This window comes from Triturus cristatus, chromosome 5_1, assembly GCF_964204655.1.
Source record: "Triturus cristatus chromosome 5_1, aTriCri1.1, whole genome shotgun sequence".
Taxonomy (NCBI): Eukaryota; Metazoa; Chordata; class Amphibia; order Caudata; family Salamandridae; genus Triturus; species Triturus cristatus.
In genome coordinates this window covers 81,768,605-81,840,693 of record NC_140587.1, presented here as the reverse complement: position 1 = coordinate 81,840,693, position 72,089 = coordinate 81,768,605, and the positions used below count along the sequence as shown (strand labels likewise).

Here is a 72,089-nt window from a genome sequence, read left to right as displayed (position 1 = left end):
TCCCTAAATTAATATCTGATTGTGATACTTTTGATAATTACTTCTCCCGGTTATCAATTGCGGTTTCTCTAATTAACTTATTTTTCTGATATTTACAGATAATACCATATTGTGTGTTCTAGCTGATATCATTTGTATCACTTTTGCTTGTATTTTATGTTTTCATCTGCTCTTTTAAAATATTAAACTCTTTTGAAATCAAAAATAATAATAATAATAATATAAATATATTAAAATAAAAAATGAAAACAAAAAAAATAATCAATATTTCAATATCAATTTTTCTTTTTTGTGCAATTTTCAGAAAAATATATGTTATTTAATGAATAAAATCTTTATAAATAAACAGTTAAAAAACTGTAGAAAATCAGTACAAAAAATAGGTATAACTACTATCACACTTAGAAATTAGCATTTAAAAAACCTTTGAAATTCACTGAAAAAAACCATAGGTTTCAGAGACGTTATAGTTAGAAATTAGCATGTAAAAAACCTTAGAAATCCACAGAAAACACCATAGGTTTCAGGAGTGTTATAGTTAGCTGGCCATTTCACTCGTACAAAACCATAGAAATTCCTCCGTTATAGTTAGTTCTGCTAACTATAACTTGCGCGCCCGCAATGCACTGCTGATGATGTCACATATTGCATCATTCATGACATGGTCAGTGACATAACTGATGACATCACTGATGACATCTCAAATGACATCACTGATGACATCATCCACGTGACAATCTGATACACCAAATCATACACTAGTATAACCTTTCATCACTCACTGTAAAATACAGAATACCATATTTGAAACCATTGACACACCAGTACCAGTTACTACATACCCACTCACTGATTCCTAAGTCTACACACACAACTACCCATTCAACAACAGAATCATTTATAGATGGAGTCACTAATTAATAGAACACTATCAAATGCACTTATACACATATATAGACATTGACACATCAGCAGTCATCTTAGTCGGTTATGCAGTCATCCTACTCACTCATGAAAAAAATTAATCACACTTACATTTACTTAATTACACAATTATCCAACAACACCTCATTTATTCAAACACATAGTAACTCATACTTAATATGTTAAGAAATCCCCATTACAATTATACACTCATTCATTTAGTTACTCTCACAATCACTGACTCTTACACATACTTATTTATATACACCAACTCTCACATACAATGCCTTTTATTTTTTTACTTTGTTGAAGATGTACAACTAAAACATATATTCGCTCACCAACACACAAATAAATACACTCAGTCACCCAAACAACTGTTTCCACATGCACTCTTAAACCTATACACCTAGTCAATCAACCATTCATACATCTATGCATAGAGTTACACACACCCCATCCAACCAAACACAAACTCAGTGTCCCATACAAATACTCACCCAACTAATCAATAACTAATATACTCACTCATGTAGTTAGTGACCAACTGATGCATCATGTTATACAGCAACAGAGACAGTGATGCACACATTCACATAGTTTAGTTACTAATCCATGTATTAAGTGAGACACTTTTAATTACTCACTTAAACAGACAGTCAGACAGCTACTAAATCCTCCATCCAGACAGTTATATATCCACTCAATCTTCAATACAGATTGGTATATATATATAATACATATTTAAATTTCAAACTAAACCACATTCACTGGATGATGCCATCAGTGATGTCATTTGAGATGTCATCAGTGATGTCATCAGTGATGTCACTGACCATGTCATGAATGATGCAATATGTGGCATCATCAGCAGTGTATTGCGGGCGCGCGAGTTATAGTTAGCAGAACTAACTATAACAGAGGAATTTCTATGGTTTTGTAGGAGTGAAATGACCAGCTAACTATAACACCCCTGAAACCTATGTTTTTTTCTGTGAATATATATATACATACATATATACATACATACATACATATATACATATTCACTTAAAAAACCATAGGTTTCACACATGTTATAGTTAGCTGTACATTTCACTCGTAAAAAACCAATGAAATTCCACGTTATAGTTAGATCAGGTAACTATAACTTGCGCGCCCACAATAAACTGCTGATGACGTCACATAGTACATCACTCATGACATGGTCAGTGACATCACTCATGACATCAATGATGACATCTGAAATTACACATTGTGGATTGCGGTCGCGCAAGTTATAGTTACCTGATCTAACTATAACGTGGAATTTCATTGGTTTTTTACGAGTGAAATGTACAGCTAACTATAACATGTGTGAAACCTATGGTTTTTTAAGTGAATTTGCAAGGTTTTGTAAATGATAATTCCTAACTATAACATGTGTGAAACGTAAGGTTTTTTCAGTGAATTTGTACGGTTTTTTAAATGCTAAGTTATGTATTTATTATTTTTTTTTTTTCTGGTTTTTCACTATGCGTACACCCTGCGCGCACCGTGCGCTTCGCGCACCGTGCGCGCACTGTGGGCACACGGTGCGCTACGCGCACCGAGCGCCCACATTGCGCAGTCCATGCCGTGCGCGCCTCGCCTTTTTTTACGCAATAACATTTGTTTTTTTCTCCCTTGTGGGTCCTTTAATTTATTTAATAAATGTGATTGTTACTTCTTTTTTTTTTTTTTTATTTTTTTTGCCGTGCGGGGTACGCGTACGGTAAGCTTACCGTACGCGTACCCCGCGATTTTTTTTTTTAAATTATTAAATTGATTTTTCGTACTTTTGGGTCCTTCTTGGACCCCCTGACAAACACTAGGGGGTCTGCAACTCTCACGTTCCCCACCTTTGTTTCTCAGTGCGAGAGACATAAAATGGCGGCCGACACTTCCTGATTTTGACCGATTCGAATGTTTACAGTCATGTAACCACCAATCAGAATTGAGCTAGCGCACGGCACCGTACGCGTGCGGTAAGCTTACGGTAAGCGCACAGAGCGCGCTTACAGATATATATATTGATTTAAATGCTATTTTCTCAGGACCTACTGAACAGATTTACACCAGACCTACAAAAGGCACTTCCTTGACCTGAGGACTACCTCTCTGCCAAATTTCAAGTAATTCTGTTCAGCCGTTCGGGCTGTAGCTGTGTCTAAAGGTCCTATGGAAAAATGCATGGGGAAAACGCGTTTTGGGACCCCCCTTTTTTCTCAGCCCCCGTTTGACGAATCCCCCCGAGACTTTCAGGGTAGGAGCGGAGCGTAGTGCCCCATTAGTTTTGAAAATTTCGCGAGCATTCGTCGACCGGCGCCAAAGTTATTCCAAATAGAATGTTGCGGATTTCCTATGGAAACAGGGTCCTAACTATAACTACCTACTGGCGACCGCCAGTAGGTATTATACATATACTAGCATCAATCCTAGTCGATATTTTCTAAGAACACGGGAGTTATCTTACTTCAAGCATACTGAAATGGTCCTTGCTATAATGAAGGCATGTTTAACTAATTGTTATTCTATTCAATCATGTGATCTACCGCCAAACCCAGGGGACGGCGATGGCAACCTACTTCGCCCCCAGCTATGCTGGTCTTTACCTTGGCTGGTGGGAGGAGCAGGTGGCCAGTAAGATCCATGCCTTTACCCAACATATCGTCCTCTGGGCAAGATACATTGATGATGTTTTTTGGATTTGGCGAGGCTCTGAAAGTGGAGCTAAAAGATTTGTAGAAAAATAAAATGATAACAATTTAAATCTACAATTCACAAGTACTATCCATGATGAAAAAATTGAATTTCTGGATGTTGAGCTGCAAGTGATCAACAATAAACTAGAAAGTAGACTATTCAGGAAGAAAACATCAGGTAATAGTCTGTTACATGCTGATAGCGGTCATCCGAAAAAGTTGATTATTAGTATCCCATGTGGTGAACTATTAAGAGCTAGGAGGAACTGTAGCTCAGATACTGATTTTAAAGAAGAGATGGAAACCATGGTAGCTCGTTTAAAGGATAGGGGATATCTGATTAAGACTATAAACCAAGCATGTGACAAAATCAAGTTAGTCAATAGAACTGATTTATTGAAGGATACAAATAAGGATGATAACACTGAGTCTCCCATGCGATTTATAACAACATATAACAACCAGTCATGGGAAGTTAAACGTTGTCTTAAGAAATTCTGGAATGTCTTAGGTACAAATAAGACCCATAAAAAATATGTGGGAAACAATCCTAAAATCACATTTAGAAAATGTACTGCTTTAAGTGATATTCTATGTAGCAGTACTATACAGACAACTGTAGAAGGTCAACAAATAAAGGGATTCTTTTCTTGTAGATCATGTAAAGCCTGTAAAAATAGCTGCAACACCAAACAGATTAAATTATCGTAAATCAAAAACCGTTTTGTAAACATCTGACATGTAAATCGGAATACTGTATATATGCTTTAATCTGTCCTTGCCCGTTGATTTACATTGGAAGTACTATCCACCAGGTAAAGAAACGTATCTTAGAACATAGGAGGGTAATTGTGAATGAAGACAAACAGTATCCAATAGCCCGGCATTTTAAGAATGTTCATGGAAAAAATGCCAGTTTACTCAAATACTGTGCTTTGGACAGAATTCCCATCTTCGAAAGAGGGGGAAATAGACATGAAGAACTCAGGCGACTTGAATCAAAGATGATCATCAAGTATGAAACAATGCATCCCCTAGGCCTTAATAAAGATGAGGAATTGTCAGTCCACTTGGGATAAGAATGTAACTAAGGTTGAAGATGAACATACTGTTAAAATGAACCATGTATCCCTGATGTCGTTTGTATTTTAATTTGTTTATAGGTGATCACTGATCACATGTATTTTTTTATTTTTTTATTAGAACATATCCAGAAAAACACAGATACAGATTCATACAAATTCAGAAGAAAGAAAGAAGAAACAAAAAAGAAACTCAGAGCAACAAAAATCCAACTTGCAAATTAAAGAGACAGATCCTAAACCAAAAGGAAAAAGACAAAGAACAAAAAAAAACATTTTTAAAATTAGGAGGATCAAAAGAGCAACAAAGATTTAATTGCAACGTCTTCAAAATAATATTCCCTACCTTTGTTCCCCGCCCTTATCCCCCCTCTACTCCATCCTTACTTCTCTGCTCCATTCTGCCATGTGTGCCCAGATCTTCCTCGCCCGGGCTCTAGCCTGTCTACCTTGGCATGAATATAGAGATAGCTCTTGTTTATATATTCCTAGGATTCTAGCAAGCCATATATGGAAGCTTGGTGGCTCGGCATCTTTCCATCTTGCAGCTAGTAGTATCCTAAATACCGCTGCCCCCCGAAACAAACCGTATTCTTGTTCGGTACTAAGAGCCAACAAACTATCATAGCCGAGAACCAGCAGGGTTGGGGTTATTTCCAGCCTACAACCGAACAAAGCTTCCCAAAAGCACAGCAGCCCTTCTTTCAATGGGGCCAGCTTCTCACATTCAAACAACATATGTAGCAGGGTGGCAGGTCCTAAACCACATCTAGGACACTTATCATCTGCCCTTTTTCCCCATAGAAACAATTTAGCAGGGGTAAAATAAAGGTTAACTAGTGTTTTATATAATTGTGCTTTTAGGCTCGAGGATACCAAAATGTTTGAGGATAAGGAAAGGCACATATAAATATCCACATCTGGATTTCCCAGTTTATTTGCCCAGGATGCCTCTGTTTTTTCCAAGTCGTCGGGGCTTTTGTCGAGAAGTATTTTATAAAAATCTCTAATTCTACAGGTGTCCCTTGCTGCTACTTCCAAAAGCGGTAACTTATCTAACATGATTTTGGGGCGCCATAAAGTAATAATCTGAATAAATTTGAAGTATTGGTTGTCTAAGATTCCAAACATCTGTTGTAGCCTAGAAAATTGGAAGTCTTGTCCTCCCCCACAAAAATCCCCTATTGATCTTACCCCATCTTTTTCCCATTTTTTTCCCATATCATCATTAGCCAAACGGGGCAGTAATTGCGAACGCCAAAGGGGGGTGTATCTAGAGATTCTCGGAATTGCCATAAATTTAGAAACCTGCTTCCAAACTTTCCATGAACTAAAGATTACTTTAAACCGCACCTTTTTATAGTAACTAGGTTCCAATTGCCTCAATAACAGCCCAAGGGCTTCCTTCCCCATGGAGAGCTCATAAATTGTCGGTATTCTTAATCCCTGCGCTAGCTCCCTGGTGTTATTTACAGATAATAGGGGGGTCATCTGATGTAGAAAGGCTGCCCAGTAGTATAAAGTAATATTAGGAACTGCAAGTCCGCCCCTGTCTTGGGGTAATGCTACATATTTCAAAGCTCTTCTGACCTTCCCATATTGCCATAAAAAGCTGGAAAAAGTAGATTCCAGCGCCCCTAATAGATTATCCTCTACGACCAAGGGAATTGCCCAAACAAATATAATATTTTTGGTAAGATAGTCATTTTTAGAAAGTTCCCTCGCCCAATAATTGACAGATGTAGCCCATTGACCCTCCTTCATTCGTTTCCTATATTTTTAATCAAAGGTTCAAAATTAATTCTGGTAATTTGTTCCACTTCTGCGCTAATTCGAACCCCCAGGTAGACTGCTGAAGTTGCTCGTTTGGAATCATTAAAAACAATATTGGCCGTGCATAAAACTATAGTTTTCCCCGCATTCAGGGCATACCCAGCGAGAGGGCCAAAGCCTGCTGCAATCCGATTCATTTCTTTAATCGCCTCAGCAGGGTTCACTGTTAAAACCGCAATATCGTCCGCGTAGGCCAATACTTTAGTCTCAAACCCACTGGTAATTATTGGCATCTATTTTCGAGCTCTGCAGCAGTATAGCCACAAGGGGGTTAATATACAATGCAAATAAAATAGGGGAGCAGGGACAGCCCTGCCTAGTCCCCCTTGATATATTAATATTGTCAGACTCTCCCCCCATTAATTGCAGTCTTGCTTTTGGCTGGCAGTACATTGCCTTAATAGCCTTTATAAACTTAGGGCCGAAACCATAAAATTCCAGTATCTGCCAAAGGTACTCCCAGGACACCCGATCAAAGGCTTTTTTGGCATCGAGGAGGATCATAGCCATCCGGTCTCCCACCCTGGCCACAGTATCAAAAAGAGAAACAACTCTTTGGGTATGGTCCGTTGTTCCTTTGCCAGGGATGAACCCATGTTGCCATGGGGAAACCAGATGTTCTATGACCCTCCCCAGCCGATTAGCCAAAATCTTAGAGTAGATTTTTGTATCGGAGTTGATCAGGGAAATCGGCCGATACGAGGATGGATCATCCCCCGGGGGAAGATTATGATGGCTGTCTTTTTCCAGGACTCGGGGGGGGGGGGTTCCATTATATTGTACACCCTTAAATAAATCTAGGAGCAGAGGTGTAGTAACTATGCCTAAGATTTTGTATAGTTCAAGGGGGATCCGGTCAGGACCAGCTGCTTTCCCCGAAGCCATTCCTAACAATGCAAGCTCTACTTCTTCGAGTGAGATTTCTGCCTCTAACTCCTCTCTAGTTAGCCCATCCAGCCCCTCCCCAACATTGATATCGGCAACCAGCCCTGCCAAACCCTGAGAAACATCTTCCCGGCTTTTATTGATGTCGTCTTGATACAGGTCCTGGTAGTAATTTTGAAACCCCCTAGTTATCACCTGAGGAACAGTATAGACATGGCCGTTTATTTTAATCATAGATATAGCATTAAGGGAGATCTTTTGCCTGGTACAGAGGGCTAGCCTCCTACCGACTTGTTCTCCAGTTTCATAAACACTATTCCGGTGAGATTGATACTCCTCAGCAGATTTCTTTGTTAGCCAGTTTGTTAACTCCGCTCGCAGTGCAATTATTCGCAACTGTGTTTGATCTCCCACCTGTCCCTGTGCTATCTGTGAAATGTGCTGCTCTTCCGCCCTGGCCAAATCGTCCATTAATTGATGATTCTTCTGTTCCTGAAGCTTCCAAGCCCTGTTAACAAAAGAAATAGTCTCCCCTTGAAGGGCGGCTTTAAAAGAGTCCCAAACCGCCCCCCTGCTGGCACTAAACCTGTTTAAATCAAAAAATTCCTGTGCCCACTTTTTCATGTACTCAACGTATTCAAAGTTGACAAGAAGTTTCCTATCGAATGTCCATTTGCTTCGTGATCTTTTAAAAGTAGCAAGTTCCAGTTCTAAAATCAGGGGGTTATGATCGGAAATTATTTTAGGGAGTTTCTTGATCCCAGCCTGCCCTACTAAATACCTTGTACAAAAAAAGTAGTCAATCCTGACATATTTTTTATGGGGACAGGAAAAGAATGTGAAGCCAGGATTAGCCGAGTTCTTCGTAGCCCAGATATCCACCAGACCATGGCTAGCTTTTAAAGAGTTAAATGCCCTATAGACTTGTGGCTTTCTACCCACATAGCCCCCTGGGCCCCAATTACCAGTGTTGTGGTCCAGAGAAATGTTAAGGTCTCCACAAAGAATCAGAGGGGTTGGCCAAGTGGCAAGTTCAACCTCCAGAGCCTCTAATATCTGGGGATCATCTTGATTAGATCCATAAATTGCGCAAACAGTACCGCCCATAGGAAGCTCTACAATCACCCATCTGCCCAGGGCATCCACTAACTTACGCTTAGTGACACCCAAAGAGGTCTTTGCTAGGACGGCCACACCACGAATATTGGATGTCTGGGTTGTACATGCTAATAGGCTATAGCCTGCTATTCGTAATAATTCTCTTCTACCCCAAGGGATGTGCGTCTCCTGTAAGCATATTACATTGGTGCGGCTAAGCCTTATCAGTTCAGCATATCTAGCCCTCTTTACCCTGTCATTCAACCCAGCGATGTTCCATGAACATATAGTTATCTTTCCCATCTTAACTTGGACTCAAATTCTCAAATTCCTCCCTGAAGCCTACTCAAACTCAAACTCCTTCTCCATTGGGTTCTTGTTTCTCTTGCTGCTCTCTATTTACCTTCTTTGACTGTTTCATTACTTACTTATATTTTCTAGATATGTTATTTTTCCCCCAGCATTTCATCATCCCCCTTCCCCACCCCTTCCCGCTCCCTTCCCACCCACTGTATTGCCCACCCACCCCTCGAAATTCCCCACCTCCCCACATGAGGCATACAGACTCAGTCATGAGTCTGGTCACAATGGATGTGCAGCACATGGCGAGGCTGAGAGCCCTAATTCTATGAGCTACTGTATACCCAAACTATGCTGCATCCTTAAGCCGTGCTCCCCACCTTAATTAACACCTCACTTATTATATGCTCTAAAATGAAAAGAAAAGGAAAAGGGAAATAAAAAAACACCCAGTAATTCCCCCTTAGTGCCCCCACATAGCCCCGAGCTATATACTACCTGTATGAATTAGAATTGGGCCTATTCCTAAGTGGGTAGCCCGTCCAGATATTCTTTAACTTTTATTTCTGAGATAAAGAACTTTGTTTGCCCCTCAAAAATCACTTTTAGGGATGCAGGGTTATTAAGAAAGGCTTGCGCCTTTTTATCCTGAAATGGTTTAATGAGTTGCCGCAAACGCCACCGCCTTTCAACGGTGGCATGGCGAAAGTCAGGGCGAACAAAATATGATATCCCATTTCTAGACCTTTTTGCGTCGGGCCTTGCTTTTTCAAAAACTGCCTGACGTAACACAAAATTACCAAAATAAACCAAAATAGCTCTGGGGAGACCCCCCGCCTTTACTGGCTGTTTTTGAACATATGGGACCCGATGGGCCCGCTGAATCTCCAGTGTCCAGTTCCATCCGATAATTTGAGGCAAGGAATCTTGCAAGAGTTCGACAATGAATGAGCGTATATCGGCCTTCTCGGCCCCCTCCGCGACCCCAAGAACCCGCAGATTGTTCCTCCGTTGGCGGTCCTCGAACTCCTCCAGCTTCCATCTTACATCAACCAGTCGTGCCTCATGTGAATCCACCAATGCATGATTTGAGGCGAGATCGGACTCTGTACTGACTATTCTGGACTCAAGTTCAGTTAAGCGCTCCCCAAATGAACTACACATTTTAGATAGCTTCCGCACAACCCTCTGCATTTTACGCATGGCGAGCTGGGCCTTGCGACTATCCTGCCGGGTTTCCTCACGATGCATAGAAATAGCTTGGAAGATAGCCCCCAGGGTTGGGGAAGATGGTGCAACTGGTTCTGGGGGGTCGGTAAGTGATTGGGAGGTGGACATAGAGTTAGAGAATTGGTTTGTCGGAGTATAATCCCAAGCCAGGTCTTTCCCCCCCTGCCTCTTCTTCTTTTTCCTCTGCACCGTTTTACATTTAGCACCACCTGCCTCCTCAAAATCACTATAACTCAGGTCAGTGCTGTCTGCTGATGAGCCCTCTGACCAATCCACGTCATTCCCATCCGATACTGAAAAAAAGAAGTCGCTGGGTTCCTTATCCGGCTCAGCTTGGCCGCCATTATCCAAAACCCTGCTGGAATAATTTCTTTGTGGGTGAGTCGCACAAACAGGGTTGAAATCACCCTTTAATGGTTGCGTGGCCAAAGTATGCTGTTCAGCAGCTTGTGTGTCAACCCCCCTCTGTCCATTGTTATCTTTAATATGTTTTCTAGGGACACCGAGGACCCCTCAGCCATTAGCCCTATTACCGTATTAGACAGTGAGTCTTGTGCACCCCCCGTCAAAATCTGCGGTAGAGATGGGGTCCTACCTTCGATGTTAGCTTTTCCATTATTGTGCCCATTCTCCACCTCTGGCCCCCTACTTCGTTCTTGCTGCTCCAGCTCAATTGCTTCTGTTGACTCCTGTAAGGGAGGCTCTCCTCCGTCCTGTGGAATACTTCCAGCAACGCTTACCACGGGATCCGGGCGAACCTTGCTCCTGTACTTCCCATCGCGACCCGGAACTAACCCAGCAGCGGGGCCTCTCAACAGGTCTACCACTGTGGGGCCAGCCGGGCATCCCCGCTGAATCGCTCCGCCTCTTCCCTTCCTTTCCGGATCCGGGTCGGCCGTCCCTCAACGACCTCGACGTGGAGTTTGGGCCGGAGTCCCCATCGGTGCCGTCATGAGCTCCGCAGCAACGATTACTGGCGTCACTGAAGGTCCTAGTACTCCGGCGGCCTTCGCTTTGGCAGCACCCGCCACAGTCTTGGGACCCATCCCTGCGGTCTCGACCTTCTCTCCGATTCCAAAACTGCCGGCAGACGTCCCAGACAGGTAAGAGCTTTCTTTAGTGCTGCCTGTAGCAAACTTTAACAGATGTCGTAAAACAGAGAGACCCACAATTGTTCCCAGAATCCGCAAGTACTCATTGCCTGCTTTGGGAGGGCTATGTGGGTCTAAATTGGCCAATGCAGCGTTCATTATCCCGATCTAGCGGAGGCAGCATTCGTAATATCCTTGGCTCTCAGCGCACATGTATGTTTTATTGTAGAAGAATGGAGACACCATCATCATAATATGAGGATGAACGCAAATAATTGCTTAAGATACAAATGATGAATCTAATAAGCCTACTGGGGCAGAATTGTAAATATTTTGTATCATTATATGGAATTAATGGACTATTAATACTCAGAATGTGGATATTCTGAACTATGAACTTGGTACTGATAAATTGCATTTATGCCCACTTGGGCGAAATTGTGAAATATTTCTTTAACAAAAATCAAGTGTAATTATATTGACTGAATGAAATGGTTCAAGAAATGTATGTACCAAGATGTTCATGATGCACTATAATTATTCATTATATCAGTCAATCCATGTACAGGTTTAATGAATATCATCCATGCTATGTAATGGGTATAGTCATCACTCCAAAATGGATGCCATTTTGCTCTACTCCTAGATGTGGTGTAACAGTCCTATTTTTATGTTTGTTTATGTGACATGTGCACATCAATATATACTTTTCAAAGACAAACAATGAATGACCCGTAAGAAAGGAGCAGCTGATCCGAAACGCGTCGGGCGATTTTGCCATTTAACTAATACATTATTTTCATTCACGCTGACGGATCTGGGCTCGGTTTTCTTTGGAAAAAACAATACCGAGCAGTTGATCATATATCCAGAGGTTTGCTTCCTCACCGAAGCCCGCCACCACTTAAGAGACAGAGGAATCACGAAATTGGTGTTGGAATATATATATATTACCTACTGGCGGTCGCCAGTAGGTAGATATAGTTAGGACCTATTTTCCATAGGAAATCCGCAACATTCTATTTGGAATTACTTTGGTGGCGATAGACGAATCTTTGCAAAATTTTCCAAACTTTTGGCCAGCTCCGGTCCGCTCCTATCCTGAAAGTTTCACGGTGATTTGACAAGCGGTGGCTGAGAAAAAAGGGGGGTCCCAAAATGCATTTTCCCCATGCATTTTCCCATAGGACCTTTAGCCGCAACTACAGCCCGAACTGCTGAACGAAATTACACCAAATTTGGCAAAGAGGTAGTACTCAGTTCAGACTCGTGCCTTTTGCCTAAATGGTGTTAATCCGTTCAGTAGTTCCTGAGAAAATTAGAGTTAAAAGTACATATATATCTATGGCCTCGGAGGATCCGTGCACCCTCCCGATCACGAGCTGAATTTTATTTGGCTGCCAACACTCTGAATCAGGAAGTGTTGGAAGCCATCTTGTGCCTCGGTAGAACTGAGGCACAAGAAACCCCCCAAAAACGTGAAAAGGGGCCAGGGTAGAAACACCCTGACCATCTAGGCCTGCTCAGGGGGTCCCACAAGGGAGGATGCACGCTAGATGTGCGCATCCTCCAGAAACATATCGTAATTTGCCCCCGGGGGGCTAAATTCCGGGGGCATATTTAAAAATTAAGTGTGGGGGGGTCCCAATCCCCCCCACACTGCCCCGGGGACCGCCACCCCCCGGGGTGCTAACATAAAATAGGCGGGGTTGTTCAAGGCCCCCCCGCAGCCCTGGGGACTGCCACCCCCGGGGGCTTCTTAAAAATGGGTGGGGGGCTCTCAGGCCCCCCCCAGCCCCGGGACCGCCACCCCCCGGGGCAACTTTAAGATAGGTGGGGGGCTCTCAGGCCCCCCCAGCCCCAGGGACCACCACCCCCGGGGCTTGTTTAAAATGGGTTGGGGGGCTCTCAGGCCCCTCAGCCCCAGGGGCCGCCACCCCCGGGGCAACTTTAAAATGTGGGAGGGGGCTATGCCTTGTACAGGCCCTGGGGACCGCCAACCCCCAGGGCCGGCTCCTGCAGTGTCCCGGGGTGCCCACCCCCGGGATACTGCTGTTTGCAATGGCAGGGCGGGAGCCTCGCGGCTCCCACCCTGTCATTGCAAACTGCTTTGCTTCATTGAAGCGAGAGCAGGACAGGGAAACCTGCTCTCGCTTCAATGAAGCAAAGACGATTGCTTTTCCACATGGGGAGCAGCATGTTAGCTGCTCCCCATGTGTAAAAGCAATGCCGGCTCCTGCAGGAGGCGGGGAGCCAGCTGGGACCGTGGGGGGATTGGGGACCCTCCCACGGTCCCCAACGAGAGCCAGGCCCCAGGGGATGGGTTCCCCGGGGCCATAAGTGGCCCAGGAGGGGGGGCCACGTGGCCCCCCTCCATAAATAGATGAAAAAAGTTGCCCATGCCCTGGGGGATGGGGTCCCCGGAGCCCGGAATTGGCCACAGGAGGGGGGCCACGCAGCCCCCTTCCCGTAAATTATTTTTGGAAATTTGCATTTGGGGGTGTGGCCCTGGGGGATGGGGTCCCCAGGGCCACAAAAAATTAATTGGATGGGGGGCCACACAGCCCCCCTTTCAAAAGGGCGTCGTCCCTAGGCTCCGCCCCTTCACAAGCACACTCTGCAAACGCGCCCTGTAGCGTGTTTTAAATTGGGGAATTGATTCCCCTTCAATACTGGAGGTCCCTGGGGGCCAACTAGCCCACCAGGTACCTCCAGTAAGCGCCACAGGGCTGCGTTGAAGAGAGGTGTTCCAGGACACGCCCCTTTTTACACCTTTCTGCAACGCAGCCTTGTGGCGCTTACTGGAGGTACCTGGTGGGCTAGTAGGAACCCAGGGAACCTCAGGATTCAAAGGGACTTAATCCCCCAACTTAAAACTCGCCACGGGGCGCGTTTGCACAATGGTGAAGGTAGGGGGCGGGCCCTGAGGTGATATGTGTGCAAACACGCCCTGTGGCACGTTTTAAGTTGGAGAATTAATTCCTCTTCAATCCTGAGGTCCCCTGGGGGCCAACTATCCCACCAGGTACCTCCAGTAGGTGCCACGGAGCTGCGTTTCAGAGGGTTGTAAAAAGGGGTGTGGCCTCTGAACACCTCTCTGCAACCCAGCTCCCTGGCGCATACTGGAGGTACCTGGTGGACTAGTTGGCCCCCAGTGGACCTCAGGATTGAGGAGGAATTAATTCCCCAACTTAAAAGGCATCACACAGGGCGTGTTTGCACACATATCACCTCAGGCCCCGCCCCCTTCCTTCACAATTGTGCAAATATTCCTCTAAAATCAGCCGAACTATGAATTCCGATTTACTCACCTGTTATCAGGAGAGAACCCAGGGCTGCATCTTTTAGCCCAGCACTGACCCTGAAAAGTAATTCTAAGAGTACTTACCAGTAACTTGTATTTCCTTCCATAGGAATTCATTGTGTGGTTTTCAGCAGAAAAGTTTGTGTCCATTTTTGAAACGTACATATATTCCTCTAAAATCAGCCGAACTACGAATTCCAATTTACTCATCTGTTACCAGGAGAGAACCCAGGGCTGCATCTTTTAGCCCAGCACTGACCCTGAAAAGTAATTCTAAGCGTACTTACCAGTAACTTGTATTTCCTTCCAATGGAATCCATTGTGTGGTTTTCAGCAGAAAAGTTTCTCAGTGTCTATTTTCACAAACTGAAAATATTCCTAAAAAATCGTCTGTATGACTTAAACACAATCTTTCAACTGTTTACAGGAGATTCACCAGTGCTGGATCCAGGATCCAACACTAGGTAAGAAAAAGTAACGATAACACTACTTACCTGCTAAGTGAATTTCCTGCCATAGGATAACTTTGGTGATTCTATGTGAAAAAATATCTAAGTGTCAACTTTTAAAATACAATAAAATTCCTTAAAAATCACTACTGTACCCAAACCGCTTTTACTCAACTGTTTACAGGAGATGTCCAAGGACTGAATCTAGGATCCAGTCCTGTGGTTAGAAAAGTAATCCATAAAGTAACTAATTGCATTTGACTAGAAATTCACATTGAGCTCAATGTTGCATTGTGTTTGAAATTGTGTTGCCTTGCAACAACTGTAACTACTGTACTTAAAAGTCTATTGCCTATTTGCAAAGTATTTAAACTAAAGTAATTCATTCTGAGAAAGTATATTTTGTATTGTAATGTATAATGTAATTATAATATAATTAAAACAAAACAAATCCTAAGAATAAATAGTTTAAAAAATGTAGTAAATCAGAATAAAAAAAATCAGTATAACAATTAATACATTAAAAATTGTCATTTACAAAACCTTTGAAATTCACTGAAAAAACCATAGATTTCAGGCCTGATTTAGTTAGGAATTAGCATTTAAAAAGCCTTTGAAATTCACTGAAAAAACCATAGGTTTCAGGCCTGATATAGTTAGGAATTAGCATTTAAAAAACCGTACAAATTCACTTAAAAAACCATAGGTTTCACACACGTTATAGTTAGGAATTAGCATTTAAAAAATCTTGCAAATTCACTTAAAAAACCATAGGTTTCACACATGTTATAGTTAGCTGGACATTTCTCTCGTAAAAAACCAATGAAATTCCCCCGTTATAGTTAGTGCAGGCAACTATAACTCACGCGACCACAATCCTCTGCTGATGACGTCAGATATTACATCACTGATGACATATGTGTCTTTCTGAAAAATAAATATTTGTAATATATGTATAGCTAAAGATTAATGGAAGAAGACATGGGTAAATAAGTGTCTAAATAACGGGGGAATTTCATTGGTTTTTTACGAGAGAAATGTCCAGCTAACTCTAACATGTGTGAAACCTATGGTTTTTTAAGTGAATATATATATATATATATATATATATAATCTACTGGCGGTCACCAGTAGATAGTTATAGTTAGGACCGAGTTCCCATAGGAAATCTGAAAATTCTATTTTGAATAACTTTGGCGCCGGTTGACTTATCTTCGTGAAACTAATGGGGCGCTCCGCTCAGCTCCTACCCTGAAAGTCTCGGGGTGATTCGTCAAGCGGGGGCTGAGAAAAAAGGGGGGTCCCAAAACGCGTTTTCCCCATGCATTTTCCCATAGGACCTTTAGTTGAAGGTACAGCCCGAACGGCTGAACAGAATTACTTGAAATTTGGCAAAGAGGTAGTCCTCAGGTCAGGCATGTGCCTTTTGCATATATGGCGTCAATCTGTTCAGTAGTTCCTGAGAAAATTGCAGTTAAAAGTACATGAATCTATATGCGCGCACGGTGCGCGCACCGTGCGCGCACGGTGCGCGCACCAAATGTGCGCGAGCGTAATTCTGATTGGTGGTTAGATGTCAGTCAACATTCGAATCGGTCAAAATCAGGAAGTGTCGGACGCCATTTTGTGTGTGGCAGTGAAAAAGAAAGGTGGAGAATGTGAAAAGGGGGCAGGGTAGAGAGTTCCTGACCCCCTAACCTTTGTCAGGGGGTCCCTGAAGGACCCCGAAGGGTGAAAAAAACATTTTATTTCAAAAAATCGCGGGGTGCGCGCACCCCCCAGCCGCCATTTTGAGTTTTAGAGGCAGAAGAGAGCTAAAAACACAAGTGGAGAACGTGAAAAGGGGGCAGGGTAGAGAGTCCCTGACCCCCTAGTCCTTCTCCATGAAAGACCCCTAAGGTCCCCAAAAAAAAAATACATTTTATAAATATTGCGCGGTGCGCGCACGGCGGCAAAAAATTCATACAAAAAACAGAATCAAAAATCAAGTTTAAGTGTTTAGATGTTGGTTGGCTCTAAAAAGAGCTGTTGTGTTTATTGAGTGTTTTTTTGTACCTACAAGTAAGTACCGATGCAGAGTCTAAAGTTCAATAGGAAGAATCTGTTCCCTTCATCTGTGAAATGAACACCGTCTCCTCTATAAATGCCTTGCATGTTGTAACGCAAGTTGTTGTGGTATATAGAACCCATACCATAGTCTCTGAGGAAAGCAGAAACAGATTTATTGACATGCTTTTTTGCTTTCTCAAACTGCGGACAATATTGGTTGGACCAGTTCCACTTTTGCCTTTGGCATATATTAGAATATACAAAGGTAGTTTGTGGAAAAAGTGACATCAATTGCACAAAGGTGTCCTTAACAAGCATTTCCAGACCTACCCCAGTTAAAGTGCCTAGGTCATTTCCACCACAGTGCACAATTATAAGGTCAGGCTGTGGGAGATGTAGAAAGGATTTGACCAAAGGCATTAATTGGGGCCACTTTAACCCTCTCTGACCAATCCATTTAATGTCTACATTTGGCAAAGCAAGGTCTTTCACAATACCTCTTTTTTCTGCATACTTTTCACTCCAGTAGACATAGCTATGACCTACAATCCACACTGTGAACATCTTTCAAGGAGATCTGGATGCACTCAGAAGGTGTCTTTCAGTAGAATGGCAATAAGAAAAGAAAGATAGTTGTAAAATGGAGGCTTACATACTTTTTTTTAATAAAAAAGAGCTCATTGGCTGTTTCAGACCAATCAACACTAAAAACTAGGTTGTATGTTTAAATTTTTAAAAGCATGTTTTGTATTGGTTCAGAAAAATGTTTTCCCACAGAAGATTACTTTGGATATGCTGTTAGGTTTGAAAAGTCAAGCACTCTTGCTCTTTGGATTAGAAACATTGTGTGCTGAACTTCTGACCTCTCTGCTCACACCAGTGTTCCATGATCTGTTGCTATGGTAGCAGGCAGAAGTCATGTTGGGGGTAGGAATCATTTGGAAAGGGTTGAAATTTGCAACCAATAGAAATGTGTGTTTCCATTTGAAAAAATGTGGGAAGCAATGTGATTTGAAGTTAACATGTATATGTGTGAAAAAAGAGAGGGAAATGATGCCATTTAGTGGTTTTGGTGAGAGGAGTACAGCTCAGAGATTCTGGCTCTGATAATCTGCTGTGTGAGTGGCACATTTCTTTCTCAACTAACTACTTTTAAAGGTGAGTTATGAATTTGAGAGGGGATGTATGTGGTGTACTTTGATATAAATAATAGAAATTTGTTTCTTCGTTTAAAGTTGTGTTTTACATTTTATGTTTTGGAAGATATTTAACTGCCTTGAACTTGTAAGATATTATGGAGTATGTCTTCACCATAAGTTAAGGTGTACTGGTATCACCCAGGAATACTGTTTTGTGCCTAGAATCACATCATGAGTCTGTGTGCACACAGGAATTGTTGTCAGAGATTTAATTTGTGTTGCTCTTGTTCTATAAGACTTGCACTCGTAGGAAAGGGGCAGCTTGTTTTCTTGAACTGTGATGGTTAGCATTCAGCACAAATCACTATCTCACAGATGAGAGGCAAATGGTAACACATTTGAAAACAACAGGGTAGATTTTCCTTCCACTCCTGCAATGGGTGAGGTAGCTCCTACATGTTCTAAACTCCATTTAACCCTTACCACAGGTGATTTTTCATACATCTCTGCAGTCTTCATGCAGTTGTGTAAGCGTCCATGCAGATCTCTCTTGCACCTGACAATACACAGTCTCCAGAAACACACTCTTAGCACACAGGCAGCTGTTTCTCCTGCACTCCCATGCTTACTATTCAGCACTGTGTGGTATTTCAGATAGCAGTGTGTAACGCTAACACATTCAACATCACCAAGGCTCATTTCCTTTGCTCTAGTCTAATCACTCACCCAGGTTCAACATGCTCATGGTCTCAAGTAGCTGTTAGGACATGTGCTCTTTTCTGCCTCTCTAAAGTATAAGGAAAATGTGTCAGGCTGTTACAGTAATTATCACTTGCTCTACCACAGTAGTAAATGTGCTTTGAAATTGCCAATCAAATATCGTTTTCTGCCTAGAATCACACCATGAGTCTGTGTGCACACAGGAATTGTTGTCAGAGATTTAATTCGTGTTGCTCTTGTTCTGTAAGACTTGCACTTGTAGGAAAGGGGCAGCTTGTTTTCTTGAACTGTGATGGTTAGCATACAGCACAAATCACTATCTCACAGGTGAGAGACAAATGCTAACACATTTGAAAACAACAGGGTAGATTTTCCTTCCACTCCTGCAATGGGTGAGGTAGTTCCTACATGTTCAAAACTCCAATTAACCCTTACCACAGGTGATCTTACATACATCTCTGCAGTCTTCATGCAGTTGTGCAAGCATCCATGCAGATCTCTCTTGCACCTGACAATAGACAGTCTCCAGAAACACACTCATAGCACATAGGCAGCTGCTTCTCCTGCACTCCCATGCTTACTATTCAGCACTGTGTGGTATTTCAGATAGCAGTGTGTAACGCTAACACATTCAACATCACCAAGGCTCATTTCCTTTGCTCTAGTCTAATCACTCACCCAGGTTCCACATGCTCATGGTCTCAAGTAGCTGTTAGGACATGTGCTCTTTTCTGCCTCTCTAAACTATAAGGAAAATGTGTCAGGCTGTTACTGTAATTATCACTTGCTCTACCACAGTAGTAAATGTGCTTTGAAATTGCCAATCAAATATTGTTTTCTGCCTAGAATCACACCATGAGTCTGTGTGCACACAGGAATTGTTGTCAGAGATTTAATTTGTGTTGCTCTTGTTCTGTAAGACTTGCACTCGTAGGAAAGGGGCAGCTTGTTTTCTTGAACTGTGATGGTTAGCATACAGCACACATCACCATCTCACAGATGAGAGGCAAATGCTAACACATTTGAAAACAACAGGGTAGATTTTCCTTCCACTCCTGCAATGGGTGAGGTAGTTCCTACATGTTCATAAGCCCAATTAACCCTTACCACAGGTGATCTTACATACATCTCTGCAGTCTTCATGCAGTTGTGCAAGCGTCCATGCAGATCTCTCTTGCACCTGACAATACACAGTCTCCAGAAACACACTCTTAGCACACAGCCAGCTGCTTTTCCTGCACTCCCATGCTTACTATTCAGCACTGTGTGGTATTTCAGATAGCAGTGTGTAACGCTAACACATTCAACATCACCAAGGCTCATTTCCTTTGCTCTAGTCTAATCACTCACCCAGGTTCCACATGCTCATGGTCTCAAGTAGCTGTTAGGACATGTGCTCTTTTTTGCCTCTCTAAAGTATAAGGAAAATGTGTCAGGCTGTTACTGTAATTATCACTTGCTCCTCCACAGTAGTAAATGTGCTTTGAAATTGCCAATCAAATATCGTTTTCTGCCTAGAATCACACCATGAGTCTGTGTGCACACAGGAATTGTTGTCAGAGATGTAATTCGTGTTGCTCTTGTTCTGTAAGACTTGCACTCATAGGAAAGGGGCAGCTCATATAATAGGATTTGAAAAGCTCAAAAAAAATATAGTAATATATTTAAATTACATACAGGTATTTTTTTTTTAGTTTCCTTTAGGTATTGCTGAACAACACCGAAATAAATTAAACATGCCTATAAAATCAAGAAAGAGAAAAGAACAGCAAAAACATCTATATTTGAAGACAACTGGACAACAGAAATTAGTTGAAGAACCTCATGTTGGAAAAAAGAAAAAGTCTTCTGGTAAGCAGACTAAGGATTTTTTTTAAAATATCCTCAAACATAGAAAAAATGTAGAAAGTATATCCACTGCAAATAGTGTTTCAAGAAGAAAACAACAAGACAATAGAAAGAAATTACTAAATGCTAATGTACAATCAGAAGCAAGAAAGAATGACTTAAAAAAAAAACAGAATTTCAAAACATTCGTAAAAAAATGTTTCAGAGAAGAGTAGTGTTCAATTTGCTAAAGGATGTGAAAAAATATAGGAAGAAAGCAATATTTTATAAGAAAAAGAAACATATTGAATCAATTGTTGCAATTGTTGGAATTAAAAAGAAAACTATTCATTTTAATTTTGAACAGGATCCGTACATTAAATGAAATAGTCAATGTAATGAAGTCAAAAAGCCAAAAGGAAAAGAGTAGTGAAAAAAAATAACTTTTGTAATGTGTTCTTAGGAGAATGGAAGCATAGTTCAAGTACTGAACTATTTTTTAATGAAGAAAGTTATCTTCAAAGTAATAGTTTGCTGCATGCAGTTGACACCAGTGGTCGAAGTTATGAAGTTAAAGATGGTTGTGTAATGGAAAAGGAGAAAATGGTTCCAAGAAATGAGGAAGAAGTGTTAGCTGATGAGGTTATGGGGAAACGTCCTAAAGCCCCAGTGTACACTTGGAATTGTAGTAGTATTTGTACTGTATGACAAGAATCTATTGATAAATTACGTGACTTTCTAAGAGAATATAGTAAAAAAAGTGTTAAACAGAAGATTAAGGTGCTTCAAAGACTAGATCCATCCAGAGTGAGAAAGAATACTGGTTTGCAAGGACATTCTCTGGCTTGTCTTTCTAGGAAAGTTTGTCAAAGTGTTTTTCACCATTTTAGGATGCTGGCAGTACATCATACTGAAATGAGAAAGTTTGTGAGAAGATTGTATTTTGCTAAAAGTCCAGCACTAAAGTTAAATGAGTTGAATAGTGCTCTGTTGTGTGGATCTGTATCATATGTAGAGAAGGTTACTGATGATATTCAGTTTTGTTACTTTGGTCCAGAACAAGAAAGTGCAGGAAATGACACAGTTATTGAAGAAAATGTGGAAGAGAATGTAGAACCCACTGTTAGTAAAAATTTTGAAGATCAAATGACAAAATGTACTATCATCTCTAATGAAAGACCAAATATTACTTGTATTTGTTGCCGGAGAAGCCATTATAAAACTCAAACAAGGAATGTTGGTCTCTATAAAAAAAGTGAAAAAGAAAATAATTATGAGTGGAAGGATTTTGCTACATATTTGTTTCTGGAAAATTGTTTTGATTTGGGTGAAGATCAGCGTATTTGTAAATACTGTTATAACAAGTTAGAAGAAAATAAAATGCCAGCTAGAGCTGTACATAATAATTTAGAATTGGTTGATATTCCTGCAGAACTTAGTGATTTAAATACGTATGAGTCTATACTCATTCAATGTGTCCATCCGTTTCAGACTATAGTTTGTATGGAGCCCAAACCAGGTAAATTACCTCCTTCAGATTTACAAAGAGGTTTAAAAGGAAGAGTTGTCTATTTGCCATTAGATTTGAAAAAAATATTGAAACAATTGATGCAGATAGTTTGGAAACTGAACCATTAGTTATTCTGGTTAATGGTGTACCTACAAAGAATAAGAAAATTTGGCAGGAGCTAGTAGATGTACGAAAAGTACAAAGAGCAAATTTATATTTGAAAAGAAATAATAAGTACTATGAATCAATTTATATGGATGAAGATGAAGAAGTTTTACTAGCAGACACAGGAATACCAACTGGGCAAATTGAAAAAGTGGATAAGTCAAAAAAAGAAGAAATTTATGAACATTTCAGCATACATCCTCTTCATTCTAAAGAAGTTATGGGAAACACTATTGATCTGTTTCAGATGAAAAAAGCAAAAGGAACTCCCGTGAGAGTATGGGATGAGAGCTTGGAAGCTCGTTGTTTTCCCCAGCTGTTTCCTACAGGAAAAGATGGACGATATGATGAACGTCCAGTTTAGATTCCTGCTTCTGAGTATCGGACTACAAGATTATATGCAGAAGATCCAAGATTTCGTCAAAGTATTCCTTATTTGTTCCATCTTTTATTTGAACGTGACTTGTCTGCACTATCTTATGCAGTAAATCACATTTTAAAAACTGGAGTACATCTACATAATGTGTCTGCAAAGGATTTTATGAACAAAGTGCAACAGCGAGATGATCATTTGGAATCTCAATTGATTAATCTGATGGCTTGTCAGCGTGGAACTAATGAATATTGGTACCGACGCCATGGAGAATTGAAATGTATGTTACGGAATTTAGGAACTCCTGCATGGTTCCTTACCCTAAGCTGTGCTGAGTACGCTTGGGATGATTTACTGGATTTTCTTCGAGAGGCAAATTCAAATATTGAAAACATCCAATACAAGACAGCAGGAGAATTGTGCTCATTGGATCCGGTTAATGTTTCCAGATATTTGAATCATAGATTTGAGGCTATGATGTCCTTCATCTCCAATAAAAAAAAATCCACCTCTTGGAGAAGTTGTGGATTTCTTTTGGAGAAAAGAGTACCAAGCAAGAGGTGCTCCTCATATTCATATGCTGTTGTGGATCAAGGATGCCCCAAAATTTGGAACAGATTCTGATGATGCAGTTTTATCTTTCATTGAAGAATATGCAACATGTGCTATACCTAAAAGCACAGAAGAAAATAACTTAAAAGAGCAAGTTTTACTTTTCCAAAGTCATCGGTGTGGAAAATACTGTCGACGAAAGTACAAGAGTAAAGATAAATTCTACACAAAATGTCGATTTGGATTTCCACGACCTGTTCTTTCAAAAGGAAGAGTAAACAGTTTTATGTCAGCTGTGCGACATACCATTACAAGAAAATCTCCGAAAAATACCTCCAACCTAAGAAGAAAAGAATATATAAATGACTACAACCCAGTCATTTTATCCATGTGGAATGCCAACATGGATATTCAGTATGTAGCTGACAATTCTATTGCTGTTGCTCGGTATGTCACATCTTACATCACTAAATCTGAGAAAACGGAATTGAAAGAAATGTGGGAAGAGATTTCTCACGAGAAGACTGTCAGTAAAAAGCTATACAGTTTCAGTTTAAAGATGTTATCGCATCGAGAAATTGGGTCATACGAATGCTCAGATAGGTTATCATCTGCAAGTCTGTACTCCAAATCCAGAAGAATAATTTGGGTAAGTTTAGGCCTTGCAGGAATGCGAAATCGGGTACTCAAATCTATTAGAGAAATTGAATATTTAGCAGAGAACGAACCAGAAAGTACAGACATTTTGAAATCAAATATGTTGGACACATATTACCCAAACAGAAGTCATCATCTTGAGAAAATGTGTCTCTATGAAGTGCTGCAGGAAGGATGTTTGGTGAAACAAACAAAAGGAAGTTTGATTAATCACAGGAAGCTGAGTTGCGACACTACTGACCAAAAGGAATTTTACTACTTAGCACTTTTACAACTGTTTAAACCATGGCGTTCAGAGGACGAATTACTTGGAGATTTTCAGAGCTTTGGAGATTCCTTTAATGCATGTAAAGATAGCATAGAATGCAGTACTTTCACAAATTATGTACAAATGTTAAATGAAGAAATTGAACAAGAAGCTACAATTGCAGCTGAAGTAGCTAGAGACAGTTCTCAAGACAGTCAAAGTTCTGGAACGCTCAGTCAGGATCCCCTAGGACAACCAATCGTAGAAAATGAAGCTGCAATAGCCATGACTGAAGTGGAAACAGCTATGAATCAAGCTCAGGAAGATTTAATAGACTTACCAAATTTGGAACAACAACTGAATGATGAACAACAACAAATTTATGAAGAAGTCACAAAACAAATTGATCATGGATTACTACATGAAAATAAAGAGTGCTCATGCACATCATTTGAACCAATCAGAATGTATGTGAGTGGACAAGCTGGAACTGGAAAAAGTTTCCTAATTAACGTAATTAGAAGCTACCTACAGAAAAAAACTGATTCAACTTTGTCTTGTGTTGTTACTGCTCCAACTGGGTTAGCAGCATATAACATAAAAGGAATTACCTTACATCGTGTGCTAATGTTACCAGTAGAGCATGAGAACAAAATAGAATACCACAAGCTAACAGGAGAAGCATGTTTTGAAGTTTCAAGAGTGTTGAAGAAAATTAAAGTTCTCATTATTGATGAGGTAAGCATGGTATCAAACTTAATGCTTGCCTTTGTGCATTTAAGAATGCAGCAAATTCTAAAGACAGACTATGACGTGTTATTTGGAGGAAAACATGTTATAGTTTTTGGGGATCTACTGCAGCTCACTCCAGTTAAAGGACAACCAGTATTTAATACTCTTGCACATGAAGACACGAAAAAGTCATTAGGAAGTATAGGTAATGTGAATATTTGGTCAAACTTTGAGTACAAAGAACTCATTACCAATATGCGGCAAGCAAATGATGATTATGCAAGTATTCTCAAAGATATCAGAATTGGACTACTCACAGAACATGGCAGAAAAGCTTTACAGAGTCGATTGCTATGTAATTTGTTTCCAACAGAACAAATAGTTCCAGAGAAAATATACAAGAAAATTGCAGAACAAAAATACTGTAATCTGCTTAATGCCAACACTACCTGAATGCTCTATATTCAATGAAGAACTTTTGAAATTGGAAAATGAAGAGATTATGAAAATGGAAGCCGTGGATAAAATACAGCATGAAGGAATAACTATTATATTGACAGGCAAATTGAAAACTAAATTGGATTCTCTAGAGAAAAACATATCGAAAACAGCTGGTTTAGAAAAGAATGTTTATGTATGTATGAACTGTTGAGTAATTTTAAGACGTAATTTGAATGTAGAAAAAGGTTTAGTGAATGGAGCTATGGGTAAAGTTGTGGGTTTTGTTAATTACCAGAAAAAAGATGGAATTGAATTTTTAAAAATAAAATTTGATCAGATTGAAGAGGTTAAAGACATTAGTCGTTGTTCAGTTCGTTTTTTGCTTGTGAAAGATTTATATGTACGTAGGAAGCTGTTTCCAAGAAGGTATGGCATATGTTGCTTTGTCACGAGTGAAAAAATTATCTGGTTTATTCATGATAGACTTTGATGACTCAAAAGTTAGTGCTGATGCAAATTGTGTAAAGGAGTATAATAGATTAAGAAGAAGCTATGCTCCTCATTTAGGTCAGTATCCTGTGTTTGAAAAACGTGTTGTTTGTCGGAAAAGGAGAATTGAGAATATCTGTAATGAGGATGTACAGAAGAGAAAACAAAAGGAGAGTGATGTCATTGCAAGCAAAAAGAAAAAGGACAATGTTGAAGAGGTTGTGGGTTGTCATTTTGAAAATAGCTCTGGTGTCAACTGCTGCGCTAATGTAGTGCTGAATGTTGTATTTTATCTTGTAAGTTTGCAAGAGCAGATAATACTAAATCATGAAAAAAGATTTTGTTCTCTGCTGAGTTTCCTTTATGAGAAGTTGAGTAATGATAAAACTAAAATAGAAAGTGCTTCTGATGTTAGAAATCTTTTAGATGTATGTTCTGGATGTACACAGTTTACACAAAATGCCCAGCAGGATGCACAGGAATTCTTAATGTATATGCTTATGGTACTGGAAGATGAAGGGGTAGAAATAGAAAATATGTTTGGTGTCTCTTATAAATGGGAACATTGTTGTGAAAACTGTATGAACACATGCAGCACTAATGTTGATTCTGAAAGGTTCATACATTTAACATTACCAGAGAGTAAATCAGTGACTTTTAGTAAATTAGTTAAAGATGCAAATCACAACATGGAATGTTCTCAATGTAAATCAGAAATGTTATCAACGTTATTTTTAAAGAAATATGAACAGTATATAATTTTAATGATGCAACGTTGTAGAGCTGATGGAACAAAATTGAACACTTTAATAAAGAAGTTTGTAGGAAATCAATTATCAATATCAGGAAAGACTTTTGTGCAGTTGCAATAATTTTCCATGCTGGACCTTCTATAACTTCTGGTCATTACACAGTTTATCTAAAATGTGAAAAAGGCTGGACACTGTGTAATTGTTCTCAATTGATTTTCAAGCAACGTTTGCCTGCAGAATTACCAAATTCCTACTTAATTTTTCTAAAACCAAAATTTTAGATACAAATTGCAGCGTCTGAAGAAACCATTTTTTCGATTTTATAGGATTACCATTGGATATTTCATCTAAAAAGGATTTAAAAATTACCATTTGGCCTCATGGAAAGGTAAATGTTTCTATTGTGGACTTCTCTGACAAATATTATTTTGGTGTATGTGCTTAAGCAACAAGATTTACAGACGTTATTTATTGCAAATAGTTATTGTTCTTAGAAGATATTTTTAATATATATGTTACATTTCTATTAAGGTATGTTTTACTGAGGATAGATTCAGGGCTTTTTTAAACAATCTTTCAGATTGTTTATTTTTTTGCCCGCTGTTAAGTGATGAATGCAATTGATATCACTATTTTCAGTGAAATTCAATATATTCTGAAAACAGCAAAAAAGGGCAAAAAATTACTTTGTTAAATATGAAAATATGTGTACTGTATTCTAAAATGTATTGTTAAATATTACTACTTTTTTTCTTTTTTTCAGATTTTCTTGTAATTAAAAAAAAACATTTATTTCTAATTAAGTTATTTTGTTGGTCAGGTAAGTTTAAAATATCTGTATTTCTCACCCCTCCACTTTCTGCTCCCTTGTCTTCACTTCTCCTCACTCTGCTTTTCTCATTCCCCTTCCCTCTCTCTTCTTCCTTTACTGCCCTTTCGTAACTCCCTCACTCCTTCTCTACTACTCCCCTGCCTCCATCACTATTTTTCCAACCATGTTTCTCTCCCTGTCTCCATATGTCTCAGTCATTCTAACTGCCTTACTCCTTCTCAGTTCCTTGCTCTCTGTCTCTGTTTCTGTCTCTCTCCCTTTGTCTGTCTTACCCTTAATTTCCTTAACATCTCTGTTTCTACCACTCCTCCTCTCTCCATCACTCATTTTCCATCTATGTTAATTTTGTTGCCTTCTCCGTCATTATCCTTCCCTCACCTTCCCTAACTGTCACTATCCTTTACTCATAGTCACTCCTATTCTCCTACTTCACTTCCTCCTGTCTGTATCTCACACCCCTTCATCTTTTCGCATTCTTTCCTTCACTCTCCCTCACTCTCCTTTGCTCATTGAAATCCTGACTCCCTTTCTCTCACTCCAGTTTCCTAAATCCCTCCATCCCCTCACTCCCCATCTGTCACTTTTCCTTACCCCCTTTTCTAATCCTCATACCCCTTATCTCACCATCACTCCACTTCTCTTACTTTCAATCCCTTTACCCTGCTGTACTTCATCCGCTTCATCTGTTACTCCCTTTTCCTATCTCCGTCCCTTACTCCCCTTTTCTCACTCCCCTTCCATCACTCTCCATTACTCACTGCCATTCCCTTACTCATTCACTCTTCTTACCTGTATCCTCTACCCTTAGTCATTTTGTTGCAGTCAGTCTTTCACTTCCCTTTCATGACTGATCATACTTTCCTTTTCTCACTCATTCTGTCTGTCCTTTCCTCCTCTTCACTCAGTCATTTCAATCATTTCAATCATTCATATATACACTACACATTCATTCAATAAAATTACAACACAGTATATTAGGAATATAGCTCTTCTTGGAGAAGTGAAGTGAGTTCTGAAAAGAACAGTTTTTTTTGTCTTTTTTGTTTTGTATTTTTTTTTAGTTTTTTAACAATTTTGTATTTTTTTGTATTTTTTTAGAGCACCAAAAAAAACTGGTAATGAAAAACTGTTCAACAGGAACAAAAAAAAAATGAAAAAAATTATGGGCTGGAGCATGTGTGCTGCTGTATTCTGTTTTCAATCAAGTTTATACTGCTCTCACCGTAGCAAAGAACAACATTGCACACATTGCAATGTATGTGCACCTTCTGGAAAAGGGGGTGGATGTCCAGTGGCCTGGTACATGGTGAATCTGCGGCCGCAGATGATGTGCTCAGCTGAGCAGGTGGAGGGTTGTCCCTTAAGGCTCTAGTTGTTTCTCGAGCATAACGTACAGGATGCACTGTCTTGAAGTGTCTCAGCATTGAATAAATACTAAAGGAGTATTTCTTGCTGGGATCTCCTCTAGATAATACACTTCCACAAATAGTGCATGTCACCTTCGGCGCATTGACCTTCTTTTTGCCCTCTGGAAAGGTGAAGTAATTCCAGATGAAAGAGTGTTTTTGTTTGCTCTTCCTTGGTGGTTCCACAAAGGTCTCCTCCTCACTCCCTGAAGTTGACTGCTGTTCTGCCATTTTCAAGTAAGATTTCACTCGAGTAGCTGTTCAGCTCCTTGTCCCAGGAAATAAGAAGAAATAGTGAGGGGAGTGGGTGTGGTGTTTGAAGATTCTGGAACAGAAACTACTATGAACCAATGAAAAGTGTTGTTTTCATAATCACATGACTTGCCGTGCGCGCACGGTGCTCGCACGTATGCGCGCACGGTGCACGCACGCATCAGAAATGAATTACTTTTAACCCAATTTCGAAAACATGAAAAGGAGGCAGGGAAGACACTCCCTGACCCCCTAGACCTTCGGTGCTCGCACGCATGCGCGCACGGTGCACGCACGCATCAGAAATGAATTACTTTTAACCCGATTTCTAAAACATGAAAAGGAGGCAGGGAAGACACTCCCTAACCCCCTAGACCTTCTCAGGGGGTCCCTAAAGTACCTCGTCAATCAAAAAAAACATTTCCTTTAATAAAAAAAATTGCCGTGAAAAACCCTTAAAAAAACAAAAACATTTTAAACTGTTTATAAGTTTATAGAAGATATTAAGATGTTCAACTTTATCCAAATTAAAAAAAAAAGAGCTGAGCCAATCCATATTACAGGATACAGTCAATCTATAACTATATACATAGGTAGTTTATTATAAAATAAATATATAAAAAATATAATAATACATAGATAAATTAGCATTTAAAAAACCTTACAAATTCACTAAAAAAACCATAGGTTTCACACTTGTTATAGTTAGAAATTAGCATTTAAAAAACCTTGCAAATTCACTTAAAAAACCATAGGTTTCACACACGTTATAGTTATGAATTAGCATTTAAAAAACCTTGCAAATTCACTGAAAAAAACATAGGTTTCACACACGTTATAGTTAGGAATTAGCATTTAAAAAACCTTGCAAATTCACTGAAAAACCATAGGTTTCACACACGTTATAGTTAGGAATTAGCATTTAAAAAACCTTGCAAATTCACTGAAAAAAACCATAGGTTTCACACATGTTATAGTTAGCTGGACATTTCACTCGTACAAAACCATTGAAATTCCCCTGTTATAGTTAGTTCAGCTAACTATAACTCGCGCGACCGCAATCCACTGCTGATGACGTCACATATTACATCACTCATGACATGGTCAGTGACATCACTCATGACATCACTGATGACATCTCAAATGACATCACTGATGACATCACTGATGACATCATCCTTGTGTAAGAGTTGCAGACCTCTTCTTATCCGAATATAAACATTGATACACACATTGAAAAATACAAACTAAAGTTTTGAAAACTATAGAGATACCAATACCAGTTAGAACAACCTATTCAGTAATTCCAAAATCGACATACGCATCCACTCATTCATCTACACTTCTATATAGTCACTCATACATGTACTCAGTCATCATATGTACTCATACACCTATACATCCTGTTACACACCTACACTCATACATAGAGTTACTCACACACATACTCACACATGCAAATAAACATCCATTTACTTGCATATACAGCTATACACACACCACTACACTTACTTCTACAGAAACGTACACATACTTACTCTCTTAAACAATCACTTATAGAAACACATACTTTTTTATACAGGAACTCTTCCAATCTCTCACTCTCATATATCCTCACTTTTATACATCAATACTCACATATACTAATTCAAAACATATGGACTTACTCATAAAGACACTATTGAGACAGTCATTCACTCTGTTACTCACCCATACACACACTCATCCACCCATACTGTCCTGCTCACATACTGTCTTCAAAACACATACAAACAGTGAGTCACTCATTCATGCATCCATACGCTAAGTAACATCCCCCACTGAACCATACATACACTCATACTGATACTCTAAAAACGAACTAATAACCCATATACACACTCATGTAGCTACTCACCAACCCATGCAGCCACTTATACACAAAGTGAGACACTGATACAGATATTTAAATATTTAAACATTACTCACTAATACTTGTATTCACTAAGATACTGTTAATAAGTCAGTTATACAATTAATTTTACAAAAAAAACCATCCATTTAGACACTTATTTACCCATTTATTCTTCCATTAACCTTTAGATATACATATATAAAAAAAATATTTATTTTTCAGAAAGACACATATTCACTGGATGATGTCATCAGTGATGTCATCAGTGATGTCATTTGAGATGTCATCAGTGATGTCATGAGTGATGTCACTGACCATGTCATGAGTGATGTAATATGTGACGTCATCAGCAGTGGATTGCGGTCGCGCGAGTTATAGTTAGCTGAACTAACTATAACGGGGGAATTTCAATGGTTTTGTACGAGTGAAATGTCCAGCTAACTATAACATGTGTGAAACCTATGGTTTTTTCAGTGAATATATATATGTATATATATATATATTCACTGAAAAAACCATAGGTTTCACACATGTTATAGTTAGCGGAAATTTTACTGATAAAAAACCAATGAAATTGCCCCGTTATAGTTAGTGCTGGCAACTATAACTCACGTGACCGCAATCCTCTGCTGATGCTAATACTGTATTTAGACACTTATTTGCCCATGTCTTCTTCCATACATTTTTAGCTATACATATATTACAAATATTTTTTTTTTATAAAGACACATATGTCATCAGCAGAAGATTGCGGTCGCGTGAGTTATAGTTGCCAGCACTAACTATAACGGGGCAATTTCATTGGTTTTTTATCAGTAAAATTTCCGCTACCTATAACATGTGTGAAACCTATGGTTTTTTCAGTGAAATTGCAAGGTTTTTTAAATGCTAATTCCTAACTATAACGTGTGTGAAACCTATGGTTTTTTCAGTGAATTTGTACGGTTTTTTAAATGCTAAGTTACTTTACGCCATTCGAGGCGTGCGCGCCCACTTAACGCAGTTCGTTCCGTGCACGGTTTTTATCAACTTTAATAAGCCCTGTACATTTGGTGGCCTTCGGTCACCAAAAGCACAGGGGGTGGGGTCAATGTGGATAGTGTTTTTTTTATTTCGATTTTATAATTTTATTATAATTTAATGCAATTTTTTTTTTATGTCTTTTTTTGTAAGCCTTTTTTTAATAATTTATGTACTATATCCTGCATTATGGAAAGGTTTTTTTTTATGCTTTTTTTCCGTGCGCGTACGGTACGCTGACGCTACGCGCTTGTAGAATACGCGTACGGTAAGCTGACGCTACGCGCTCTGGATGTAATTAGTGCAGCGCGCCTACGTGATACGTGCGTGCCGTACGCGTATACCCGGAAGCAACGTCGCGGTTACGCAGGGGCGTGTAATGCGCATGCGCAATACGTGATACGTGCGTGCCGTACGCGTACACCCGGAAGCAACGTCGCGGTTACGCAGGGGCGTGTAATGCGCATGCGCGAAAGTGACGTAAGCGCTGCGTAAGCGCACCGTAAGCGTCACGTGCGCGCACGGTAGGTCATGTGACTTACAAAGAACACTTTTTATTGGTTGAAATTACTTTCACTTCCAGAAACTTCCCACACCACACCCATTCCCCTCATTACTGCTTGAAAGAACACTTTTCATTGGTTGAAACTACTTTCAGTTCCAGATTCTTCCCACACCACACCCATTCCCCTCATTTCTGCTTGTGATTCTCTAGGAGCAGGAGCTGGATTGACATTGGGATACAATGGCAGAACAGCAGGGCTCTTCTGAGAGTGAGGCCAGCAGCACCACCATGATCCAGAGAAGGAGGAAACAAAAGACTTCTTTTGTATGGGAGTATTTCACTTTTCCAGAGGGGGAGAAAAAGGTGAATGCTCAATTGGTCACTTGCATACTTTGTGATCGTGTTTTATCAAGAGGAAATCCAAGGAAGAAATATTCCTTTGGAAATCACTCTATTTTGAGACACCTTCAGGACAAACACCCAAGGACCTTTGCTCGACATACTGGAGAAAACTCTTCAGTAAGTCACCAGAGCCCAGCCTCAGATGCTCAGCCGAGTACATTATCGGCAACTCAGCTGAGCCCTTCCTCTGTTGTTGGAGCATCACCTTCTTCTTTTCCTTTGGACATCAACCCTCGATTTGCGAGTGTTGAAATGAGGTGTACAAAATGTGGTGGTCTTCTTGTTTTTGGGGAGGTCAGTCTTCCCCTTATTAACAATAAGATAGACCAGCATGTTTGTAGACGCTCATAATACTCCCATTCTTTCTTTCCTCCATCCCTGTATGAACCCAACGGCTCTTATAAGAGCCAACCTTACCTCACAATTTTTTTTATTTTTTTTTAAGCTTTCCTTTTCGCAAATTTTTTTTTGCCGTGCGCGCACGGTACGCGTAATTCCGCGAATTTCGCGGAATTACGCAGGTCACCGTGCGCGTACGCTACGCGCATACAGCGATTTTTCGAAAAAAAAAAAAATTTCATTTTTGCCCTTGAGGGTCCTTTTGGGACCCCCTGACCAAGGCTAGGGGGTCAGGAACTGTCGAGCCTGCCCCCTTTTCACATTATCCACCTTTTTTATTCACCCCCCTGACAGTTCGAGAGAGAAAATGGCGGCCGCCGCTTCCTGGTTTCGACCGATTCGAATGTTTACTAAGATCTAACAGCCAATCAGAATCGCGCTCGCGCACGGCACCGTACGCGTACCGTAAGCTTACCGTAAGCGCACGGTAAGCGCACCGTAAGCTGCCACAGATATATATATTGATTTAAAGGCTATTTTCTCAGGATCTACTGAACAGATTTACACCAAACCTACAAAAGGCACTTCCTTGACCTGAGGACTACCTCTCTGCCAAATTTCTAGTAATTCTGTTCAGCCGTTCGGGCTGTAGCCCTGTCTAAAGGTCCTATGGAAAAATGCATGGGAAAAACGCGTTTTGGGACCCCCCTTTTATCTCAGCCCCCGCTTGACGAATCCCCCCGAGACTTTCAGGGTAGGAGCGGAGCGTAGCGCCCCACCTATTTTGAGAAATTCGCGAGGATTCGTCGACCGGCGCCAAAGTTATTCAAAATAGAATGTTGAGGTTTTCCTATGGAAACGTGGTCCTAACTATAACTACCTACTGGCGACCGCCAGTAGGTAATATATATATATATATATATATATACATACATACATACATACATACATTACCTACTGGCGGTCGCCAGTAGGTAGTTATAGTTAGGACCACGTTTCCATAGGAAAACCTCAACATTCTATTTTGAATAACTTTGGCGCCGGTCGACGAATCCTCGCGAATTTCTCAAAATAGGTGGGGCGCTACGCTCCGCTCCTACCCTGAAAGTCTCGGGGGGATCCGTCAAGCGGGGGCTGAGATAAAAGGGGGGTCCCAAAACGCGTTTTTCCCATGCATTTTTCCATAGGACCTTTAGACAGGGCTACAGCCCGAACGGCTGAACAGAATTACTAGAAATTTGGCAGAGAGGTAGTCCGTAGGTCAAGGAAGTGCCTTTTGTAGGTTTGGTGTAAATCAGTTCAGTTGATTTTGAGAAAATAGCCTTTAAATCAATATATATATCTGAGCCAGCTTACGGTACGCTTACCGTACGCTTACGGTAAGCGTACGGTGGCGTGCGCGAGCGCGATTCTGATTGGCTCTTAGATCTTAGTAAACATTCGAATCGGCCGAAACCAGGAAGCGGCGGCCGCCATTTTGTGTATTTCACTCTGAAAAAAAAGAGTGAAAACAAGGAAAGGGGGCAATGAGGAGAGTTACAGACCTCCTAACAATTGTAAGGGGGTCAAAGAAGGACAGAAAAGTACAAAAAAAACATTTATTGATTTTAAAAAAAATCACGGGGTACGCGTACGGTAAGCTCACGGTAAGCGTACGGTAAAAAAAATAAAAATAAATAAATGAAAATCAGATTTAAGAGTTTAGAAATTAGGGAGCTCTAAAAAGAGCTGTTGTGTTTATGGAGTCATTTTTTTAGTGGTACCTACAAGTAAGTACCGATGCAGAGTCTAAGGTTCAAGAGGAAGACTCTGTTCCCTTCATCATTGAAGTGCACACCATCTCCTCTATAAATGTCTTGCATGTCGTAACGCAAGTTGTTGTGGTAAATGGCACCCATACCATAGTCACGGAGGAAAGCAGAAACAGATTTGTTGACGTGCTTTCTTGCTTTGTCAATCTGTGGACAGAAATGATTGGACCAGTTCCATTTTTGCCTTTGGCATATGTTGGAAAACACAAAGGCAGTTTTAGGGAAAAGTGTAAACAGTTGTGCAAAGGTGTCCTTCATAAGCATTTCCAGACCTACCCCAGTCAAAGTGCCTAGGTCATTGCCACCACAGTGCACTATTATGAGGTCAGGGTGTTGGATTTGCATGAAGGATTTCACCAATGGCATCAATTGGTGCCACTTTAACCCTCTCTGACCAATCCATTTAATGTCTACATTTGGCAAAGCAAGGTCTCTCACCATATCTGTTTTCTCTGCAAACTTTTCACTCCAGAAGACATAGCTGTGCCCTACAATCCACACTGTGAACATCTTCAAAGGAGAACTGGATGCACTCAGGAGGTGTCTTTCAGTAGAATGGCAATATGAAAAGAAAGACAGTTTGGAAATGGAGGCATACATATTTTTTACAAAACAAAAAGAACTGATTGGCTGTTTCATACCATTCTAGAAAAAAAACTAGGCTGTATGTGAAAATTAATAGAAGCATGTTTTGTATTGGTACAAAAAAATGTGTAACCAAAGAACAGTACTATGGATTTGCAGTTAGGTTTGAAAAGTCAAGCACTCTTGCTCTGTGGAATTGAAACATTGTGTGTCGAACTTCTGACCTAACTGCACACAGCAGTGTTCCATGAGCTGTTGCTATGGTAGCAGGCAGAAGTCAAGTTGGGGGAAGGGTACTAGGCAGAAGTCAAGTTGGGGGCAGGGTACTTTTGGAAAAGGGTTGGTTTTCAACCAATAGAAATGTGTCATTACATTTGAAAAAAAGGGGGAAGCACTGAGATTTGAAACTTACATGTATATGTGTGGAAAAATAGAGGGAAAGTTTGCCATTATCTGGTTCTGCTGAGAGGAGAGAGGTGTACAGAACAGAGATCCTGGCTCTGATAATCTGCTGTTTGAGTGACACATTTCTTTCACAACTAACTAATTTTAAAGGTGAGTTTACAGTTTGAGAGGGGATGTATGTGGTAACTTAAGAAATGAATAATAGAAATGGGAATTGTTTTTGTTGTAGTTACACATGGTGGATTCATAATGTGTCAGTCTGTAAAAGAGATTTTCACTTGGCCCGAAAAAAAAAGAGCAGTAAGTGTGCTTTCAAATTGGCAAAGAAATTTCGTTTTGGCACTAATGTGAAAACATGACTGTGTGTGCATAGAAGAATTATAGGCAGAAATGTATTGCGTCTTGCTCTGGTGATTTCACAGTTGCAGTAGATGGAAAAGAGGAGCGAATTTTTGGGGGAAGAAGCAGAGGTTTAGCACACACCCATGTGCTTGCCATGTATAGTCATGCACAGTAATTAGAAGCGAGTGGGGTTTTCAGGTTTAAGTCTGTAATGCAAATACATTCAGCATCACTAAGGCTGGTTGCCCCTGCTGGAGTGTAGGCAGTCACAGAGAATGCACACGGTGGTGGTCTGAAAAAAAAACAGCTTGGACATGTGCATTTAAATAAATTTAAAAAAAAAGGTTTCAGAATGTGTCAGTCTGTAAAAGTGATTTCAAAGTGTAAAAAGAGATTTTCACTTGGCCCGAAAAAAAAAGAGCAGTAAGTGTGCTTTCAAATTGGCAAAGAAATTTCGTTTTGGCACTAATGTGAAAACATGACTCTGTGTGCATAGAAGAATTATAGGCAGAAATGTATTGCGTCTTGCTCTGGTGATTTCACAGTTGCAGTAGATGGAAAAGAGGAGCGAATTTTTGGGGGAAGAAGCAGAGGTTTAGCACACACCCATGTGCTTGCCATGTATAGTCATGCACAGTAATTAGAAGCGAGTGGGGTTTTCAGGTTTAAGTCTGTAATGCAAATACATTCAGCATCACTAAGGCTGGTTGCCCCTGCTGGAGTGTAGGCAGTCACAGAGAATACACACGGTGGTGGTCTGAAAAAAAAACAGCTTGGACATGTGCATTTAAATAAATTTAAAAAAAAAGGTTTCAGAATGTGTCAGTCTGTAAAAGTGATTTCAAAGTGTAAAAAGAGATTTTCACTTGGCCCGAAAAAAAAAGAGCAGTAAGTGTGCTTTCAAATTGGCAAAGAAATTTCGTTTTGGCACTAATGTGAAAACATGACTCTGTGTGCATAGAAGAATTATAGGCAGAAATGTATTGCGTCTTGCTCTGGTGATTTCACAGTTGCAGTAGATGGAAAAGTGGAGCGAATTTTTGGGGGAAGAAGCAGAGGTTTAGCACACACCCATGTGCTTGCCATGTATAGTCATGCACAGTAATTAGAAGCGAGTGGGGTTTTCAGGTTTAAGTCTGTAATGCAAATACATTCAGCATCACTAAGGCTGGTTGCCCCTGCTGGAGTGTAGGCAGTCACAGAGAATACACACGGTGGTGGTCTGAAAAAAAAACAGCTTGGACATGTGCATTTAAATAAATTTAAAAAAAAGGTTTCAGAATGTGTCAGTCTGTAAAAGTGATTTCAAAGTGTAAAAAGAGATTTTCACTTGGCCCGAAAAAAAAAGAGCAGTAAGTGTGCTTTCAAATTGGCAAAGAAATTTCGTTTTGGCACTAATGTGAAAACATGACTCTGTGTGCATAGAAGAATTATAGGCAGAAATGTATTGCGTCTTGCTCTGGTGATTTCACAGTTGCAGTAGATGGAAAAGAGGAGCGAATTTTTGGGGGAAGAAGCAGAGGTTTAGCACACACCCATGTGCTTGCCATGTATAGTCATGCACAGTAATTAGAAGCGAGTGGGGTTTTCAGGTTTAAGTCTGTAATGCAAATACATTCAGCATCACTAAGGCTGGTTGCCCCTGCTGGAGTGTAGGCAGTCACAGAGAATACACACGGTGGTGGTCTGAAAAAAAAACAGCTTGGACATGTGCATTTAAATAAATTTAAAAAAAAGGTTTCAGAATGTGTCAGTCTGTAAAAGTGATTTCAAAGTGTAAAAAGAGATTTTCACTTGGCCCGAAAAAAAAAGAGCAGTAAGTGTGCTTTCAAATTGGCAAAGAAATTTCGTTTTGGCACTAATGTGAAAACATGACTCTGTGTGCATAGAAGAATTATAGGCAGAAATGTATTGCGTCTTGCTCTGGTGATTTCACAGTTGCAGTAGATGGAAAAGAGGAGCGAATTTTTGGGGGAAGAAGCAGAGGTTTAGCACACACCCATGTGCTTGCCATGTATAGTCATGCACAGTAATTAGAAGCGAGTGGGGTTTTCAGGTTTAAGTCTGTAATGCAAATACATTCAGCATCACTAAGGCTGGTTGCCCCTGCTGGAGTGTAGGCAGTCACAGAGAATACACACGGTGGTGGTCTGAAAAAAAAACAGCTTGGACATGTGCATTTAAATAAATTTTAAAAAAAAGGTTTCAGAATGTGTCAGTCTGTAAAAGTGATTTCAAATTGAAAAAAGAGATATACACTTGCCCCCGAAAAAAAAAGAGCAGTAAGTGTGCTTTCAAATTGGCAAAGAAATTTCGTTTTGGGACTAATGTGAAAACATGACTCTGTGTGCATAGAAGAATTATAGGCAGAAATGTATTGCGTCTTGCTCTGGTGATTTCACAGTTGCAGTAGATGGAAAAGAGGAGCGAATTTTTGGGGGAAGAAGCAGAGGTTTAGCACACACCCATGTGCTTGCCATGTATAGTCATGCACAGTAATTAGAAGCGAGTGGGGTTTTCAGGTTTAAGTCTGTAATGCAAATACATTCAGCATCACTAAGGCTGTTTGCCCCTGCTGGAGTGTAGGCAGTCACAGAGAATGCACACGGTGGTGGTCTGAAAAAAAAACTGCTTGGACATGTGCATTTAAATAAATTAAAAAAAAAGGTTTCAGAATGTGTCAGTCTGTAAAAGTGATTTCAAAGTGTAAAAAGAGATTTTCACTTGGCCCCGAAAAAAAAAGAGCAGTAAGTGTGCTTTCAAATTGGCAAAGAAATTTCGTTTTGGCACTAATGTGAAAACATGACTCTGTGTGCATAGAAGAATTATAGGCAGAAATGTATTGCGTCTTGCTCTGGTGATTTCACAGTTGCAGTAGATGGAAAAGAGGAGCGAATTTTTGGGGGAAGAAGCAGAGGTTTAGCACACACCCATGTGCTTGCCATGTATAGTCATGCACAGTAATTAGAAGCGAGTGGGGTTTTCAGGTTTAAGTCTGTAATGCAAATACATTCAGCATCACTAAGGCTGGTTGCCCCTGCTGGAGTGTAGGCAGTCACAGAGAATGCACACGGTGGTGGTCTGAAAAAAAAACTGCTTGGACATGTGCATTTAAATAAATTAAAAAAAAAGGTTTCAGAATGTGTCAGTCTGTAAAAGTGATTTCAAATTGAAAAAAGAGATATACACTTGCCCCCGAAAAAAAAAGAGCAGTAAGTGTGCTTTCAAATTGGCAAAGAAATTTCGTTTTGGCACTAATGTGAAAACATGACTCTGTGTGCATAGAAGAATTATAGGCAGAAATGTATTGCGTCTTGCTCTGGTGATTTCACAGTTGCAGTAGATGGAAAAGAGGAGCGAATTTTTGGGGGAAGAAGCAGAGGTTTAGCACACACCCATGTGCTTGCCATGTATAGTCATGCACAGTAATTAGAAGCGAGTGGGGTTTTCAGGTTTAAGTCTGTAATGCAAATACATTCAGCATCACTAAGGCTGGTTGCCCCTGCTGGAGTGTAGGCAGTCACAGAGAATACACACGGTGGTGGTCTGAAAAAAAAACAGCTTGGTTTCATAATGTGACAGTTTGTTATACAGATTTTCACTTGCCCAAAAAAAAAGAGGAGTTTGTGTGCATTCAAATTGGCAAAGAAATTTCGTTTTGTGACTATTGTGAAAAGAAATGTAGTAATATATTTAAATTCAATAAAGAATTTTTTTTTTAGTTTTTTTGCAGGTATTGCTGAAGAACAGTGAACAAAATTTAAGATGCCTACAAAATCTCGAGTTCAAAAAACGCTAAAAAAAAAACTATATTTGAGGACAACTGGAGGACCAAAGTTAGTAGAAGATGCTGATGTTGGGAAAAAGAAAAAATCTTCTGGTAAGCAAAAAAGACAATTCCTAAACAAAATATTGAAAACAAACAAAAATGTACAAAATGTCTGTTCTCGGAAAAATGTAACAAAACCTACAGAACAGCAAAAAATTGAGGATTTAGTTAATGCAAATATACCTTCTGCAATTGAAAAGTTTAACATAAACAGAAAAACAGCATTTAAAGAGATACGTAGAAAAATGTTTCAGAGAAGAGTTATGTCCAATTTGATAAAGGATATAAAGAAATATAAGCAAAAGGCTAAATATTATAAGAGAAAAAAAGAAATTGAAGCCATTGCAGCAAAGGCATTAGAATTAAAAAGGAAACTATTCATATTAATTTTGAATAGGATGCGTACATTAGATAAAATGGTTAATGTACTGAAATCACAAAGCAAAAGCAAAAGAGTAGTGAACAGAACAAATTTTTGTAAAGTGTTTTTAGGAAAGTGGATGCATAGCTCAAGTAGTGAACCTTTTTTTAATGAAGAGAGCTATTTTCAAAGTAATAGTTTGCTGCATGCAGTTGACACCAGAGGTCGTTCATACGAAGTAAAAAATGGTTGCATAATGGAGAAGGAGATAATGGTTCCAAGAGATGAGGTACAAGTGATGGCAGATGAGGCAATGGGGAGACGTCCTAAAGCCCCAGTGTACACTTGGAATTGTAGTAGTATTTGCACTGTGCGTCAGGAATCTATTGACAGATTTCGAGAGTTTCTAAGAGAATATAGTAAAAAAAAGTGTAAAACAAAAGATTAAGGTGCTTCAAAGTCTGGATCCATGCAGAGTGAGAGAGAATACTGGTTTGCAGGGTCATTCTCTTGCTTGTCTATCTAGAAAAGTGTGCAATAGTGTTTTCCATCATTTTAGGATGCTGGCTGTTCATCATACTGAAATGAGAAAGTTTGTGAGACGGTTGTATTTTGCCAAAAGTCCAGCAATAAAGTTAAATGAATTGAATAGGGCTCTGTTCCGAGGAACGGTATCAGATGTAGAGAAGGTTGTTGATGAAATTCAGTTTTGTTACTTTGGTCCTGAACAAAACAGTGCAGAGAAGGACACAGTAAATGAGGCAGAAGTGGAAGAGAATGTAGAACCTTGTGTAAGTAAGACATTTAATGATCACATAACAAAATTTGCAATAGTCTCTAATGAAAGACCAAATGTTACTTGTATTTGTTGCCGCAGAACTCATTATAGAAAACAAACTAGGAATGTTGATCTCTACAGAAAGAGTGAAAATGAAGATAATTATAAGTGGATGGATTTTGCAACATATATATTTCTTGAAAATTGTTTTGAATTGGGTGAAGATCAGCGTATTTGTAAATACTGCTACAACAAGTTAGAGGAAAATAGAATGCCGACCAGAGCTGTACATAATAATTTAGAATTGGATGCTATTCCTGCTGAACTTTCTGAATTAAATACATATGAGTCTATACTCATTCAATGTGTTCATCCGTTCCAGACCATAGTACGTATGGAGCCCAAAACTGGTAAATTACCTCCTTCAGATTTAGTGAGAGGTTTAAAAGGTAGAGTGGTGTATTTGCCCTTGGATTTGAAAAAAAATATGGAAACTATTGATGCGGATACTTTGGAAACTGAACCATTAATTATTCTGGTTAATGGTGTACCTACAAAGAATAAGAAGATTTGGCAGGAGCTGGTAGATGTGCGGAAAGTACAAAGAGCAAATTTGTATTTGAAAAAAAATAACAAATGGTATGAATCAATTTATATAGTAGAAGAAGAAGAAGAAGAAGATTTACAAGGAGATACAGAAACACCAAGTGGACAAATTGAAAAAGTGGACAAGTCAAAGGAAGAAGAAATTTATGAACATTTTAGCATACATCCTCTCCATTCGAAAGAAGTTATGGGAGACAATATTGATCTCTTTCAGATGAAGAAAGCAAAAGGAAATCCCGTGAGTGTATGGGAGGAGAGCTTGGAAGCTCGATGTTTTCCCCAGCTGTTTCCTAAAGGAAAAGGAGGACGATACGATGAACGTCCGGAACAGATTCCAGCTTCTGAGTATCGGACTACAAGACTATATGCTGAAGATCCCAGATTTCGACAAAGTATCCCTTATTTGTTCCATCTTTTATTTGAAAGCGACTTGTCTGCACTGTCTTATGCAGTAAATCACATTTTAAAAAGTGGAGTACATTTACAAAATGTGTCTGCTAAGGATTTTATGGAGAAAGTGCAGCACCGAGATGATCATTTGGAAACACAACTGATCAATCTGATGGCTTGTCAGCGTGGGACAAATGAATATTGGTACCGACGCCATGGTGAACTAAAATGCATGTTACGCAATTTAGGAACACCAACATGGTTCCTTACCCTAAGCTGCGCCGAGTACGCTTGGGATGATTTACTGGATTTTCTACGAGAGGCCAATTCAAACATTGAAAACATCGAATACAAGACAGCAGGAGAACTGTGCTCATTGGATCCGGTTAATGTTTGCAGATATTTCAATCATAGATTTGAGGCTATGATGTCCTTCATCTGCAATAAAAAAAATCCACCCCTTGGAGAAGTAGTGGATTTCTTTTGGAGAAAAGAGTACCAGGCAAGAGGTGCTCCTCATATTCATATGCTGCTGTGGATCAAGGATGCCCCAAAGTTTGGAACAGATACTGATGAAGCAGTGTTATCTTACATTGAAGAATATGCAACATGTGCTATACCTAAAAGCACAGAAGAGTACAAGTTAAAGGAGCAAGTTCTACGTTTCCAAAGTCATCGGTGTGGAAAATACTGTCGACGGAAATACAAGAGCAAAGAAAAATACTACACTAAATGTCGATTTGGATTTCCTAGACCTGTTCTTACAAATGGAAGAGTCAACAGTTTTATGTCAGCTGTGAGACATACTATCACAAGAAAATCACCTAAGAATACCTACAACCTTAAAAGAAAAGAAGAATCAAAAAATATAAATGACTACAACCCAGTCATTTTATCCATGTGGAACGCTAACATGGATATACAGTATGTTGCTGACAATTCCATTGCTGTTGCTCGATATGTAACGTCTTACATTACGAAATCAGAAAAAACAGAATTGAAGGAAATGTGGGAAGAGATTTCTCACGAGAAGACTGTCAGTAAGAAGCTGTACAGTTTCAGTTTGAAGATGTTATCGCATCGAGAAATTGGATCCTACGAATGTTCAGATAGATTATCTTCTGCAAGTCTCTACTCGAAGTCAAGAAGAATAATTTGGGCAAGTTTAGGCCTTGCAGCAATGAGAAATCGGGTACTGAAATCTGTTGGAGAAATTGAATATTTGGCACAGTTCGAACCTGAAAGTACAGATATATTGAAAACAAACATGTTGGACACATATTATCCCAAGAGAAGTCATCATCTGGAGAACATGTGTCTCTATGAAGTGCTGCAGAACTACATTTATTCACGGAAAGCTGCAGAAGACATCAATAATGGAAAATATAAAGTCGTTGGTGAAGAAGGATGTTTGGTGAAGCAAACCAAAGGAAGTTTGATAAATCACCGGAAGCTGAGTTGCGACACTACCGACAAGAAAGAATTTTACTACTTGGCTCTTTTACAGTTGTTTAAACCATGGCGTTCAGAGGATGAACTACTGGGAGAATTCCAGAGCTATGAAGATTCTTTTAATGCTTGCAAAGACAGCATACAATGCAGTACATTCTCAACTTATCTGCAAATGTTAAATGAAGAAATTGAACAGGAAACTACAATTGCAGCAGAAATTGCTAGAGACAGTTCTCAGGACAGCCAAAGTTCAGGAACATACAGTCAAGATCCCCTAGGACAACCAATCGTTGAAAATGAAGCATCAATAGCCATGAATGAAGTGGAAACGGCTATGAATCAAGCTCAAGAAGAATTTATAGACTTAGAAAATTTGGAAAGACAACTGAATCAAGAGCAGCAACAAATTTATGAAGAGATCAAAAACAAAATTGAACACGGATTTCTACATGAAAAAAAAGAGTGCTCATGCACATCATTTCATCCAATCAGGATGTATGTAAGCGGACAAGCTGGCACTGGAAAAAGTTTCCTAATTAAAGTCATCAGAAGCTACCTAAAGCAAAAAACAGATTCTACTTTGTCTTGTGTGGTTACTGCTCCAACTGGGTTAGCAGCATATAACATAAAAGGAATCACCTTACATCGTTTGCTAATGTTACCAGTGGAGCATGAGAACAAAATACAATTCAACAAGCTAACTGGAGAAGCATGCTTGGAAGTTTCAAGAGTATTGAAGAAGATGCAAGTTCTCATTATTGATGAGGTGAGCATGGTATCAAACTTAATGCTTGCCTTTGTGCATTTAAGAATGCAGCAAATTTTGAAGACAGACTATGACGTGTTATTTGGTGGAAAACACGTCATCGTTTTTGGGGATCTTTTGCAACTTACTCCGGTTAAAGGACAACCAGTGTTTAATACTGTGACACATGAAGACACGAAGAAGTCATTGGGAAGCATCGGTAATACAAATATTTGGTCCTTCTTTGAGTACAAGGAACTTACAACTAATATGAGGCAAGCAAACGATGAAGAATATGGAAGTATTCTGAAAGATATCAGGATTGGACTACTCACAGAAGCTGGCAAAAAAGCATTACAGACTCGGCTGCTACATAATTTATTTCCAAAGGAAGAAATAGTTGCAGAGAAGATATACAAGAACATTGCAGAAAACAAAAGTGTCATCTGCTTAATGCCAACTCTACGTGAATGCTCAATATTCAATGAGGAGCTTTTGAAATTGGAAAAGGAAGAGATCATGAAATTGGAAGCAGTGGACAAAATTGAGGATGGAAGAATTACTGTCACAGTAACAGGCAAACTGAAAAATAAATTGGACTCACTAGAGAAGAACATCTCCAAAACAGCAGGATTAGAAAAAAATCTATATGTTTGCATGAACTGTAGAGTGTTTTTAAGGAGAAATTTGGATGTTGAAAAAGGCTTAGTAAATGGAGCGATGGGAAGAGTTGTGGGTTTTATTAATTATCAGAAAAAAGATGGAATTGAATGGTTAAAAATAAAATTTGATCAGATAGAGGAAGTTAAAGACATTTGTCGTTGTTCAGTTCGTTTCATGCTTGTGAAAGACTTATATGTACGTAGGAAGCAGTTTCCGTTTTCTCTAGCATATGCTGTAACTATTCACAAGTCTCAAGGATTGACTGTAGATTGTGCATTTGTGAACATTGGATCTAGTGTGTTCAAAGAAGGTATGGCATATGTTGCTTTGTCACGAGTCAAAACATTATCAGGTTTATTCATGATAGACTTCGATGACTCAAAAGTTAGTGCTGATACAAACTGTGTAAAGGAGTATAATAGATTAAGAAGAAGCTATGCTCCTCATTTAGGTCAGTATCCTGTGTTGGAGAAACGTGTAGTTTCTCGTAAAAGGAGAAATGAGAATATCTGTAATGAAGATGTAGAGAAGAGGAAAAAAAAGAGGAGTGATGTAATTGCAAGCAAAAAGAATAAGGAAAATGAAGAACAGGTTGTAGGATGTCATTTTGAAAATAGCTCTGGTGTCAACTGCTACGCAAATGTAGTGCTGAATGTTGCTTTTTATCTGGAAAGTTTGCAAGAGCAGATAATAATAAATCAGGGAAAAAGATTCTGTTCAGAGCTCAGTCTCCTTTTTCAAAAGCTGAGTAAAGATAAAACTCAAATAGAAAGTGCTACTGATATTAGAAAACTTTTAGATGTATGTTCAGGACGAACACAGTTTTCTCAAAATGAACAGCAAGATGCTCACGAATTTTTGATGTATTTTCTTCAGGTAGTGGAAGAAGAAGGAGTTCCCATTGACATTTTTTTTGGTCTCTCTTATAAATGGGAACATAGTTGTGATAATTGTTATAATATAAGTGGTTCTATTGTTGATAATGAAAGGTTTATTTATTTGACATTGCCAGAGAGTAAAACAGTCACTTTTGCAAACTTAGTTAAAGATGCTAATCATAGCATGAAATGTGGTGAGTGTAATTCTGACATGTTATCAACATTAATTTTAAGGGAATACGGACAGTATGTAATTTTAATGATGCAACGATGTAGAGCTGATGGTTCAAAATTGGATACTTTAATAAAGAAGTTTACAGGACAGCAATTATCAATTTCAGGAAAAACTTTTGTAACTGTTGCAATAATTTTCCATGATGGACCTACTGTTACTTCTGGACATTACACAGTTTATCTAAAATGTGAAAAAGGATGGACACTGTGTAATGATTCCCAATTGATTTTCAAACAACGTTTGCCTTTTGATTTAGCAAATTCCTATCTAATCTTCCTGAAACCTAAATTTTAGAGAGACTTGGCAAGATCTGGACAAAATAATTTTACCATTTTACAGGATTACCATTGCAATTTTGTAGAAAAAAGATTTTTAAAATTATCATTTGGCCTAAAGGAAAGATAACCAATTGTAATGTGGACTTTTTAAATTTTTAATGCAATTTTGAAAAACCAATAATTTAGAGATTATCGGTAACTTCTGCACATTTTAAATTTTGGAATGTTATTGGACTGCCACTGGAAATTTTTTCAAAAATAATTTCAAAAATTACTATTTGGCCATGTGGAAAAGTAAGCAATTCTATTGTGGACTAAATAAATTATTCGAAAAATTTTCGTGAACCAAAATGTTACAGAGAATCGGTGAGATCTGGACAGATTAAACTTTAGAATTTTAATGGTTTTCCCTTGGAAATTTATTCCAGGGAAAGAATAAAAAATACTATTTGGCCTAAAGGAAATAAAATCAGATGTATTTTGGAGTTATTTGAGATATATTATTGTGAATGTACTTCTGAAACAAAAATATCAGACGGTATTTTAAAGAAAAAAGTATTGTTTTTAGATGACATTTTTTAAGAATAATATGCATTTCTGTAATGATAAGTTTAAGTGAGAAGAGATTCTGGGCTTTTTTAATACAATCTTTGAGATTGTTATTTTTTTTTGCCCGCTGTAAAATGATGAATGCAATTGCTTTCACAATTTATAGTGAAATGCAATATATTCTGAAAACAGCAAAAATAAGGCAAAAATATTTTTTGGGAAAAAATGTAAATATGTGTACTGTATTATAAAATGTTTTAAAAATATTAATACTTTTTTCTTTTTTTTCAGATCGATATAGAAAATTTTCGTAAACTACAACCATTTTAAAAACTATTTTTTAAAAAAACAAATGAATAAATATTTTTTTCAGTGAGTATGGTAAGTCAATAGTAATAATTGTAGTCTTTCAAGGACCTTGTAATGTGAAAAATGATTTTTAGTGTTTTTTTTAAAAAATAAAAAAAAAGGTACGCTTACCGTACGCGTACGGTAAAAAAAAAAAGTTTTTTAAAAAAAATGTAAAAAAAAGATGAAAGATAAGGTTGGCTCTTAAAAGAACCGTTGTGTTCATGCAGGGACAGAGGAAAGGAACCATGGGAAAATCATTCAAAGCTACAAATGTGCTGATCTATTTTGTTATTCACTAGGGAAACACTGGTCTCCCTATAACAAATTAGAGCTTTACAAAATGTGCAATGAATATCAACCTTCCGAAATCGAGGGTTCATTTCCAGAGGGCCAGCAAAAGGAGATTCTCCCCCCACAGATGAAGGGCTCACCTGAGCTGCAGAAGAAGGAGTAAGCTCTGCAGGTGATGGTCCAGGCTGAGCTGCTGTGGATGTACTGGCTCGTCTTTCTGAAGAGTTACCTCCAAAAAGTTGAGCATGTGTCCTTTTGTGTACATCCTTGAGGTGCCTCATCATGGTGTGATTCCCAAAGGAATACTTCCTGTCAGGATTACCTCTAGAAAGTACACGCTGACACAGCTTGCAAGTAACTAAGGGTGCATTCACCTTTTGCTGGCCTTCTGGAAAAGTAAAATAATCCCAAACATAAGAAGGTTTTACTTTCCTCTCTCTCTGCCTCAAGACAGTGCTGCTGGTGCTAGCCTCACTCTCAGAAGAGCTCTGCTGTTCTGCCATCGTATCCCAAAGACAAACCAGCTCCTTCTCCCAAGGGATCACAAGCAGAAATGAGGGGAATGGGTGTGGTGTAGGAGAGTTCTAGAACTGAAAGTAGTTTCAACCAATCAAAAGTTGTGTTTCAAGATCACATGACCTACCGTACGCTTACGGTACGCTTACGGTGCGCTTACGGCAAAAAGTACGCGTGCGCGTAAAAAAGACACGCGCTTGCGCACATGCGCATAACAGTCATTTCCCGGCACTTCCGCGTAACGTGCGCGTGTTGCGTAAGCGCGCACGCGTCCCACGCGCAGTACGCGCGGCTACGCAAAGTGCGTAACTATACGCAAGCAGCGTAGATAGATTACGGACGTTGCGTAAACCGTACGCTTACCGTGAGCTTACGGTACGCGTACTATAAAAAAAAAAAAAAAAAAATCTGGAAATAAATTTTACATGTTTATTTTAAAAAATATATATAAAAAAAATATTTAAGGATTTTAAAAATTAAAGCATAGTCTTTATAAAAGATAAGAAAATTAAAATAAAAATATGTTTGAAAAAAATGAAGAATATAAAAAAAAAATAGCATTTAAAAAACCTTGCAAATTCACTGAAAAAACCATGGGTTTCACACACGTTATAGTTAGGAATTAGCATTTAAAAAACCTTGCAAATTCAATGAAAAAACCATGGGTTTCACACACGTTATAGTTAGGAATTAGCATTTAAAAAACCTTAGAAATTCACTGAAAAAACCATAGGTTTCACACACGTTATAGTTAGGAATTAGCATTTAAAAAACCTTAGAAATTCAGTGAAAAAACCATAGGTTTCACACATGTTATAGTTAGCTGGACATTTTACTCGTAAAAAACCAATGAAATTGCCCCGTTATAGTTAGTTCAGCTAACTATAACTCGCGCGCCCGCAATGCACTGCTGATGACGTCACATATTACATCACTCATGACATGGTCAGTGACATCACTCATGACATCACTGATGACATCTCAAATGACATCACTGATGACATCACTGATGACATCATCTAGTGAATGTGTGTTATTCTGAAAATTAAATATGTTTTATATATGTATATCTCATGGTCGATGGAAGAATAAATGGGTATATAAGTGTCTAAATGGATGATTTGTTTTTGAAAAATTGATTGTGTAACTGACTGATTAAGTGTATCATAGTGAATACATGGCTTAGTGAATAATGTTTAAATATGTAAATATCTGTATCAGTCTCTCACTTTGTGTATAAGTGGCTGCATGGGTTGGTGAGTAGCTACATGGGTGCCTATTTAGGTTATTAGTTGTTTTTTTGAGTATCAGTCTGAGTGTCTGCATGGTTCGGTGGGGGGTATTACGTAGTGCATCGGTGCATGAATGAGTGACTCACTGTTTGTATGTGTTGAACACAGCATGTGTGCAGGACTGTATGGGTGGATGAGTGTGTGTATGGGTGTGTTAGTGAGTGAATGACTGTCTCAATAGTGTCTTCAGGAGTAACTACATACGTTTTAAACTAGTATATGTGACTATTGGTGTATATATGTGAGTATATGTGAAAGTGAGAGATTGAAAGAGTTCCTGTATGAATAAGTATGTGTTTCTATAAGTGATTGTTTAAAAGACTAAGTATGTGTAAGTTTCCGTAGAAGTAAGTGTGGTGGTGTGTGTATAACTGTATATGCAAGTAAATGTATGTTTGATTCTTTATTAGCATGAGTGACTATGTGTGTGAGTAACTCTATGGATGAGTGGCATTGTGTAACAGGATGTATAGATGTATGAGTACATATGATGAGTGAGTACATGTATGAGTGACTGTATAGGACTGTTGGTGAATGAGTGGATGTGTATGTGGATCTTAGAATTACTGAAGAGGTTGTTGTAACTGGTATTGGTATGTCCATTGTTTTGAAATTTTTAGTCTCTATTTTTGAATGTGTGTATCAAAGCTTATATTAAGGTGAGAGGAGGTCTGCCACTCTATCACAAGGATGATGTCATCAGTGATGTCATCAGTGATGTCATTTGAGATGTCATCAGTGATGTCATGAGTGATGTCACTGACCATGTCATGAGTGATGTAATATGTGACGTCATCAGCAGTGCATTGCGGGCGCGCGAGTTATAGTTAGCTGAACTAACTATAACGGGGCAATTTCATTGGTTTTTTACGAGTAAAATGTCCAGCTAACTATAACATGTGTGAAACCTATGGTTTTTTCACTGAATATATATATATATATACATATATATACACATATATACATACATATACATATTCACTGAAAAAACCATAGGTTTCACACACGTTATAGTTAGAAATTAGCATTTAAAAAACCTTGCAAATTCACTGAAAAAACCATAGGTTTCACACATCTTATAGTTATCTGGTCATTTTACTCGTAAAAAACCAATGAAATTCCCCCGTTATAGTTAGTTCAGCTAACTATAACTCGCGCGCCCGCAATCCACTGCTGATGACGTCACATATTACATCACTCATGACATGGTCAGTGACATCACTCATGACATCACTGATGACATCTCAAATGACATCACTGATGACATCACTGATGACGTCATCCAGTGAGTATGTGTTACTTATAAATTTCAATATGTTTAATATATATACGGAAAGGCCTGTTTAAGAATGAGTGGGTGTACAAGTATGTAAATGGATGATTTTCTGTGGTGCATAACATGATTCTTTAAGTAAGTCATTAAATGTTTCTTACTGCAGACTAGTGACTAAACTGTGTAAATGTGTGTATGTGTGTATATTGGTGTATAAGTGGCTGCATGGTTTTGAGAACAGCTATATGAGTCTCTATATGGGTAATTGATTGGTTGTCTGAGTATCTGTATGGGTGCCTGAGTGTTTGTGTGGGTAGGGTGTGTGTCACTCTATGCACAGATGTGTGAGTGGGCGATTCTATGGGTGCATGGTTTTAAGAGTGCATCTGTGATGGACTGTATGGGTGTGTTAGGGATTGAATATATATCTCAGTAGTATATTTGTGATTAACTACATATGTGAATGGCAGTATATGTGTGCGTAAGAGTATATAAGTCGGTAGATATGAGAGTATGTGATTGTGAAAGTGACTGTATGGATGAGTGAGTGCTTGTATCAATGATTCTATAAGAGTGTAAGATTGTGATACTATTTTTATGAGTCATTGAACTTGAGTGTGTTTTACTGCATAGGTGAGAAAAGGGGAGTGTGATTATTTGCATGACTGAGTAGGTGTAACAGTAGCTCTATGGATTCTTGTTAGTGTGTGAGTGTCTATATAAGTGTTTAAATGTTTATAATAGTTTTGTACCGAGTGACTGTAAGTATGAGTGACTGTACAGTTGACCTTGTGGAGGTATATGAAGACCTAAGAGTTAATCAGTGGGTATGTAATGATTGGTATTGCAGTATATATGGTTTTGAGAATGGAACTCTTAAATTTTTAGTTGGTGTATCAAAGGTTATATTAGGGTGTGAGAAGATGTAATTTTTTACATGGATGATGTCATCAGTGATGTCATCAGTGATGTCATTTGAGATGTCATCAGTGATGTCATGAGTGATGTCACTGACCATGTCATGAGTGATGTAATATGTGACGTCATCAGCAGTGGATTGCGGGCGCGCGAGTTATAGTTAGCTGAACTAACTATAACGGGGGAATTTCATTGTTTTTTTACGAGTAAATTGACCAGCTAACTATAACATGTGTGAAACCTATGGTTTTTTCAGTGAATTTGCAAGGTTTGTTAAATGCTAATTTTTGTATTTTTTTAGAATTTTTTTTATATATTTGTTTTTCAAAAATTTCCCTATGTATACATTTATATATTATCTGTATCCTTTAATTTGGTGTGGCTTTTTTTTTTTTTTACTTTCAATTAGGATGAAGTACAACAACATAGTTAATATCTTCTATTAACTTATGTTCACTTTTTTTTTTTTATACATTCTTGGGGTGCGCGCTCGTAGCGCGCTCCTAGTACGTTTGCGTACGTTTTTTGTGAATTTCGGCGTACGTTATTTACGTACGCAAACATACGTTTTTGTGCGCGTTCGGAGCGCGCACCCAGTACGCATGCGTACGTACGCATGCGTGCGTGCGTCGTACGTGCTCCACGCGGTACACTTCCGTATACGCGTAGAGTCCTCGCGCTGACGTTCGCGTATACCCGCGTGCCGCGTATGCGCGTTACGTACGCGAATAGTATGTAAGCGCATGCGCGAGACACAAGTTTGCGCATGCGTAATTGCACGGTGCGCGCTGGGAGCTTGCTCGGTGCGCGCACCTCGGGGTATGTGATGAATAAAACAACACTTTTAATTGGTTCTCATTACTTTCAGTTTCAGATAGTTTCAACACCACACCCAGTAGTGGGGTCAACGCTCTAGTCGCGCTGGACTCCCGCCCTCCCAGAATACTTAAACACGGGCTCCCGGTGGCAGCATTACCTTAGAGGCTCTCCCCGGTGATTGCTACTGGGGCTGCGAGCTATTGTGCATTACCTGTGAACTTACTCTGTGAACTTACTCTGACGGCACTTTTTTAGAAGCTTTATTCTCGTAGGTAGACCTTAGACTTTTAAACTTTTGAGAATTGTACCCTGGGGGGCTTTCACTTCAGATTAATTGGGAAACGTAATTTAGGAACTCTAACACCCTTCACACGCTTCATTTCCTACCTTTGACTTGACGATCGGTCCAGGCGTCTGGCGGCAGTGGGCGCCATCTTTGGAGTAGCGGGGTCAACGCTCTAGTCGCGCCGGACTCCCACCCTCCTCATCCCATATAATGTGTGTCAAGGCCAGACGGCGCAGCGGGCTGGCGCAGCGGGCGCGCCGGGCGCGCGCCGAAGCCGCGCCAAAGCCAAGCCCGTCTGCGCCCGTCCGAGCCTCGACCGGGCCTAGGGCCACCCCCCCTGCACCTCTTGAGTCTTCAAGGTTAGTGTACACAGCGAACGACCTTATTAACTTAAACGATACCCTATGCAAGAAGCATGATCCTCCGATATGTTTATTCGCTGATCCTATTGGAGGGCCGTTTTGTTGTACTCTCTGTAAAAAACACAAATTGGAAACACCGATACCTCTGAAACCAATACAAGCGGCACTTGTTAATGCTCGCTCGCTTCCATGCCATAAAATTGACATACTAGAACTGCTTAGTACCTATGCTATCGATCTCTTGTTTCTCACTGAAACTTGGGGAGACGATGCATCAGGACCAGATTTTAAAGCTGCCATGCCAGAAGATTATTGTGTCTATAGGCAGGATCGTATCTCAGCGCATAAAGGTGGAGGGATTGCAATACTATATCGCAACAGCCTTCGCATTAAAGCTATTGATTTAAAACACACGAGCTGTGAGGCACTTGCCTTCACTGTGACGCTCACCACTAATCAAACACTCACGGGAACCCTTTTGTACCGACCCCCAGGCTCCCGTACCACATTTCTTTCACAACTTCATCAACTCAGTGAACTAGCTGTGGAACACAAATATTTCACCATATTGGGTGATTTTAATTTTCATCTTGAATCCCTTACCGATAAAGACACTGACCAGCTCATTAATGATCTTCTCTCTGTGGAACTGAAACAACTGATAACGGTTCCAACACATAAGGCAGGACATACCCTTGATGGTATTTTTACCAATAATCCACACATTACCATTAATCAAACACTACCTTTAACATGGTCTGATCACTCTGCTATTTTATTCGATATCAAAACTACAACAACAGCTCTTAAACGAACAGCTCAGAACTTCCACCTAACTACTAGAGACTGGAAAAATTTGGATTACATTCAGCTTGCACAGACTCTCACTGAGGCCTTTCTGGGTACAGATATTGAAACTGATCCTAACATTGCAGCCACAAGATATACTTCTATTCTCGAAGAGGCATTCTCTACACTAGTTCCATCCAGAACAGTCAAGCACACCAGGAAGACCCCCTCGGCCCCTTGGTTCACCGAACAACTCAGATTACAACGACAATATTGCCGTAATCTAGAGCGCCATTGGCGCAAACATTATAACTCATCAGATAAAACAACGTACACAGCTGCACTCCATAATTACAAGCAGAGTATAGCCACAGAGAAAAATACTTACTATACCACCCAAATAAATCAAGCCAAATGTAGCATGAAGAAACTGTTCGAAGTCGTAAATCATCTTGCTGAACCACCCAATCCTCCCACTGAAATATCTCAAACTCTTTGCAACACTTTGGCTGACTTCTTCTCTGGAAAGGTCACTTCTATATTTAAGGACTTTTCCCCAAATCCGAACATTACTGAATCATCCAACACACAACTAAATTTGAATCCTACAGTATTAACGGAATTCACTAAGATACAGCCGCACCATATTCATAAACTAATTCTGTCAATAAAATCTGGTTCCCCACTGGACCCTTGTCATCCCTCTATATTCAACACTATTCCAGATACTATTACAACTCCACTGACACACATCTGTAACATTATGTTCTTAACAGGTCTATATCCAACAATCTGGAAAAACACTATAATCAAACCACTTCTAAAAAAAAAAACATCACTTGATCCTGCATTACCATCTAGCTATCGCCCTATTGCATCCCTGCCGTTTCCAGCCAAAATCTTTGAATCGGTCATGAACAAACAACTGTCTGACTATATCCAAAGTAACAACCTTTTGGATGATACTCAGTTCGGTTTCCGACAAGGACATGGAACAGAAACTGCCTTGATTAAGGCTGCAGATGAAATAAGAACCACCATGGACAATGGAGGACAGGCTGTCTTGATTTTGCTAGATCTATCGGCGGCTTTCCACACGGTCGATCACTCTACTTTGATCGGCTGTGTCGAGGCCATCGGTATTAAACATAAAGCCAGAGATCTCATTACTTCTTTCCTGGCGGACCGCAAGCAGGCAGTTAAGTTAGGCACTTTTACCTCCCCCACTTTTAGCCATCCTTGTGGAGTTCCACAGGGTTCCTCGCTAAGTCCGACCCTTTTCAATATCTATGTTTCGGACTTAGTGAGGGTAATAAAAGCTTATAACATCAACTTAACAACATATGCCGACGACACCCAGTTGGTACTATCCATACATAAAAACGGTTCTCAGATAGCAGCAAACTTCAAAGATGGCATGAGGGCTATTAGCAGTTGGATGGCCTCCAACTGTCTAAAACTTAATTCATCAATGACGGAGGTCATGCTCTTTGGTAAGATTGAGCCTCTGTGGTCTCCTCTATGGTGGCCGGAGGAAATGGGGACCCCACCCCAACCAGTCAGTAAAGTAAGAAACTTGGGAGTAATATTTGATGACAAACTTTCTTTCCATCATCATGTGAACGCTGTAGTTTCATCATCATTCAACATCTTAAGGAAAATAAAGAAACTTCTCCCATATCTTCCTACAACTACAGGAATAACACTAATCTCTACATTGGTGTTTTCACGCACTGACTATTGTAATGCCCTCTTCCTCAATGCTCAAAAAAAAATCATTTCCAAACTTCAAATGATACAAAATGCTTCAGCCAGAGTTTTACTAGGCATTCCAAAATTTAGCTCTGTCTCAAGACATTTGGACCACCTGCATTGGCTTCCGGTCAGAAGTCGGACGAAATTCAAGGCCCTCTGTATTGTCTACAAGGCAGTAAACAACATGGGACCAAAATTTCTTAGGACGTCACTTAAGCCTCTATCAACCTCCAGAACGCTTCGCTCCAACACTGCTCATCTGCTTCACATACCCAGAACAAGGAAAGTTAACTGGGGAGACAGATGCTTTACCATCGCAGCTGCAAAATTATGGAATTCCCTTCCTCTTAACATAAAATCCAGTCCTACGTTGATTATCTTTAGAAGGCAGCTAAAAACATGGCTGTTTTCTCAAAGACACGACTGTTCTTAAATCACTCTAATACTGCCCCAGAGTTCTACTTCATTGGTATCAGTCATAGCTCCTAGCGCCGAGACACCAATGGGTAATTGTAGCGCTTTAAAAATCGCATAAATAAATAAATAAATAAATAAATGTGATCAAGAATCATCACTTTTGATTGGTTTGAAGTACTTTCAGTTCCAGATTCTTCCAACACCACTCCCACTTTCCTCATTATTAGTTCTGATTCCCTTGGAGAAGGAGCTAATCTGTTGTTGAGAGACAATGGCTGAGCAGCATCCATCTTTAGAGAGTGATGAGGACACTCTTGAGAGACAGAGGAACAGGAAGCAGAAAGACAGCTTTATAGGGCAGTTTTTCACTTTTCCAGAGGGACAAAAAAAGGTAAATGCACCGAAAGTTACTTGTGTACTTTGTCAAAAAGTCTTGTCACGTGGGAATCCTAACAAGAAGTATTCTTTTAGTATTCACACTATGTTGAGGCATGTTGACAAAATGCATCCAGTGACTTTTCGTCGAGCTTCTGGAGCAAACCCTCCACCTGCTCAGCCGACGACATCTCCAGCAGCTCAGCCGAGCACATCTTCGGCAGCTCAGGCGAGCACTTCAGCTGCGATGGTTCCTTCACCTGTTTCTACACCTCTTGTTGGTCCACCTTGTTTGGCGAGGTTGTCTACATGGTGCACTGATTGCGGTTGTCTTATTTCTGTGGGGGAGACCAGTCTTGATCTCCTTCAGAGAAAATTTGATGCGCATCCGTGCACTAGGCCATAGATGTTTTTTCTTTTTTTCGTTTTTCTCTTCCTGTTTCCCTACATTAACTCAAGGGCTCTTTTTAGAGCCACCTAAAAACTAAACCCAAAAATATTTTTGGGGGATTTTTTTTTTTTTTTTGGGGGGGGCGCGCACCCCAGGATGTTTTTAAAAATTGTTTTTATTTTTTTTATTTTAATGAACAAAGACAGGTGAAGAAAAGGAAGCCTGAAAAGGAAGGATTGAGAAATACAAATATTTTTAACTTATCTTATTTTTAAAATAACTTATTTTGAAAAAAACGTTTTTACTAATTTGCAAGGAAACAGAATTTCATTTTTTAATTTTTCTTTCTAGTTCTGAAAAAAAAGAAAAAAAGTATTAATATTCAATCATACATTTCAAAAAGCAGTACATGTTTTTACATATTTTACAAAGCAATTTTTTGCCCTTTTTTTGCTGTTTTCAGATTTTTTTAATTTTCACTTAAAATAGTGAAAACAATTTTATTCATCATTTAACAGCGGGCAAAAAAAAAACAATCAGAAAGATTGTTTAAAAAAGCCCCAAAACTATCCACACTAAAATATACCTTGTTACAAATATTACATATATATTACAAATACCTTTCTAGATGAATACATTTTTTTTAGATATTCCGTCTTTAAACCTTGTTGCAAAAGCACATATGCCAAAACAATATCTATCAAAGAAGTCCACAATTGTTTTTATTACTTTTCCTTTAGGCCAAATAGTAATTTCAAAATCCTTTTATTACTTTTCCTTTAGTCCAAATAGTAATTTCTAAATCCTTTTTAAGTGATATCTTCAATTATAATCCTTTAAAATTACAAAAAATGCTTTCTTCAGATGCAGTTTTTATTTTTTTAAATTTAGGTTTCAGAAAAATTAAGTAAGAATTGGGTAAATCATAAGGCAAACGTTGCTTGAAAATCAATTGGGAATCATTACACAATGTCCAGCCTTTTTCACATTTAAGATAAACTGTGTAATGTCGCGAAGTTACAGTAGGTCCTTCATGAAAAATTATTGCAACTGTAACAAAAGTTTTTCCAGAAATTGATAATTGTTGTCCTATAAACTTCTTTATTAAAGTATCCAATTTAGAACCATCAGCTCTACAACGTTGCATCATTAAAATTACATACTGACTGTATTTCTGTAAAAATAACGTGGAAAACATGTCAGATTTACATTCAGAACATTCCATGTTATGATTGGCATCTTTAACTAATTTACTATAAGTGTTCATACAGTTTTCACAGCAATGTTCCCATTTATAAGAGACACCAAATAAGTTTTCTACTTCTACTTCTTCATCTTCAAGTACCATCAGCATATATATTAAGAATTCCTGTGCATCTTGCTGGACATTTTGAGTAAACTGTGTACTTCCTGAACATACATCTAAAAGATTTCTAACATCAGAAGCACTTTCTATTTTAGTTTTATCATTACTCAGCTTCTCATAGAGGAAACTCAGCAAAGAACAGAATCTTTTTTCATGATTTAGTATTATCTGCTCTTGCAAAAAATCAAGATAAAATACAACATTCAGCACAACATTTGCGTAGCAGTTGACACCAGAGCTATTTTCAAAATGACAACCAACAACCTCTTCCACACTGTCCTTTTTCTTTTTGCTTGCAGTCTCATCACTCTCTTTTTGTTTTCTCTTCTGTACATCCTCATTACAGATATTCTCAAATCTCCTTTTCCGACAAACAACACATTTTTCAAACACAGGATACTGACCTAAATGAGGAGCATAGCTCCTTCTTAATCTATTATACTCCTTTACACAGTTTGCATCAGCACTTACTTTTGAATCATCAAAGTCTATCATGAATAACCCAGATAATTTTTTCACGCGTGACAAAGCAACATATGCCATACCTTCTTTAACCCCTTCGATGCTCATGACGGAACGGTTCCGTCATGAGCATCGGTTGGGCTGTGCTCATGACGGAACCGTTCCGTCATGAGGACAGCCCCCGGGGGAAGCGCTGGCGCTCCCCCCCTTGTGCCTCGATCTTGCCCCCCTTTACGGGGGTGGCAGCGGAAGAGCTTCCGCTGCCACCCCCGACCCCCCCCGAGCCCCCCCACGCTTTCTGATGACGTCAGCGCGCACAGCGCGCGACGGCGTCATCAGGAAGCGTTGGACGCGCTGGAATCCATTTCTTCCAGCGCGTCCAAGGGGAGCAGAGGTAGGTGTTTGTCGTCTGGTGGGGGCCGCGGCGGTGAAATCTGTAGTATTGAGGCATCGGGGGAGAGGAAAGAGTATTTCCTCTCCCCCGATGTCTCAATACAGGGCATTCCTGCTCCACGATCGCGCACAGCGTCGCGATCGTGGAGTAGGGATGCCCCACTAGACACCAGGGATTTTGTATTTTGAGTTTGGGAAGCGACCCCTTGGGCAAGGGTCGCTTCCTTGGGGGTGAAAATTTGGCAAAGTCTTTTCTGCCCCCCCTGGGGGCAGATCGGCCCGCTTTCTGCGCGTTTCTGCCCCCAGGGGGGGCAGAAAAGCCCACTAGACACCAGGGATGTCGTTTTTACTATGTAGGAAGCGACCCCTTGGGCAAGGGTCGCTTCCTTGGGGGCAAAATTTGTGGAAGTCTTTTCTGCCCCCCCTGGGGGCAGATCGGTCCGCTTTCTGCGCGTTTCTGCCCCCAGGGGGGGGCAGAAAATCCCACTAGACACCAGGGATGTCGTTTTTACTATGTAGGAAGCGACCCCTTGGGCAAGGGTCGCTTCCTTGGGGGCAAAATTTGTGGAAGTCTTTTCTGCCCCCCCTGGGGGCAGATCGGTCCGCTTTCTGCGCGTTTCTGCCCCCAGGGGGGGCAGAAAAGCCCACTAGACACCAGGGATGTCGTTTATGCTATGTAGGAAGCGACCCCTTAGGCAAGGGTCGCTTCCTTGTGGGGCAAATAATTTGAAGACTTTTCTGCCCCCCCTGGGGGCAGATCGGTCGTCTTTCTGCCCGTTTCTGCCCCCAGGGGGGGCAGAAAAGCCCACTAGACACCAGGGATGTCTTTTTCTTTATGTAGGAAGCGACCCCTTGGGCAAGGGTCGCTTCCTTTGCGGCCTAATTATGTAGAATACTTTTCTGCCCCCCCTGGGGGCAGATTGGTCGTCTTTCTGTCCGTTTCTGCTCCTTGGGGGGGGTAGAAAAGCCCACTAGACACCAGGGATAGAAATATTATTGTAGGAAGCGACCCCTTGGGCAAGGGTCGCTTCCTTGGGCCCCTAAATGTTTTGAAGACTTTTCTTGCCCCTCTGTGGGCAGATCGGTTTTATTTTTTTGCCGTTTCTGCTCCCATTGGAGGCAGAAAAGCCCACTAGACACCAGGGAATTAGTTCAATTAGAAATAGAAGTGACCCCTCGCTTCCAGGGTGCAATTTGTTATATGTATTTGGCTCACCTGCCCCGGGACTGAATAGCCTTTTTTTTCCTGCTGTTTTCTGCCTGACCTGGCACACAAACCGATTGACCATTTGGGTAGTGACATGGCATGTTATAATGTTTATTGTTATATTTTTTGTGATTTCCAATTGTAATGTTTTTTTTGTTTACTTTTTTGTTCTAGGTGAAGGCTTTTCTTCTGTTCACGGTGACGTTTTGGTTCTGGTGGTTTTGCTGTTTGTGTAGTTTGGTAAGAGACTGTTTTTTGTACAATGCAAATGTGTTTGATTTCTCTGCCTGTTTTTTTTTGCAAATGGTGTAATAATAGCAGTATGTTTGGTTTTTGAGTTTCAAAAACTTTTTGCATTGGTGCACGATGTGTATTTTGTTGTCTTGTGAGTAATTTGTTTTTTTTTCTTCTTTCTAGTTTGATATCGTTGGTCTTTGCTGTGTCACTGCAGAGTTTGTTTCTGGTGAGTGTAGCTGTCTCTTTTGATTTTGGATTGTATAGTTTTTGAGTACATTGATCTTATTGATATAAGGTACACATTTCTTTACTTACTTGGTTTGCACATTGTTGGTTGTTGTTGACTTGTTTGTGCAGTCTTCCATCTTAGTAGGTATAATGGCTAGCCGCAGGATGACTGCTCAGCAGGTTGTTGGTTTGCTGTTTGAGTCTTCCTCTGATATTGGGTCAGAGACTGACTCTGCTTCTGAGGGAGAGGGGGCAGGGGACGATTCTGGCAGTGAGTTTTCTCTCCGTATGGGGTCATCGGATGATGAAGATACTCTTAGTGCGGATGAAGTGCCTGTGTTAGAGGAGGAGACTGATGTGCCGATAGTGCGGCAAGAGGCATCTGGGCTGCAGCCTGCGGCTGCAAGGCTTCCCGTTGGTGTAGTGCGGCAAGAGACATCTGGGCTGCAGGCTGGGACTGCAAGGCTTCCCGTTGGTGTAGTGCGGCAAGAGGCATCTGGGCTGCAGGCTGGGGCTGCAAGCCTTTCCGTTGGTGTAGTGCGGCAAGAGACATCTGGGCTGCAGGCTGGGGCTGCAAGTCTTCCCGTTGAAAGTGATGACCTCTGGGTTGCCCCTGGCATGGTGCAGCCGGAATTTCCTGAGTTTACTGGTGTACCAGGGTCTAGAGTGAATACCGAGAACTTTTTGCCTGTAAATTTTTTTCAGTTGTTTATGGACGATGTGTTTTTGGCAGAGATTGTTGAGCAGACTAATTTGTATGCCGAACAGTTTTTGAGGGACAACAGTGCCAGTCTTAAGCCACACTCTAGAGCTACCCGGTGGACTCCCACAAATGTTGAAGAGATGAAGAAGTTCTTGGGTTTAACTTTTTTGATGGGCTTGCTAAGGAAGCCATCATTGGCTTCATATTGGTCTAGCAGTCCCTTGATGGCAACGTCTATTTTTCCGGCAGTCATGAGTCGTGACAGGTATTTGCTTCTGCTTCGGATGATGCACTTTGTAGATAATGGTTTAGCGTTGCCACGAGATCACCCTGATTGTGACCGTCTTTTTAAGATTAGGCCTGTCCTTGATCACTTTGTTGATCGATTTTCTGAGATTTATGCCCCTGGTAGAGAAATTGCAGTGGATGAGTCTTTGGTGTTGTTCAAGGGCCGCTTGGTTTTTAGGCAATACATTCCTAGTAAGAGGGCACGCTATGGAATAAAGCTGTATATGCTGTGTGACAGTAGGACTGGATATGTCTCTAATTTCAGGGTGTACACCGGTAAGGAATCTAGGTTTAACCTCCCTGGTTGTCCGTCCACTTTTGGAGTGACTGAGAAAATTGTTTGGGAACTTGGAAGAGGATTTTTTAACAAAGGCCACCATTTATATGTAGATAACTTCTACACTGGTGTGCGGTTGTTCAGGGAATTGGCCAAAGTGGACACTTTTGCTTGTGGCACAGTCCGCTGTAACCGTAAAGGTTTTCCGAAAGAACTTGTTTGTCAAAAGCTTGTGCGGGGACAGTGCAGTGCGTTGCGTTGCCAGGAGCTTCTTGCTGTGAAGTTTACAGACAGGAGAGATGTCTACATGCTGACTTCCATCCATGATGAAAGCACTGCACCTGTGACTGTTTGGGGTCAGGTCGCTGAAGCGCGCAAACCTGTATGTGTTTTAGACTATAATAGGTACATGGGTGGTGTTGACAGAGTAGATCAGAGGTTGGAACCTTACACTGCTCTTCGTAAGGCTTACATTTGGTACAAGAAGTTGGCTATCCATCTTTTCCACTTGGCAATGTTTAATGCTTTTGTTGTGTTCCAGGATTCTTGCCCTGAGTCAAAGATGACTTTTGCTAAGTTTCAGGAGTCTGTAATAGGCAGCCTTGTTGTAGTGGAACAGGCAAGTGTTCCTAGAGTTGGACTGGTGGAGGATGTTGCTAGATTGAAAGAACGCCACTTTCCAGATCACATTCCTCCCACACCCGCAAAAGATTTTCCCAGTAGGAGATGTAGAGTCTGTTGGCGAAGAGGTTCGCGGAAGGAGAGTCGTATGTACTGCCCCGACTGTCCTTCTCATCCTGCACTGTGTCTCTCTGCTTGTTTTAGAGCGTACCACACGCGAAAGAATTTTTGGGAGGATTCTTGAGTGGTAAAGTGAACTGCCTGGTCTGTATTCTTTGGATAATTTGATTCTGTTTCAATGTTGGTGTTAGTGCAATGTATTTAGTTGCTGATTTTCTGTTAGAAGATTTGTATCTATTTGCAATTTGTTTGTGTTTTTATTTTTTTCTAAAAAAATCCAAAATGTGATGGCGGTGTGTGTAGGCTTGCGCTTGGCTGTTGGTGTGTGTGGACTGGCACTTGGTTGGTGGTGTGCGTGGAATGGTGCTTGGCTGACGGTGTGCGTGGACTGGCGGTGTGCATGGACTGGCGGTGTGCGTGGACTGGTGCGTGGCTGGTGGTGTGCGTGGAATGGTGCTTGGCTGGCGGTGTGCGTGGACTGGTGCGTGGCTGGTGGTGTGCGTGGAATGGTGCTTGGCTGGCGGTGTGCGTGGAATGGTGCTTGGCTGGTGGTGTGCGTGGAATGGTGCTTGGCTGGCGCTGTGCGTGGACTGGTACTTGGCTGGCAGTGTGTGTGGACTGGTGGTGTGTGCGGACTGGTGTTTGGCTGGTGGTGTCCGTGGACTGGAGCTTGGCTGGTGGTGTCCGTGGACTGGAGCTTGTCTGGTGGTGTGTGTGGACTGGAGCTTGGCTGGCGGTGTGCGTGGAATGGTGCTTGTCTGGTGGTGTCCGTGGACTGGAGCTTGGCTGGCGGTGTAGGTGGATTGGCGATTGGCTGCCGGTGTGCCTGGACTGGCGATTGGATGGCGGTGTGCCTGGACTGGCGCTTGGCTAGCGGTGTGCGTGGACTGGCGTTTGGCTAGCGGTGTGTGTCGACTGGTGCTTGGCTGGCTGTGTGTGAGTAGTGACTTTCTGCTGGTCACTACACACACTGCTAGCTGAGTGCCACTCCACGCAATCCTTCAGCCTGTGTAGTTGCTGTGTCTGGATTGTGGGCGTGTGAAAGTGATGGGCCCTTGAATGGCGCTGTGTGCTGGTGTGAGTTTTGTTATGTGATGGGCCCGCGGCTGGCGGTGTGAATGGTTTTGTATGTCTCACACGTATGAAAGGTGTATGAATGGCCTGTAAAGAGGTTGGTGCCTTGTCGTGGCTTTACAGCTCACGAGCTGTGAGTCAATGGTTCAGTTTCTTGCCCTTTCAATTATTACCAGTGCATTTCATGTTTTGTGAAATCACTTGGTAATACAATTTTATCTACTGAACCATCACTCACCCTCGTGCCAAATCCAACCAGTATGTGTGTGTGCTTGCGGGTTAGATGACTGTGCAGTAATATTTGTCTTTCTGAAGCAGGGTGTACCTTGTCCCTTTTTGGTGATTTTTGTACTGTGTTGCTTTTGTACCTGGTGGTGCGAATGGTCTTGTTTGTATCACGTATGAAAGGTGTGTGAATGGCCTGTAAAGCGGTTGGTGCCTTGACGTGGCTTTACAGCTCACGAGCTGCAAGTCATTGGTTTGGTTTTTTGTGAATTTAATTATTGACAGTGCATTTCATTTTTGTGAAATCTCTTGTTAATAAAATTTAATACACTGAACCATGACTTGCCCTCGTGCCAAATCCAACCAGTATGTGTGTGTGTTTGAGGAATAGATGGTTGTGCAGGAATCTTTGTTTTTTGTTTCTCTGCCAAGGTACACTTTCCATGTAAGAATAACCCACCAACTGTAGATATTGTCGAAAACCTTTGGGAGTTCATGGTGATGTCTCTCTAGTGATTTGAAAAATATTTTTTATCCCCATTGTCCTGTAAACCTCAAATTGTCTGCCACATTTTCTTTGCAGTATTATTCCTAAATTCTCACGCTGTAGTAACAATAGGTAATCTGGTTTTGCAAGGGGGGTTACTTTGGTTTTTTGCCCAGGGCTCGGCGGCCATCTAGGGAAACCTTTCCAACCCACGCATTTCTGAAAACTAGACACCCGGCGGCTTCCAGGGAGGTATGGCTTGCGTGGATCCCCCAACGTTTCCTTACCTAGAATCCCCTGCAAACCTCAATTTTTGCCCAAAAAATCACTTTTTTCACACATTTTGGGGTGGGAAAGTAGTGGCATCACCGGGCTCACACAAATTTACCACCACCCAGCGTTCCCCCAGGTCTCCCGGTAAAAATGGTGCCTCACTTGTGTGGGAGGCCCAAGTACTCGCGGCAGGCAAGGGCCCCAAACGTAGTGAGGCGACCTCAAGATGGCCTATCGCCAAACCACCTGGTTTTGCAAGGGGGGTCACTTTGGTTTTTGGCCCGGTGCGCGGCGGCCATCTGGGGAAACCTACCAAACCCAGGCATTTTTGAAAACTAGACACCCGGCAGCTTCCAGGGAGGTATGGCTTGCGTGGATCCCCCAACGTTTCCTTACCCAGAATCCCCTGCAAACCTCAAATTTTGCCCAAAAAATCACTTTTTTCACACATTTTGGGGTGGGAAAGTAGTGGCATCACCGGGCTCACACAAATTTACCACCACCCAGCGTTCCCCCAGGTCTCCCGGTAAAAATGGTGCCTCACTTGTGTGGGAGGCCCAAGTACCCGCGGCAGGCAAGGGCCCCAAACGTAGTGAGGCGACATCAAGATGGCCTATCGCCAAACCACCTGGTTTTGCAAGGGGGGTCACTTTGGTTTTTGGCCCGGTGCACGGCGGCCATCTAGGGAAACCTACCAAACCCAGGCATTTTTGAAAACTAGACACCCGGCGGCTTCCAGGGAGGTATGGCTTGCGTGGATCCCCCAAAGTTTCCTTACCCAGAATCCCCTGCAAACCTCAATTTTTGCTCAAAAAATCACTTTTTTCACACATTTTGGGGTGGGAAAGTAGTGGCATCACCGGGCTCACACAAATTTACCACCACCCAGCGTTCCCCCAGGTCTCCCGGTAAAAATGGTGCCTCACTTGTGTGGGAGGCCCAAGTACCCGCGGCAGGCAAGGGCCCCAAACGTAGTGAGGCGACCTCAAGATGGCCTATCGCCAAACCACCTGGTTTTGCAAGGGGGGTCACTTTGGTTTTTGGCCCGGTGCACGGCGGCCATCTAGGGAAACCTACCAAACCCAGGCATTTTTGAAAACTAGACACCCGGCGGCTTCCAGGGAGGTATGGCTTGCGTGGATCCCCCAACGTTTCCTTACCCAGAATCCCCTGCAAACCTCAATTTTTGCTCAAAAAATCACTTTTTTCACACATTTTGGGGTGGGAAAGTAGTGGCATCACCGGGCTCACACAAATTTACCACCACCCAGCGTTCCCCCAGGTCTCCCGGTAAAAATGGTGCCTCACTTGTGTGGGAGGCCCAAGTACCCGCGACAGGCAAGGGCCCCAAACGTAGTGAGGCGACCTCAAGATGGCCTATCGCCAAACCACCTGGTTTTGCAAGGGGGGTCACTTTGGTTTTTGGCCCGGTGCACGGCGGCCATCTAGGGAAACCTACCAAACCCAGGCATTTTTGAAAACTAGACACCCGGCGGCTTCCAGGGAGGTATGGCTTGCGTGGATCCCCCAACGTTTCCTTACCCAGAATCCCCTGCAAACCTCAATTTTTGCTCAAAAAAGCACTTTTTTCACACATTTTGGGGTGGGAAAGTAGTGGCATCACCGGGCTCACACAAATTTACCACCACCCAGCGTTCCCCCAGGTCTCCCGGTAAAAATGGTGCCTCACTTGTGTGGGAGGCCCAAGTACCCGCGGCAGGCAAGGGCCCCAAACGTAGTGAGGCGACCTCAAGATGGCCTATCGCCAAACCACCTGGTTTTGCAAGGGGGGTCACTTTGGTTTTTGGCCCGGTGCGCGGCGGCCATCTAGGGAAACCTACCAAACCCAGGCATTTTTGAAAACTAGACACCCGGCGGCTTCCAGGGAGGTATGGCTTGCGTGGATCCCCCAACGTTTCCTTACCCAGAATCCCTTGCAAACCTCAAATTTTGCCCAAAAAATCACTTTTTTCACACATTTTGGGGTGGGAAAGTAGTGGCATCACCGGGCTCACACAAATTTACCACCACCCAGCGTTCCCCCAGGTCTCCCGGTAAAAATGGTGCCTCACTTGTGTGGGAGGCCCAAGTACCCGCGGCAGGCAAGGGCCCCAAACGTAGTGAGGCGACCTCAAGATGGCCTATCGCCAAACCACCTGGTTTTGCAAGGGGGGTCACTTTGGTTTTTGGCCCGGTGCACGGCGGCCATCTAGGGAAACCTACCAAACCCAGGCATTTTTGAAAACTAGACACCCGGCGGCTTCCAGGGAGGTATGGCTTGCGTGGATCCCCCAACGTTTCCTTACCCAGAATCCCCTGCAAACCTCAATTTTTGCTCAAAAAAGCACTTTTTTCACACATTTTGGGGTGGGAAAGTAGTGGCATCACCGGGCTCACACAAATTTACCACCACCCAGCGTTCCCCCAGGTCTCCCGGTAAAAATGGTGCCTCACTTGTGTGGGAGGCCCAAGTACCCGCGGCAGGCAAGGGCCCCAAACGTAGTGAGGCGACCTCAAGATGGCCTATCGCCAAACCACCTGGTTTTGCAAGGGGGGTCACTTTGGTTTTTGGCCCGGTGCGCGGCGGCCATCTAGGGAAACCTACCAAACCCAGGCATTTTTGAAAACTAGACACCCGGCGGCTTCCAGGGAGGTATGGCTTGCGTGGATCCCCCAACGTTTCCTTACCCAGAATCCCCTGCAAACCTCAAATTTTGCCCAAAAAATCACTTTTTTCACACATTTTGGGGTGGGAAAGTAGTGGCATCACCGGGCTCACACAAATTTACCACCACCCAGCGTTCCCCCAGGTCTCCCGGTAAAAATGGTGCCTCACTTGTGTGGGAGGCCCAAGTACCCGCGGCAGGCAAGGGCCCCAAACGTAGTGAGGCGACCTCAAGATGGCCTATCGCCAAACCACCTGGTTTTGCAAGGGGGGTCACTTTGGTTTTTGGCCCGGTGCGCGGCGGCCATCTAGGGAAACCTACCAAACCCAGGCATTTTTGAAAACTAGACACCCGGCGGCTTCCAGGGAGGTATGGCTTGCGTGGATCCCCCAACGTTTCCTTACCCAGAATCCCCTGCAAACCTCAAATTTTGCCCAAAAAATCACTTTTTTCACACATTTTGGGGTGGGAAAGTAGTGGCATCACCGGGCTCACACAAATTTACCACCACCCAGCGTTCCCCCAGGTCTCCCGGTAAAAATGGTGCCTCACTTGTGTGGGAGGCCCAAGTACCCGCGGCAGGCAAGGGCCCCAAACGTAGTGAGGCGACCTCAAGATGGCCTATCGCCAAACCACCTGGTTTTGCAAGGGGGGTCACTTTGGTTTTTGGCCCGGTGCACGGCGGCCATCTAGGGAAACCTACCAAACCCAGGCATTTTTGAAAACTAGACACCCGGCGGCTTCCAGGGAGGTATGGCTTGCGTGGATCCCCCAACGTTTCCTTACCCAGAATCCCCTGCAAACCTCAATTTTTGCTCAAAAAAGCACTTTTTTCACACATTTTGGGGTGGGAAAGTAGTGGCATCACCGGGCTCACACAAATTTACCACCACCCAGCGTTCCCCCAGGTCTCCCGGTAAAAATGGTGCCTCACTTGTGTGGGAGGCCCAAGTACCCGCGGCAGGCAAGGGCCCCAAACGTAGTGAGGCGACCTCAAGATGGCCTATCGCCAAACCACCTGGTTTTGCAAGGGGGGTCACTTTGGTTTTTGGCCCGGTGCGCGGCGGCCATCTAGGGAAACCTACCAAACCCAGGCATTTTTGAAAACTAGACACCCGGCGGCTTCCAGGGAGGTATGGCTTGCATGGATCCCCCAACGTTTCCTTACCCAGAATCCCCTGCAAACCTCAAATTTTGCCCAAAAAATCACTTTTTTCACACATTTTGGGGTGGGAAAGTAGTGGCATCACCGGGCTCACACAAATTTACCACCACCCAGCGTTCCCCCAGGTCTCCCGGTAAAAATGGTGCCTCACTTGTGTGGGAGGCCCAAGTACCCGCGGCAGGCAAGGACAACAAACGTAGTGAGGCGACATTTGGGATAGGCAATGTTGATGTTGCCTCACTACGTTTGTTGTCCTTGCCTGCCGCGGGTACTTGGGCCTCCCACACAAGTGAGGCACCATTTTTACCAGGAGACCTGGGGGAACGCTGGGTGGTGGTAAATTTGTGTGAGCCCGGTGATGCCACTAATTTTCCACCCCAAAATGTGTGAAAAAAGTGATTTTTTGAGCGAAAATTGAGGTTTGCAGGGGATTCTGGGTAAGGAAACGTTGGGGGATCCACGCAAGCCATACCTCCCTGGAAGCCGCCGGGTGTCTAGTTTTCAAAAATGCCTGGGTTTGGTAGGTTTCCCTAGATGGCCGCCGCGCACCGGGCGAAAAACCAAAGTGACCCCCCTTGCAAAACCAGGTGGTTTGGCGATAGGCCATCTTGAGGTCGCCTCACTACGTTTGGGGCCCTTGCCTGCCGCGGGTACTTGGGCCTCCCACACAAGTGAGGCACCATTTAAACCGGGAGACCTGGGGGAACTCTGGGTGGTGGTAAATTTGTGTGAGCCCGGTGATGCCACTACTTTCCCACCCCAAAATGTGTGAAAAAAGTGATTTTTTGAGCAAAAATTGAGGTTTGCAGGGGATTCTGGGTAAGGAAACGTTGGGGGATCCACGCAAGCCATACCTCCCTGGAAGCCGCCGGGTGTCTAGTTTTCAAAAATGCCTGGGTTTGGTAGGTTTCCCTAGATGGCCGCCGTGCACCGGGCCAAAAACCAAAGTGACCCCCCTTGCAAAACCAGGTGGTTTGGCGATAGGCCATCTTGATGTCGCCTCACTACGTTTGGGGCCCTTGCCTGCCGCGGGTACTTGGGCCTCCCACACAAGTGAGGCACCATTTTTACCGGGAGACCTGGGGGAACGCTGGGTGGTGGTAAATTTGTGTGAGCCCGGTGATGCCACTACTTTCCCACCCCAAAATGTGTGAAAAAAGTGATTTTTGGGGCAAAATTTGAGGTTTGCAGGGGATTCTGGGTAAGGAAACGTTGGGGGATCCACGCAAGCCATACCTCCCTGGAAGCCGCCGGGTGTCTAGTTTTCAAAAATGCCTGGGTTTGGTAGGTTTCCCTAGATGGCCGCCGCGCACCGGGCCAAAAACCAAAGTGACCCCCCTTGCAAAACTAGGTGGTTTGGCGATAGGCCATCTTGAGGTCGCCTCACTACGTTTGGGGCCCTTGCCTGCCGCGGGTACTTGGGCCTCCCACACAAGTGAGGCACCATTTTTACCGGGAGACCTGGGGGAACGCTGGGTGGTGGTAAATTTGTGTGAGCCCGGTGATGCCACTACTTTCCCACCCCAAAATGTGTGAAAAAAGTGATTTTTTAAGCAAAAATTGAGGTTTGCAGGGGATTCTGGGTAAGGAAACGTTGGGGGATCCACGCAAGCCATACCTCCCTGGAAGCCGCCGGGTGTCTAGTTTTCAAAAATGCCTGGGTTTGGTAGGTTTCCCTTGATGGCCGCCGCGCACCGGGCCAAAAACCAAAGTGACCCCCCATGCAAAACCAGGTGGTTTGGCGATAGGCCATCTTGAGGTCGCCTCACTACGTTTGGGGCCCTTGCCTGCCGCGGGTACTTGGGCCTCCCACACAAGTGAGGCACCATTTTTACCGGGAGACCTGGGGGAACGCTGGGTGGTGGTAAATTTGTGTGAGCCCGGTGATGCCACTACTTTCCCACCCCAAAATGTGTGAAAAAAGTGATTTTTTAAGCAAAAATTGAGGTTTGCAGGGGATTCTGGGTAAGGAAACGTTGGGGGATCCACGCAAGCCATACCTCCCTGGAAGCCACCGGGTGTCTAGTTTTCAAAAATGCCTGGGTTTGGTAGGTTTCCCTAGATGGCCGCCGTGCACCGGGCCAAAAACCAAAGTGACCCCCCTTGCAAAACCAGGTGGTTTGGCGATAGGCCATCTTGAGGTCGCCTCACTACGTTTGGGGCCCTTGCCTGCCGCGGGTACTTGGGCCTCCCACACAAGTGAGGCACCATTTTTACCGGGAGACCTGGGGGAACGCTGGGTGGTGGTAAATTTGTGTGAGCCCGGTGATGCCACTACTTTCCCACCCCAAAATGTGTGAAAAAAGTGATTTTTTGGGCAAAAATTGAGGTTTGCAGGGGATTCTGGGTAAGGAAACGTTGGGGGATCCACGCAAGCCATACCTCCCTGGAAGCCGCCGGGTGTCTAGTTTTCAAAAATGCCTGGGTTTGGTAGGTTTCCCTAGATGGCCGCCGTGCACCGGGCCAAAAACCAAAGTGACCCCCCTTGCAAAACCAGGTGGTTTGGCGATAGGCCATCTTGAGGTCGCCTCACTACGTTTGGGGCCCTTGCCTGCCGCGGGTACTTGGGCCTCCCACACAAGTGAGGCACCATTTTTACCGGGAGACCTGGGGGAACGCTGGGTGGTGGTAAATTTGTGTGAGCCCGGTGATGCCACTACTTTCCCACCCCAAAATGTGTGAAAAAAGAGATTTTTTGAGCAAAAATTGAGGTTTGCAGGAGATTCTGGGTAAGGAAACGTTGGGGGATCCACGCAAGCCATACCTCCCTGGAAGCCGCCGGGTGTCTAGTTTTCAAAAATGCCTGGGTTTGGTAGGTTTCCCTAGATGGCCGCCGTGCACCGGGCCAAAAACCAAAGTGACCCCCCTTGCAAAACCAGGTGGTTTGGCGATAGGCCATCTTGAGGTGGCCTCACTACCTTTGGGGCCCTTGCCTGCCGTGGGTACTTGGGCCTCCCACACAAGTGAGGCACCATTTTTACCGGGAGACCTGGGGGAACGCTGGGTGGTGGTAAATTTGTGTGAGCCCGGTGATGCCACTACTTTCCCACCCCAAAATGTGTGAAAAAAGTGATTTTTTAAGCAAAAATTGAGGTTTGCAGGGGATTCTGGGTAAGGAAACGTTGGGGGATCCACGCAAGCCATACCTCCCTGGAAGCCGCCGGGTGTCTAGTTTTCAAAAATGCCTGGGTTTGGTAGGTTTCCCTTGATGGCCGCCGCGCACCGGGCCAAAAACCAAAGTGACCCCCCATGCAAAACCAGGTGGTTTGGCGATAGGCCATCTTGAGGTCGCCTCACTACGTTTGGGGCCCTTGCCTGCCGCGGGTACTTGGG

The 72,089-nt window shown here is 41.6% G+C and overlaps 1 long non-coding RNA gene across 1 annotated transcript; it reads left to right on the top strand.

Annotated features, from left to right (window-relative positions):
* Positions 1-35,003: 35,003 nt before the first annotated feature.
* Positions 35,004-47,510, top strand: LOC146830258 (uncharacterized). Its single transcript, XR_014961143.1, has 3 exons — positions 35,004-36,173; positions 40,088-40,245; positions 47,421-47,510. It is a non-coding gene; the product is annotated as an uncharacterized LOC146830258 (long non-coding RNA).
* Positions 47,511-72,089: the final 24,579 nt, after the last annotated feature.